At 41.7% G+C, this 65,537-nt stretch overlaps 1 long non-coding RNA gene and 1 pseudogene across 1 annotated transcript; one reads left to right on the forward strand and one right to left on the reverse strand.

The window, feature by feature from the left end:
• LOC125082957 (nucleophosmin-like) overlaps nucleotides 1-801 on the forward strand; it is a 2,398-nt pseudogene extending 1,597 nt beyond the window's left edge.
• An 8,528-nt stretch (nucleotides 802-9,329) lies between these two features.
• Nucleotides 9,330-60,083, reverse strand: LOC125084025 (uncharacterized). Its single transcript, XR_007122441.1, has 3 exons — nucleotides 59,962-60,083; nucleotides 24,708-24,876; nucleotides 9,330-9,528 (listed from the first exon to the last, which is right to left on the reverse strand). It is a non-coding gene; the product is annotated as an uncharacterized LOC125084025 (long non-coding RNA).
• Nucleotides 60,084-65,537: the final 5,454 nt, after the last annotated feature.

The following is a 65,537-nucleotide window of genomic DNA, read 5'->3' on the forward strand; positions in this document are numbered from 1 at the left end:
AGTGAGATTCCTAAGTATATCTGGAGAGCAACCAGCTCTTGGAAGTGGTGGCAAGGTTCCACACAAAGAATTCAAACTTGCTGCTGAAGAAGGAAGAGAAGGAGGAAGAGGAAAAAAGAAGAAAATGCTCCAGTAAAGAAATTAATATGAGACACTCCAGCCAAAAGTGCACAAAAATCAAACCAGAAGGGAGTTGAGGGAAATTGGAAGGGGAGATGAACCATGAGAGACTATGCACTCTGAAAAACAATCTGAGGGTTTTGAAGGGGCAGGGGGTGGGAAGTTGGGGGAGCCAGGTGGTGGGTATTATGGAGGGCATGTATTGCATGGAGCACTGGCTGTGGTGCATAAACAATAAATTCTGTTACGCTGAAAAGAAATAAAAATAAATAAATAAAAATTTAAAAATAAAAAGAAATCAAACCACAATGAAAATGATTCAAAACCAAGAACACCAAGATCAAAAGGTCAAAAATCTTAACGAAAAAAAAAAAAAAGAAAGAAAGAAAGAAAAAGAAAAAAGAAAGGAAAAGAAAACAGAGAAAAACAAAACAAAAAAAACTCCTAAAACACCCAATGGAACTAGCTCTGTAGAAGACATTAAGGCAAAAATGCAAGCAAATATGAAAAGGTCTTTCCAAAGGAAGAGCCAAGCTCATCAATCATAGGAAGCACAGCTCCTAGATGACTGACGCACAGGTTATTCAAGATCTGTGGCAGTGGAGGAAGTCTCCTAAAGAAAACAGCTTAAAAAACAGCTTGTTAAAATTTTCCATCTCGTTTTCTTTCTGTAACAGTTGATCTCTGGCTGTCCTCATAATGCAGAGTGAGAACTTGTCTTACTGTGTCTGATAAACATGGTCCAATAATGTGGTGTCCCAAAATGCCTGTTCAGTTGTTGAAGGCAGAACTCCCCTTTTGCTTGGTTTTAAAATATGTATGGAAGGCTTCGACAGAACAAAGTAGTTGTGGTGGCCAAATGGAAATGGTGGAGAGAGAAAAATATATGTGTGAAATAGACTTAGTTTTTTAATAAAGTTTAAAACTCAATGAGAAAAAGATGAGCACCTCAGTAAAAAAGATAATAGTTGGGAGCGCCTGGGTGGCATGACTGGTTAAGTGTCCAACTCTTGGTTTCAGCTCAGGTCATGATCTTAGGGTTGTGGGATCAAAACCCGAGTCGGGCTCCACACTCAGTGTGGAGTCTGCTTGAGATTCTCTCTCTCCCTCTCCCTCTGCCCCTTCTGCTCATCATCTCTCTCTTTAAGATAAATAAATAAATCTTAAAAAAAAAAACAAAACAAAAAAATAATAAGCAAAGGACATGATCAGGCAATTTACAAACACAGAAACCCAAATATTCTTTTAAACATAATGTCCTTCATAATAAAAAAAATGAAAATGAAAATATGCACAATTTTTCATTTATCAAATTAGCCATTCAAAAAACAAAAAAATAACAAAGCCCATTTTTGGAAAAAATGTGGGGAACCCCATAAACCAGGTGGGAATGTCAATGGATGCAAGGTTTTCCAGGTTGATAATTTGGCACTAGAAATCAAAATCCTAAAATTTGCATTTCATTGGACATTAGAATTCCAAGCTTAACCTAAGGAAATAATTGCAGATAAGCACAAAAATGAAGCTATAACGTCCATCGCAGCGTTGTTTTTAAGAGAGAAATAATATTGGGTACATTAACAGAAGAACATAAAACAGAAGACAGATTTAAAATTGCATTGGGAAGGTGTTAAGTTTTAAGGTGGCTTTCTGAACTACAGGATCCTATACTTATAAACATACACTCTATATGCATAAATATATAACTAACATATACTCATAGAAAAAGACTAAAAGTAGAGAAGTAAATGTCAGTGGTGACTATCTATAATGAGATCATAGATGGTATTTATTTTGCTCTTTTTGCTTTTCCATAGATCCTAAATTTTCTTCAGATAACATGTAACTTTTTATAACAATAAAAACAGAATTTTAAAGGGAAAGCCAACAGTACAACAGGCTTCTGTTTCTCCCACCAAACTAAATGGCTTTCACTTACTGCTTCCAAAGATCACACTGCCTCTCTCTCTCCCCTGATCTGCATCCAACTCTGTAATAATTTCCTTCACATCATGAAAAAATTAACCAAAACCCCAAGCTCACTCATTCAATTAACTCCCTACCTCTTCCTTACTCAATATTCAGTTAACATTGAATCACTTTAAGTCTTGCTATTTTAAAACCTGCTTGGGCTAATCTGTTTTTTTTTTGTTGTTGTTGTTGTTTTAATGCTCAGCCCTTCTTTTTCCTTCTGAGTCTTCAATAATATCCAAAGACAAGGGAAGGTTTGTAGACAAGTCACTCTTTTATTCTATATAGAGATACGTCACCAGGTCTCCAGGCCCCAGTCCCTAGAGTCTGATGGGTATGCAAAGCAAAATGGAACAACTTCGAAGCTTCTAACCTATATCGGGCGGCATGCCAAGAAAAGCAGAGCATGGCGGGTGTGACACAAAAATACCAGACACAGGTCAAGGCAAAAATCTTTCAAAAAATGCCTCACCTCATGTGGCTGTGCAGGAGACATGCTGAGCTCAGGCCATGCCAGGCGGGGCTCAGGGCTCTGTCCACAGGTGGCAACTTCGGTGATTTCGGATGAGCAGTTCACCTGTTCTGGGCCTCAGTGACATCATTTCCAAAACTATGGCATTATTTCTAAGGTGACAACCAAACTCATGGACATTTATGCCCTTTTCTCCAGTGAGTCATTTAATTCTACAGCGTCATAACATCCCCCTCAAAGTAGTTCCCAGCCCGGGATCACTATACATCTGTTTCTATTCCTTACTGTGGATACTGAAGACGCTTAGCCTACTTCACAAGTCCAGCATTCACCACATCTTAAGACCACAGATGGCTTTGGTCATTTCCCGCTGTTTTCTCCAGGCTTCCTTTTCTCCCCTATCGCATCTTGATTCAGGTTACATGTGAGTCACTTATTTGTCTCTGTCGACTGGGGATTGGCCTTTTATTTTTTTTTAACCTGAGGGAAGTTAGTCATTTGAAAGGCTTTAATCTATTACAATGTATCATAGATGTTGTTCCTTCAAGGTTAAGAGAGAGGCAGGAAAAAAACAGGAGGGAAAGAATGATAAGAAATATCACTCAAGGTGGTCCAAGGATGGGACTAACTTCTCATAGAGCTGGCAAACACCAACACCGTTCTCCAACCAAAGCCAATCCCCCTGGCTCCCTGACCTAAGTCAAAAGAGATCATACTAACTCCAAACGCTGGCAAGCGTGCGGAGAAATGGGGTCCCTTGTACATTATTGGTGGGAATGTACAATGACATAGTCCCTCGGTAACACAGTGAGCCAGTGTCTCATACAACTACATACACACTCACCATATGGCCTAACGATTCCATTTGTGGCCAGTTCTGCCAGACAAATGGAAACCTATGTGCACACAAAAGCCTATCTACGGATGTTCATAGCAGCTCTACTCACGATATCCCAAAACAGGAACCCACTGAAATGCCCTTCCGTGGATGACTGGGTAGAGAAACATGAATCTATCAAAACCATGAAATACCACTCTGCAGTAAAAACAAACTTGTCAGACACACCAACTCAGATGGATCTCTGGCCATATGAAATGAAGAATCTCAAAAGAATCACCTATATGATTTCATTTACACAACATTCTTCAAATGACAAAATTACAGAGATGGACCAAGACTGACGGTTGCCAGGGTTGGCGGGGCGGGGGAGGGAAGGAGGGAGCTGTAGCTGGAAAAGGTAGCATGAGGGATCCTTGCAAAGAAACTGTCCTGGGTCTTCACTGCAGTGACATCAAATCTGTACAGGTGACAAAATTACACAGAACTGCATACGCACAAATGAGTCCATGCAAAACTGGTGAAATCCAAGTAAGATTGCTGGGTTGTATCAATCTCATCAATATCAATTTACTGTTCTTGATATTGACGATGAGAGATGTTGAGAGACAGAAAGATCAATGCTAACAGCACGTATGTGGACAATAAGGAACCAGAATCAGCTTACGGTATTGTATTTTTCCTGTAAGGTTTTCCTATCCAATAGAAATGCAAATCTGTCCTATAGTCCACACTCCCTGCAATTTTAAACTGCTCCTAACTTTGGGTGTTCTGCTTTGTGCTGGTTGTCATGGTGATGTTTAAAGGCGGGGAGAACCATAAAGTGCTATACAAAGATCCTACTTTCTCCAAGGAGCTAGAAGAAGGTCTCCTGAGTAGAGCACATATCTTGGTTACTTGCCCACATAGGGCGGCCGGCCTCCATGGTCACCTGCAGAGAGAAACACCAGGGGGCAGACACCTCAGGGAGTGGACACAACCCACAAGTGAAGAAAGACCAGAGCTGGTGAATAAACATGGCACCTTGGTCCCGTGTCATGGGACGAACCTGAGGTGTCATCTACACCCTCTCTCGAAGGGTCCCTAGCGGGAAGAAATCTCAGTTGCCCACAGCACTAATCTGCTGATGACTATGCCTTTTATGGCTTTTCCTTCTTAGAAACCCCCCTCTCTCCCCTGTTACCCTCATTCCACCTCCCGAGTAAACCACTGGACCCAACTCCTTCTCTCAGGGTCTGCTTTCCGAAGGATCCAAACTCAGTGTGAGTGCTGAGGATACACTCGATGCAGACTGCACTGCCCGCTTCCAACAACTGATACTTCACTTTCCCTAATCAATACCAAATTTTAAAAAAAATTGTTTTTAACCTGCTACAAATTTCATGGAAATGTAACGAAACACAATTCATTTATTTAAGACAGATGACAAGACCCTCGGGTAAATACAGTCTTGGTCATTTCTGAAGCTCTTCTCCTGTGTGCCTCGTAGCCAAATGGCCATCAGGCTGTTTAACAACTCACCACAAAGCCCTTTTCGTGCAGACTGCATTCACTTCAAACAATCCACATTCAGCACACACCTCTTCAGAAAACTGCTGTGCTTGTGTTCTAGATTCTGGAAGACCATCCAGAGTCCACAAATCCAGTAGGCTCATCGAAAGAGCTGACATGTCAGCCAGTTCCCAGGAGGAAACCTAAGTGACTTAGGAAAGTCACTTAAAGAAAACTCTGGAATGAAAAAAAAAATTTTAATGGAAGATTCTTTGAGATCCTGAAAACCATGCTAGATATAACCCCCCTGGACTACGAACCAGCCATTGTCCTGGCGGTAACACTTTGAACCACTCTCCTCTGAATCTCAGCTGGTATCAAGGCTGCCCTCCAGGGTCAACATTTTCAGTAGTTCCACTATAAACATGCTAGTGTCCGTGTAGCATCCGGGTGGGCTTGGGAGACAGAGGAGCCGGAAGAAAAATGAATCGGAAGTCTGAACACTTAGAGCCCAGCCCTGCCTGCATCTGAGGAGGGGGCGGAAGGAGGGAGAAGTTTTGGCCACAGCCCTTGGACTTCCTGGGTCTCTACATGTCAGCATAATGAAGGGTTTGAATTAGATGAGAAGGACAAACCAAGCTTGACAAATCTGTGATGCTAGACAGTGCTTTGCTTAGGAGAAATGGGACCTGCTAGCAGTATTATTACCCATGCACTGATTCATTTAGCAATTACTAAACCTCTTCTTTGTAGCAAGCACTGTATGAGGGATACCAAGTGTCCCCATGCATAAGCAGATAGGCCAGCCCCAGGCCTTGCCACAGCTCATGTTCTAACCTCAATACTTCCCTTCATCTAAGCTTCAACTGATCCAGATTCAATATCTCGGGAGCCAGCGTCCACCAGGCCAAGCTTGGGTCGTGTGCTTGACCCCAGACACTTCAACAAAACAGAGAAAGAATCTGGCCTCTGTCAACTTCCATGGAGGCAGGCAGCAGGAAGTGGCTATCACTGGGAACTGCCCACCCACCAAGATGACACACATAGCAAATTGCCCCAGCAGGAAATCAGCGTACTCAAAGGAAGAGGGGGATTTGAATGTTGGATGACACACGTCCTCTACATCTGTGTCCCTGAGCTCTCTGACACACAGTGCAAACATTGTGTGTGCATATGTGCATCTTCAGGGAAGGGAGGACCCACAACCTTCACCCAGCTCTCCAGATGATTCTGGCTTAGGCAAAGAGAAGTTAAATCCAGGGGGGTTCTCTTGTGTTAGTGGGCAGATCGCTCTCCATTTCCTTTCTCCTGGCATTCTCACATGAGACACAGCCATGAGGAATCTACTCAGGAATCTGGAAGTCTAGATTGGGATTGCCTTGCTGGCTCGATCTGACTCTCCATATATTGTCACTACCACCTTCACCTTCACCTTCAATGTTTAGGACAATGTTCAGGACAAGGGTGCCATGCAGTGCCTAGGTCATGGGTCACATGGGGAACTTGCCAACATTTCATGGGTAAACAATAGTGGTTATGTTGGCCCAGCTGGCAGTGATGTGACCCTCTTCTGATCACCGAAAGTTGATGGCGTCAGGCTGCCCCAGGTCCTAATACCTACTTAGCATCAGAAATCCTGTTTCCACCACTGCACTTTGCTACGGCTCCCCTCTCACTAAATAACTGGTGTAATTAGAAGGCCAACACAAATGAAACTTTCACATGAAACCCATAACCCACATAAGAACGCAAAGAACTATAGTAGAAGTAGCCGTACCCCCATGTTCAGGGCTGTATAGTATTCTAAAAATGTTTCTATTCCCTTAATCTTTTTTTTTTAAAGATTTTTATTTATTTATTTATTTATTTATTTATTTATTTGACAGACAGATCACAAGTAGGCAGGGAGGCACACAGAGAGAGGAAGGGAAGCAGGCTCCTTGCTGAGCAGAGAGCCCAATGTGGGGCTCAATCCCAGGACCCTGGGATCATGACCTGAGCCAAAGGCAGAGGCTTTAACCCACTGAGTCACCCAGGCGCCCCTCTATTCCCCTAATCTTAATGGATATTTCTAACATTTCCAATGTTTTACATTTCAAGTATTACTACTGTGAGTGCATGCACATGAATGTTGCCTGACTACGTACTTCAACATAGATTCCCAGGGCCCAGCCTAGGTATATCTTCCCTTTTATTAAATAATGTGAAATTATTTTCCAAGCACATTTCCCAGTTTACCCTCTCCCCAGCAGTGCATCAGAGCCCCGGTTGCTTTACATCCTCAGCAACACTTGAGAAGTTCAGACTTTCTAAATGTTACCCATCTCAGCTATTGAAAATGGCAGAGCAAGCTGGTCCTTTATTTACCTTTCCCAAGATGACTTTTTTGCCTATCAGTCCTCACTACTGGACATTCAGATCCAAAAAGCAGAAAGCATGCAGAATTCAGGTTTGTGGCCTCTGCACATAGAACTTTCCAGCACACACGAACAGTTAATGGTGGTGGAGTGAATGATGGACGTTCATGAGCTTCCCAATCCACAAGGCTCAGAAAGGAACACAATAGGAAGCCTGGGGTTGGAAAGAGAAGGGCAGCGAAAGTTGACCAAACCCATCTCTTGCAAAGTGAGATGTCATGGACCACATGGGGAGAAGATACAGGGGAACAGAAGCACAGAGCCTCGAAGGAGGGAGCCTGCTCTGTTTTGTTCCTCTTCTCATGAAATCCTGCACCAAGTGAGGTTAAGAGTGGAGGAGAGGGGCTCCTGGGTGGCTCAGTGGGTTAAGCCTCTGCCTTCGGCTCAGGTCATGATCTCAGGGTCCTGGGATGGAGTCTCACATCGGGCTCTCTGCTCGGCAGGGAGCCTGCTTCCCCCCGCCCCCCGCCTGCCTCTCTGCCTACTTGTGATCTCTCTCTGTCAAATAAATAAATTCTTTAAAAATAAATAAATAAATAAATAAATAAATAAATAAATAAAAGAGCAGAGGGGAAATGAAAAGATTTGCACCCAGAACCAGGAATAGGATTGCAAGTTCCTCTGTCACATTGACCAACTTCCTCATTGCCTCTATTCCTCAGACAGAGCCCAAAGAGGGGCCCCCTCCTCTTTCTAGGAGCTAGGCCAATGTTGAGTAAGTCCCCCAAAAGCCCAAAATCAGCCAGCAAGGACGCTGGTCATGGGCAGAGCCCTTGTGGCGCCTGCTGGGCTACCGCTGTCACCCCAGGCTGCACTGTTAGACCTGCTTCCCCCTTGTCCTTCCCAGTCACCAGTGGCGCGTTCCTGGCAGCTGCCTCTTTGCAGAAATCTGCACCAAAATTAAACCCATCAAGCTGTCAGCCCCGTTGCCGGGGCTGCTCCCATGTCAGCCCATGTCATGACAACCGATGATAGAAATTCAGGCTTCATGGGGAGCATCTGTTTCCTTTTTAAAATCGCTTTAAAAAGAAGCCTGAGCAAGGCGCCTGATGCTCGGGACAGTGCGGAATGCCGAGGAAAGCAGGCAGCCTCAGCACCTGCCGTGGGGCGGCACTTTCTCTAGAATTGAGGAAACCAGTGGGGGAGGGGGGCCGTCTTCCAGAAACAGCAGCCCTGGGAGGGAGCGAGCAAGGGACCCGCAGAAGTCTGGGCTTCTCCTCCCTAGGGTCCTCCTCTTCTTAACCACGATGCAGCTCGTGCTTCTTCGAAGTCCAGCACTGTGCCTGGCCCTGGGTTACAACTCAGTTTTGCCTTCTCAGGAGGGTCTTTGTCCCAAGGCACCTCCAAAGCTTCCAAAATACTGGAGATTCTCTCCTCTGACCCCTACAGCATGGAGAGAGGGCTGAGGAGGGCCAGGGGGTTTCTTATCCCAAACACAAACAGTCTCCCCTTTGATGGGCCTGTGATTCAGGATTGCTCAGTGACATAAAATCTGGGGGAGAAAGAGCATTAGCTGAATCCCTGCTGAGTCCCTGTCTCCAGCTTCCCTTGGCCCCCTGCCCAGGATCTCTCTCTCTCTCTCTCTCTCTCTCTCACACACACACACACACACACACACACACCACATGCCCCACACACAATGTATGTATTATTGTATTGACTAAATAGCCCCAGACACAAATTAAGCACATTCGTATTCAGTATTCAGCATCTGAAGAACCTCAGCTTCCATCTCTCCCATTCCCTCAGGAAACTGAAGCTCAGAGAAGTCAAGCGACTTCCAAAATTGCACAGTTTGATATTAACAAATAGGGGGGAGAAATCCCAGAATCTTCTGCTCTTGGAGCTGAGTCTGACCAAACAACAAAAACCAACTGGGAAGCCTTCCTCTAGAGAAACAGGAATACTGCTGCACAGCAGAGGAAAGGTTTATCTGATAGGATCTGGAAAGCAAGGAGTAATCAGAAAGCACCTACTTCAAAGATGAATTTTAAAGAATGCAGCCAGGCCAGCTTTACCTTACTTCAGACAGAGATTAGAGTGAATGGAGGGTCGAGGGAATCCTTGTAACCTGGGCAGTAAGTATGGATGAGACTTGAGTCTTCAGTGATGCAGAGGCCCCAGAATGCCTTGGGCAGCTCACGGCTGGGTGGTTGACCTGCCAGGAAGACTCTGCCTTTGCTGAGCATGTTCATGTCCAAAGCCAGCTCCCGGGGTTTCTGCAGGTACAAGAAGAGATTTTGAGGCACAGCAACATGTTGTGGATGGTGATAGCAATACTGGCTTTCACTGACTGAGCACATAGCATGCACCAGGCACTGTTCTAAGAGCCCCATGTTAATTGCATATTTACCCCACACAGAAGCTCTCTGAGTAGATGACAGTCCAATCATCTTCATATTTACAGAAGAGCAACCCAAGGCACTGAGAATTTGTATATTTTTTCAAGTCATGCAGCCACTAAATGTCAGAGCCAACTCGAATGCAGGAGTCTGTCCCAGATCATGTGTTTAATTCCTGTGGCTGCAGTGGATGGGGGTCAAAAGGGGAGCATGCGAGACATGCATCCCTCAGCCATGGGCTGGTCTGCTCACTCTGGCTGTCCACAGTGATTTCCAAGGGGGCGAACATTCTGGGTGAAGTTCCACGTGGGTGTGTAATGTTGGGCAAGTGTGCAGTAAGGAGTCAGTTTGGCAGGCCTGGGTTGTGCAGAGTCTTCATATTCTATGGGTCCTTCAGACTGACCCTTGAGCAGCAGCTCCTGAGAGATCACCTCTGGGCCGTTGGAATATTGTACTGGACAGAGTGTCTCTGTTTACCTGGAGCCATGGGCCACACCACAGTTTCTGCTAACAGTGGGATTTGTGGTAGGAGTCTTGGGCCCTGATCCACAGTTTGACCTCTGAGTGGCAGGCTGGGGACTGGGTAACTAGGGTCAGTCAATGGGGTGCTGTGTGCCTATGTGACTGACTCCCCAGGGATATCTCTGAACACCAAGGCTCCCGAGAGCTTCCCCAGTTAGCAAAACTTCATATATGTCATCATGGCCTGTAGCTGGGCAAATTCAGCACTGCCCATTGAGTACACGGGGACATGGCCACCAAAAGGTCATACCTACCATTTCCTGAACTCCACCGTATGATTTCAAGCTGCATCCTTCCAGTGTAATAAACTGTAACTGTGAGTACACCTGTTTCCCTGAGTCCTCTGAGTCCTTCTAGTTAACTATCAAGCCAGTGTGTAGACTCAGTAACCCCCGACACAAGTCAACTCACCCCTCTGGCCCTTGGGGGCTTCAAATATCAAGTGAGGGAGTTGACCAAGCACGATTTCCAAGCATTCTTAAATGTTGTCTTATACTACACTTCACATTTTTTTTTTCTAGTTTCATGGGTCTTATTTGCTGTCCCACCTACACTGGGTTTTCTCTGTCCCTGGTCCCTGCTATTAGTCCAAACAAATGAATCTTTGCTTACAGGGAAGGGAATGCTGTCAGGTTCCCCAAGTCTTAAATATGTGTCAAAAAGTCTGCTGGCTAAGTTCCAGTATCCATTCTCCACTCCTTCCCTAGTAAAAGAATTCTATTTTACCTGAGTGCTTAGGAATCTTTATTAAGAATAAATGTGGTATGGACTGGTATGTTTGTGTCTTCCCCAAACTCATATGCTGAAATCCTACCCCTCAATGTGACATATCAGATACAATCTTTGGAAAGTAAGTAGAATTCAATGAACGGAATCAGTGCCCTCATAAGTATCAGAAGAAAGATTGCTTTCCTTCTCTGCTCTCCTCCATGGGAGGACGCAGTGAGAAATCAGCACCTCAAAAGAGGGTACTCACCAGAACCCTGTACACTGACCTTGGATTTCCAGGCTCCAGAACTGTCCAAAATAAATTTCTGTTGTTAATAAGCCACCCAGTCTAGGTGTTTTGTTACAGCAGCCTGAATCAAGATACCAGCCTTCCTAGCAACTAGATGTGGCCATGTGACTTAGTACTGATCAATAGTGTGTGAGCAAAATCGTAATTGTGTGGTTCCTGGGAAATGCCTTAAAGGAAGCCTGTGGTCCCTTCCTATCTGTCCCTCCTCCACAATGGTGACTGGTTGGGGGGGGGCAGGTCTGGATGACTTCTCTGTCCATCAGGAGGAAGCTGGGTTCTAAAGATGACAGCACAAGGAGATGAAGTCTGGCTCTCCAGGGACTCAATGAAGGCACCAGTCAGCCATGAACTGTCTCCTCTACAGTTCTTTTTCACAAGCAACAAATAGCATCCGTCTTGTTTAAGCCACTGTTATTTTGGGTTTTCTGCCACATAGCTCTCCTAACCAACACAGGCTGCATCTCCCACCTAATGAGAGACTTAGCAGGGCTCCCCATCTGAGCCCATCTAGTGCCTGTACAAGAAAGCAATGATGATTCATTTAAAAGCACTCTATTCAGAATATGATCTTCTCCTATTTCCTACAAATCAAATTACCAAGAGACCAATTGGATTTTTCAAGTCCTTCAAAATGTTCTTTTTAGATGTTCTTGGTATTAAACAGTAAAAGAATTTAAATGGCATCAACCAAACACGCAGATGTGACTGTGATGATAAGTTACATAAATCTGTGACAGAAAGAACCTCACCAGAGCACATGGATACAGCCGAGATGGGAAAACAGTGAGCTGGATTTCACAGATTGCTTCTAGCTACTACCATCTTTTTATAGGTGACCATCTTCCCTGCTCCTAGGGAGACTGACATTCAAACAGTTTAGGGTAGTAAGAGGCTGGGAGCCTTACTATACTCGTTTCTGGAACTCAGATTGTCTCTGGTCCCTGAGCTCATGGAAAACAGAAGCTGAAGTGGTGTCTCCTTCACCATGTACATCCCTTGTGCCAAGCACAGTGCTGGGCCCAGAATAAGCTCAATGTCAGGGGCTTGGCTTTGATCCCCATCTCTGTCAGCTCCATGCAGGTACTATGACCAAGGGACAAAACCTGAGCCCTTGCCAATATTCCCCTTTTTGTAATGGTTTATTGAGCCCTCCCACACACCAGACACTGTGCCGAACACTTCGCATTCATCTTCTGTACTCTTCACAGAAACCCTGTGAAGTAGGGACTTTGAGTATCCCCATTTTACAAGGGAAGCAGATGAGCCCCAAAGGAGTGAAATTTCTTGCTCGGAGTTATCTAGCTACCAAGGGGCAGACTGTGGATTCAGGGACAGCAGCCTGACTCGAGAGTCCAGGCACAGGCCCCCTGGCACTGTGAGTGGAAAGCATGACCCAGACGATGTTGTTCCTGTTCTTGTTCTTATTGTTGCTCTTCTTGTTGCTGTCATGGACTCAAAAGAGGGGAGGGAACAAACGTTTGTGGGATGCCCGTGTCTGCCTGGGTCAGGACTATGCCTGACATTTTATCTATATTGTTTCATTTCATCTGCCCAGAGGCTTATTCCCAGTATACAGATAAGGTAATTGGAACTTGGGAGGTCGAAAGAGATCCCTCAAGACTATGCAGCTCTCATGGTAGCAAATGGACTTCACTGCAGGGCTCTCTGACTTCCAAGCCCACATGCTTTCCATTCCTCCATGCTCCATCCAGGCCCACTCCCCGTGCCATACAGGCTCTCACCAACTCTTCCTGAAAGGCCAAAAATTTCAGTTCTAATAAAGATGATTGCCACTGATTAGGAAAGCTTTTTACTATTAAAATCATTTAGGCTCCAACCCATCCAAAAAAAAATCTGAGGCAATGCCAAAGACCATCTAGAGGTTAATAAAATAATTATTTTATCAGATATCAAGTAAGGGAGTTGACCAACCTGCAATATATATTCATGTATATGAAGTAATTATTGTTAATGGGGGAACGTTTGTTGCTGATTTGTCTTAACAAAGCTAGTTGGGTCTTGGTCTGGTGTAGCAGAATCGGGGGTGCCAGTCGGGTTTGGCAGGCAGACTCACAAGACACAAATACTTTAATCTGGTACCATATTTCCTCAGCTTTATGGAAGGATATAGACCTGGAGTTATAGGTACAGCATTTTCAGTTCCTTTGGAGGCCCAGCAGCCACCCGAGGGCACAGCTTCTTCTGTCTCCTCATCCACATGGGACACATGCATGATGGTCAAGGATGGGAGCTGAGGTGCGTGGGGAGTCACCTGACACAAAGAAACACAGAACACCTTGGTCCCTCACCCATCTTTAATACCATCTTCAATCTGTAGGCTCAGGGCCTGAAGGTCTACTCAGAGCTACCCCGACCCAGATGATGTCTCCCCAGTCAGGGATCTCACAGACATGACAGTTGCCATTTGTCCCACCTCTGGAGTTTCCACAGAACAATACTGTGGGAAAAAGGTCAACTCTGGTCTGATGGCAACTCTTGACTCCGAGGTGTCACACTAAGAGATAAGAACGCTCAAAGAGCTATGTTGTGGCATGTCAGTTCTCCATCAGGCTGAAAGTAACAGGAAAACCCAACTAATATTTGCTTTAACATGCTGGCATTGATTTTCTCCCAGCATTAGCCCAGTGACGAGGTGCTGAGCTGGGGTGAATCCTGAGACGCTGTTTGTTGCCTTGTGGTCGCCATACATGCTGTGCTATCCACAGGACAAGTAGAAAAGGAGGGGAAAGGGAAAAGGGGGCAAAATCTGTAATAGGAAACTTTTCCCCCAAATTCCCAGCAGACATCCCCTCACATCCCATTGGCTTTAGCTACCTCACAGAGCCACTGTTAGCTGCAAGAGAATCTGGGAAAGTGAGTGTCCTCAGCTCAGCAAAGAGCTGCCCCAAACACAGAGGGGTTCTGTTCATAAGAAATATGGGACAATCAGATAGAGGGTAAATGAGCAGGCAATCCGCAATTTCTATCATATATGGCAACCTAGAAGAGAGTTTTCAAACCCACCAGGCCCCACACAATTTTAGGCCACCTGCTTTATGCACAGGGGCCTCTTCCCAACAAGCAGAACTCATTCCATCTGCCCCTAGTTTCTTCCTCCTGTGAGAGCCCCATACACACAACCATGTGCTACACAAACACAGGTCTCTTTCCTCAGCATACCCACCCCATTCTCTCCACTAGCCATCTGATTTTTGGGGAACACCCCAAGAGATTTATATCCCTGGCCTCATTTTTAGAGCTCCAGTAAGGGCTTGATTTTTACAAATGGACTTTAGAAAGAATGGTCAAGAACACAATGGTGGGAGCCACTGTTCCTTTAGTCAGATCCCCAGGTTTGCATGCTTTTTCTTATTTTGCCAACCAAATGCTGGGCCCTAGAACATACCTTAAAGACAAAATGGCTACGATGACCTAGATATTTCTTTGAGTATCTTGGGGCTATACACATTAACATAACCTAGTTAAAGCTGTCTTAGTAGGTAGTGAACTCCTTGACATGAGAGACAGCCCACAGGCTGGCCAGCCACCTCTTAAAGACAGCAGAGTGTGCTAGGTATCAGAGAAAGGACAGACATTTCTTTCTGACTCCAAAAGACAATGGTTTGGAAATCTGTAGCTTGCTTTAGTTTTCCTGTTAAACCAGCATCAAGAAAAAGTTGTGAGGCTCCCAACAAAGGGAAAGATGAGTCATAGAGTTTAAAAATTGGGTTAAGGGAAGCTTAGTTCTAAACTTGCCCTGTGGTTGACTGGGATGGAATTCTAGATGGTTCTCCTGGATACCAATTTAGGGTTTTGGGGTTTTGGGGTTTTTTTTTTTTTTACTTATTTTTAAAGATTTTATTTATTTATTTATTTGAGAGACAGAATGAGAGAGAGAGAGAGCATGAGAAGAAGGAGGGTCAGAGGGAGAAGCAGACTCCCTGCCAAGCAGGGAGCCTGATGTGGGACTCAGTCCTGGGACTCCAGGAGCATGACCTGAGCACAACAAACTGAGCCACCAAGGTGCCCTTTATTTATTTATTTATTTATCTCCTGAGAAGAGGTACCTCATGGCAGCTTCATGACGGTGATGGGTTTTTATCTGGCAGCTGCCTCTTGAGGACACCCCAACCCAGCTCATATTTCATAAGCTATGAATTGAAGGGACAGGAACTATTAATAATAATACAACTATCAAAATAAAACTAACCTCTCCTCTCCTTAAGGTGGGGAATCTGGGAATGGGAAGAGAAAAGATTACTGAAGGCAAAAAAAAACAAAACAAAACAAAAAAAACCCTGGAATGAAATCTTCATCCTAGAGTTTTAGAACCTAAAAGATCTACAAAGAAGGTACACAAGTTCCTAACATGCTCCAGATCAAATCCTTCAAACATGCTCTAGATCAAATATTCTAATGTGCTTCCAGATGCTAACATGCTCTAAATCAAGTCAAATCTGCTTCTACATAGTGGTCTTAAGATCACAAGGAATTTTGGGGAGAGGTAAGGAAATACAATTTTTTTGCTACTGGAGAAATATTTAGAAAATAATAACCCATATGTGGTAGACTGATAACAAAAACAGCCTCAATTATTCACCACTCCCCATACTCATAACCTTTATCATGTGATTCTGTAGCTCCTACTGTCACGAGGTGCTACCTCTCCACCCTAGAATCTGGGCCTGGACCTTTGCAATAGAATGTGGCAGAAGTGACAATGGTTGACTTGCTCATGTCTGCTCTCTTTCAAAAACATTCCCACTGCTATGTGAACAAGACCAGACTAAGCAGCCAGAGGATAAGAAGTCTCATGGATAAAAGCTCAGCGAAGGCCATTCCAGATTCATCCATAGCCAGCCAGCCACCAAAAGTGGGAGAAAGACCAGCCGAGATTAGCAGAACTGCCTGACTGACCCATAGCTGACTTCGGATGTATGGAGGAGGCCATCCAGGAGCTGAAGAACCCACAGACTTGTGGGCAAATTATAAATGCTTATTGTTTTAAGGCAGGGTCAGCAAACTTTCTCCATAAAGGGTCAGATAGTAAATATTTTAGGCTCAGGCCACATATGGTCTCTGGGGCATATTCTTATTTTTGGTTTTTAAACATTTTAAAAATATAAAACCATTGTTAGCCTGTGAGTCCTATAAAAACATGCTGTGGGCCAAATTGGTGCATAATTTTCCACCTGGCCTAAGCCACTGTGCTTTGGGATGGTTTGTTACTCAGTGACAGCTAGCTAACATAACCACGTGGCTTTTGTTTGTTCTTAGATCTCATTCCCTTGCAGACAGAGATGAAACCATGGGGGTTCTTGCCTCTGGGATGAAGAGGTTGCCTGCTGTAAAAACAAAAAACCCACTGATCAACTCTGAGTCTCAAAGCTGATTTTCTCAGTTCCTTTTATAAAAACAACAGCCTGAAAGCCCATCTTTCTGGTGAGGAAGATTTCTAAACTTCGGGGACTACTAGTCAAGATTATGCAATTCCAGAGGAGACTGCCAGCATTTAATCCCAAAAAGTTAGGTAAAATCAGTCTGCATCAGTGGAAACCATTGCTGGTGTAAGACCAGAGCTGTCATCCTACAGTAAATACCAGCAAGGAGCCAGGGTCACAGTAAGTCTGCCTTTTCTCTATGACCATAAAGTCACGTCAACCCAAGTTTCTAAACTCTAGATTCTGAGGAGACAGAAGGAAAAGAAAAAGGAAGTAAGAAACACTGAGCATCTATCTGAGTCATGCCCATGGAGAATGAATAGACCATTTAAGTCATTCAATTGGACTGAGTTTACTGGATTGGACTAAATTTAGTTTTTCCTTGCTACTCAGTGGGTTGGAAACTTTAAAAGGAGATAGATCAGTCATAGGAAATAAGCCTGTTATGAGTTGAATTATGTCCCCAAAAAGAGATATCGAAATCCTGACACCCAGTACCTATGAATGTGATCTCCTTTGGAAGTAGGGTCTTTGAGGATGTAGTAAATTACAATAAGGTCCTTAGGATGGGCCCTAATCCAAGGTATCCTTATAAATGGAGAAGAAAACAGAGACAGGAGAAGGCCATGTGGTGATGGGGGCAGAGCCTGAAATTATGCAGCTGCAAGCCAAGAAATACCAAGGATTTGCCAGGAACACCAGAAGCTAAGAGAAAGGCATGAAACAGATTCTCCCTCAGACCCCGAGAGGGAGGCCCCAGGGGCCCAGTGTGGCCCTGCCAACACCCTGACTTTGGACATGCAACCTCCAGAATTCAGCAGGGATAAATCTTTCTTGTTTGAAACCACCCAGTTTCAGCAGCCACAGGAAACGAACACCATGTCCATTTCATTTTTAGAAAAGTAACTGTATCTGCTAATTGATAATGATTTCAACACTGTGTCTCTTAAGTCCCAGTTCTGAAATTCGAAGGAGTCCCACAGGGTCCCTCAAACACTGGCAGAGATGGGAGCATCATTCTCCCCACAGAGCAGATTCAGATGAACATGGAGACCCAGCATGAAGGCGTATTCTCTGCAGACTTCTGTTTTGGTTTGGGTTTGAGTTTGGTTTTGTTGTTGTTGTTGTTGTTGTTGTTGTTTTAAGGTTGTATTTATTTATTTGAGAGAGAGCAAACAAGAGAGCTCGAGCAGAGGGAGAAGCAGACTCCCCACTGAGCAGGGAGCCCGAGGTGAGGCTCAATTCCAGGACCCTGAGATCATGACCTGAGCCAAAGGCAAACGCTTAACTGACTGAGTCACCCAGGCACCTCTGGATTTGAGTTTTGAAGGGAAAAGGTTGCTTTAAATAGGGGGTAAGGTGGTTCAAAGAACAATTTACCTTTCCAAGGCCCTAACTTTGGTGTGCATTAAAATCATCCAGAAAACAAAGGTTTCTGAGCCCCATCCTCAATATTCTTTTTTTTTTTTTTAAGATTTTATTTATTAGACAGAGATCACAAGTAGGCAGAGAGGCAGGCAGAGAGAGAGGAGGAAGCAGGCTCTCCGCGGAGCAGGGGCTCGATCCCAGGACCCCGGATCATGACCGGAGCCAAAGGCAGAGGCTTTAACCCACTGAGCCACCCAGGCGCCCCTATCCTCAATATTCTGATTCACTTTTTCCAGAGAATGAAATCTAAGAACTCTATCTTGAGCAAGCACGTTCAAGGGATTCTGGTGAAATAGACAGAAAAACCCTTCCCCAAAAGCATTCACGGAGGGACCCCAAAATTCAAAGTGGCATAGAGTTCCCATTCATCTCCTGCCCACCCAGAAAACTGTCCCAGTATGGGGACTGGCCGAAATGGGAGAGCTTGGACAGAGTGCACTTTCCATCCGTGGCATCCCTCAGGGCAGAAGAGAAGCAAGGCAGAACTAGCCTCCCTGTGGAAGTTCCTCACCCTTCCCAAGTTTGGACCCTGAACAAGACTCTGAGAAAAAGGCACCCCCTGGTGGCCATGTTTAGTTTTCCCAGTACCTAGCAACCGGACCGGGGCCCCCACATAAATGGATGGCAGTATATCAGTAACGCAGGGCAATGAAGCAACTTACTGTGATCTTGACTCATATGGCAATAAATATGAAATCGAAACACAGAAGTAGAACATCCACAGGAAATGGCAACAGCATTTTATGGGTCTTAAATTTCATAGCAGCAGAGAAAATCACTACCGGGCTCTGAGAAGCTGAAGCCAGTCTTTTTTTTTTTTTTTCCCTCCCAAATCCATTCCAGAAGAAAGCAAGGCAAAACTGAAGAACACAGAGCTCAGTTAGGGGGAGGTTAGGGGGAGTCAAGCCATTTGGAAAGAAAATCTCTGTAGTTTTTTTTCTTAATTTTTTTATTTTTTATTAACATAGAATGTATGAAAATCTCTAGTTTTAAGAGGGAAACATTTGAGCAACATAAATCAAAAGAAATTAAGATTCTTAAAATACATTTGTTTTTTTTAAAAGCAGCCAATAACTAGTACAAATAAATTGTGTTTTCTCCTTCCTACTTCATCCCATGAATTAAATTACAAAACAGAGAAATCATGAATCTCTGAATTTGGCCTCCAAGCCCATCAATCCCTATCGTTTGCAAGCACCTGCATTTTTGTAATAATTTCATAATTTCACTGAACACCTACTATATCTCTGACCCTTCACATACATTGTCTCTAATCATCTGAGCAATCCTGTAGGTAGCTAATACTAATCACACTTTTCAGAAGAACAACTGACAGACAGGGTAATTAAACCTGCTCACTAGTACTAAGGGTGAAAGCCAGGATTAGGACACAAGCCTTCCTCACCCCAGAACTCAAGGCTAATCTCAGATTAGTTTCTCTGAAGAACTTGAAACATGTCTTGGACTTCCATTTTGCACAATGAAATAATACTGGAAGTGGGGATTCACCTTACCCAGGCAAGAGTATCTCATTGAGCTAAAGAAAATATTCTAAAACTGGATTGTGGTGATGGTTGCAAAACTCTGTAAACTTACTAAAAATCATTAAATTGGGGCACCTGGGTGGTTCAGTGGGTTAAGCCTCTGCCTTCGGCTCAGGTCCTGATCCCAAGGTCCTGGGATCAAGCCCCACATCAGGCTCTCCATTTGGCGGGGAGCCTGCTTCTCCCTCTCTCTCTCTGTCTGCCTCTCTGCCTACTTCTGCCTACTTGTGATTTCTCTCTCTGTCAAATAAATAAATAAATAATCTTTAACAAAAAATAAAAATTAAAATAAATAAATAAAATAAAAATCATTGAGTTATGTACTTAAAATGGGTAGATTTCTGATATGCAAATTATATGCATAGAAAATGCAATATAAAAATGATATGCAGAAAATGCAATATAAAAAAGAATAATATATTGAAACCAAAAGTAAAATAATAATGATGATGATGATGTGATATTAAGTCTAAGCGAGATAGATTTGTTTCCCCATAAACCTGGGGACAAAATTAAGGGTAGAGCTGATGAAGAGATAACTGCCCACCACAGAGCAGGCCCTGGGGCTTTATCATGAAGACAGACTAGGGCAACATCAGCCTCTCTCTGTGGCTGAATTTCTCTCCTGAGAGACAACCACTTTCCTATCATATGGGAAATATGTGACTCCTTCTTCTTCCCTTCTTCCAAAACCTATTTGCAGGCCTTTGTTTATACTCAAGTGTAAATGATTGATTCATGTTTAAAGGGCCTCTCTTCTAAAGAAAATACATAATTTTAGAACTCCAAATATTCGATCCTCCCCTCTCTACTAAAGAACGTCGAGACAGACCGTTTCACTTGGATGTCCAAGTGACTTCAAAATCAACAAGCAACATCTAAACCCATTATCATCACACCACCAGTGATCCCCCAGGTCAGACTGTCCACATTTCTAATTTCCTTAAGCCTGCTGGCCATCCACATTTCTCTGGCTCTCTTGCCACCTGCTAACATAGGTCTCAACCCCTCGAAAAGTCCCTGAACTTCAAGTACTTCTGGAGAACACCAGAGATTAGGTCCTGTAAGTTCTCAGATCATCTGTGCCTGTCAGAGGGCATCTGTCATTTTTATCTTCCTCTCCTGCTCCAACCTCCTCCACTCCAACCTTGGAACACAAGTGCCATTTTGCTCTGGACCACAACTCCCACTGTGCCCTCCCTTTGCTAGCTGGCATTTTGCTCTAGGGTACCTGTGTGTCCCCAGGACATGGTGGGCAGCCCTGGGACCTTTGTCGGCAGGTGGGAGAGAGAGAGCTGAGGGCCAGAGCTGTGCAGTGTTCTATGTTGATGTGGGAGAGTTCTCCTCTTTCGTGTGCTACACTGTTAGGAAGGTCTCAAATCAGTCCTGCCTTCCTCCCAACACCCCACGGAAGGAAATCCAGAATTAAATCTAGGGATGTTTATCTGAACAAGATCTTCTATCTGGAATGACCACCAAACCATTGTTTTTCTTCAATAAATAGAAATATCACCACAGGGTCATTTTTCATCTCGATGGACACACCATCCAAGCACTTGGCAGTGTTTTACCCAGAGTGAAATCACACTGCAGTCCGCTTTTATAGCTCAATCCGCAGTGACCGTCCCACTCCAGAGAAGCTTCAAATTACCCCACCCCCCTGAGGCCAGAGAAACTAAACCGACATTGTTTTAGAGAATTCTAGCGCAAGGCAGGGATCTGAACAGGAGAGAATGCCACAAAGCACCTTCTTAATGGGGTCTCCTTTAGGAAAGCCCATAACAAAGCTGCAAAGGTATTCTCCAGAGACAGTTAACAGACAATCGTGCCCATCAGTTTTTTAGAAAATCAATGTTTTGGCCTATGGTAAAGCTGTACTCCTTGATCTGGATGGATTTGGGCGGTTCTGCCTGTTTTTTTCTCCCTTGATTCTAATCCTGGGCAACCCTCTGAGTCTTGCCTTTTCAATGCACTGTTCTCTAGCATCACTTTAAAAAATCAGTCTCATTTTTTTCTTCTCAGTCAAAAGCAGCAACAAAATCTGTTGATTTCATTTATGTCTCCCAGGATTCTAAAGACTCTATAAAGATAGCTGATGCCAGCCCTACCTGGGACCCTGCTGCTGGGTATCATGATCTCTTGGAAGTACCCCTCCATCTGCACTTCCCCTCGTACTTACTACCTAGTCCTATGTGCGCTTTCACGATGGGGATTTCCAGTCCCTGCTCTTCACCCTAGTAACTGCTCCTTTCTGCATAGACAGGACATACTTTCCTAAAGAGCTTTCCTTCTTTTGTTTCAATGACCATTTTGAGAAGGAAACCAGATGAAGTCTTTGGAATTACCTACCATGTCTTGGGGAAGGAGAAGAAAGCATGACCCCCATGCCATGCGAGCTCTCCGAGATCCCACCCATCGCGACACCAGGTGACATCACTCACTGAGTCTCCCTGCCCTGACGTTGGCAATGGGACAACACGCCGTACCCAAGGCAGGGCCCAGGCAGCCACAGACGAACACAGTCACCACGGAGGATTTGTCAGGCAGGTGAGACGTACCTAGTGCTCTGTGAGTCACGCAGAACATGCTGACAGGGTCTGTCCTCATAGAAGGTGAAAGTGTAGCTGGAGAAGTAAACTCAGCTTCTGGGAAACAAGGAGGGAACAAGAAGCGAGCACAAAGCTAAGGGGATGGGGAGAGGGCACGGATTCTTAGAAAACCAGGAGTTTGGGGAAATGAAGGTGGGTCAGAGGAAGCTTCTGGAAGGAATGGGCACTGATTGAGCAGGATTACAAGAGGCAGAAGGGGCCAAGGAAAGCATTTATGGTGGTGGGTGAGCGATTACAGAAAAGGTAGAAAGAAGGCTGGTACGGGTAGGGCAGAATCAACCAGCGGCCAGGAAGGAAAAAGCAAACTTCTCCAACGCGCCACGGACAAAGGGTTCAATAGCAAGGCCGTCTGCAGAGGGGAAGCGCGTGTAAGAAACCACACAGGGCTTGAGGTCTCCTCAGGTCAGTGGGCCAGCGACCGTGGGGAGCTGTGGTAGCCACGATCCTACCGGGACAAGGGGAAGGAGTGAGTACCAGGACCCAGAGAGGCTCGCTCTCCCGGGGAGACCAAGACAAGCTGTGCTAAAAGCAACCACCAGTCTACAGAGAAGCTAGACTGGGGAGGAGAGGGGGAAGCTCCCTTCCTTCTGAAGGTCACATGTTCTGCCCTGGTCACAGCAGGCGGCCAAAAAAGTATGGCAGTCTGAGCTCTCTGCCACCCCCAGAGAGATTTCTCTGCCCCTCCTTAATGCAGAGCTGGACAGAGCCCCCAGAGTGGTGGCCCAGCCATGGCCTCGGCGCTCCCTCTTGTCGGCTGACGCTCCTGGGGCAGGTCACTGAGCTGAGAGAGACTTTCCGGTTGGAGAGTCCCCAGCCATACATGGATTTATGCTGCACCCAGTTCCTGGGGGAGGAAGGTCTGTTCTGACATCAAACAGTCCGTCAGCATTGCTGTTCCAGAAACTGGTAGCATGATGAGTGGGCCGCACAAAGGTAGCAGGGTAACGGTTAGCTCATCTCTAATTATATGGGATTTACGATTAGACAGCAAGTTTATTTTGGAACACTGCAGGAACAAGACTCACAGCAGTGGTGAGGACGAGGGGGCGGAGTTCTAGCTTGGCCTTTAGAATATAATAGCTTGTCATTGCCATGGAAACCAGCTCCCGGGGAGTTGCAGGCACCTTATTCTATAATTATAAGAGATCTGATAAGGGCTGGGGTTGGGGGGTTGGGGGGTGGTGGTGTGTATTTTTTTTTTCTTTATAAATTGTATTCGGTGACTGAAAATAGAAGAACCTGGAGAACAAAGCCTGTTATTAACCACCATCTGCTAAAAGGCGTCTGCACTTCAGCTGCCTGGAGAGGCTCTTCCTGCAAGGCCCTGCAGATGTGCCCAGAATGCCAGGGGTCGCTGGGAACTCGAGGGGCCCGTGCCCGGAAAGGGGAAAGGTGTGTCCGGGCCAGCCACGTCCGAACGTGGCTTCGAGCTGAAATTGGCCATGCTGGGGTGTTGGGATGGACTGCACCCTCTGCGTGAGAGCAGGCTGCTCCGGGTCCCCACCCCAAGGCAATCTGCAGGGTCTCCTTGTCTCTTCTCCACGCCTCCCCCTTCCTTCTCAGATTTCAGCTGCAGGTGGAACTGCAGCCCTCCCAGCCCCCAGGAGCTTGAGCTCATTTCTTAGGCTTTCTGAACCTCCGTTCTTTTTGTGATGAAGGACTGTTAGGGGGGATTACATGAAGATGATGGGAACAGGTTTGGCAAAGTGGACACTTTGCTGCTCGCAGCTGGATTCTCTGAAGAATGGAGCCAAACTTGATTTGGGAGAAAATCACCCTTCATTTAAAAATCAAACCCCCTATTTTCCAGTTGAATGAGTTTACCAATAATTCCACAGTAGATGTTAAAGAGAACAGAAATGCCCCTTATTAGAACAATAATAATAATCAATAGCTCCCATTTGTATAGCGTTTTATGGCTTCAAAGTGTCGTCACCATATTTTATTGTAGTTATATGTTGCCTTACTGGAGTGAGCTCTGGGTTAATTCATTTGTAAGGAAGCCCAGGCAGTTTGGAAAGCTGCTTTCCTAAAAAGGCCTTCTTTTTTTAAAATGGGTCATGGTCATTAAAAACTGAAGCCTAGCAGCATCAAGTATGGCTGTGTATGTTAAGGGCACTGAGTCAATAAAATCAGCAGGAGCTGTTTTCTAAAGCTATTCAAACTCAATAGAGTTCATCCAATTGCCCTCTAAAAGCAGGAAATGAGTGAGAAGAATAGAGAATACTTCCTTCTATTCATTACCATAGTCAGCCTGTTACCCCACATTAATACTCTTTAAAAGCCAGAGACATATTTGGGGGGGGGGGGCAGGGAATAGCTCACTTACATTGCTTCCCCTGCTACGTATGACTTCCATGGATGGCCCATCACTTCTGGAAGCAGAAGGGCAGTGCTCACTGCTCACCGTCTGCCATCAGTTAGGATTACATATGGTTCCAAGTAATAAAATCCCTAATGAACAATGGCTAAAATGAGGTAACAATTTACTTACCTTTCAAGTAAAGCTGCAGAGGTAGACAGCACAGCGCTGACATGGGGGCTCTGCTCATGGAGTTCCCAGGGACCTGCCTCACCACTCTGCGGTCTCCATGGCCTGGCCTCATTCTCATGGTCCAGTGTGGCAGCTAGGGCACTGGCCCTCACAAATGCCTTCCAGAGAGCTGGAGAAGGGACCAAAAACAAGGGAGACAGAGTGTGAGCTGCCTGTTCTTAGGAGCTTCCGTCCAATCATTCTGCTCACATACCATTGGCTTAAAGTCAGGAGTTCTGGAAGATGGCTCAGTGGGTTAAAGCCTCTGCCTTCAGCTCAGGCACATATGAGGGGCCACCAGCAATCTCCACCCATGCGTTTCACATTCTGACTCTGCTTCCACATCACTTTTTGCCAGGTGACACACTTGAGGTCATCCTCAACAACGCAGTTCAATTATATGGAGTCAGGAGCTAACCTAAAGGCCTTGGACTAAGCTCCAAACAAAAACCACCCCACATTTGTGGATGCCCAGCCATGTTACAGGAGTGAAGGTGTACTTTGAGCCCCACTCCTATCCTCCTACCTTCGAAGAGCTTACCTTCTCCTTATGGTAACCTCAAAGCCCAGGGTTGACAAGAGCCAGAAACGTTACCCTCTCCAGTCTAAGCAAAAAAAAAATGGACTTCCTAGAAAGAGGATGGGTTCTGACTGAAGACCAAGACAGGAAGAATGTGTGGGTCTCAGGGGGCCTGAAACCAGGCACTGCAAAGCCATGCAGGCTTTTGTTCTTTTCCTGCATGTGTACCTTTCTTGCTGATGGACTGCTTCTTCCATGAAGGGGACCACAGAGATGCCAACAGCTGCTGAGCTTTCCATCCTACAGCTTCAGCCACTTAAGACAGAAAGTGACCAGATGTGCACTCTGGTTCAAAGTCAGGAAACACCAGGGGAGAGATTCAGTGGCCCACGTTAGCCAGGTGCTAACCCTGGGTTCATCGGGGGTATCAGATGGGCTTAGCCAGCTGAGACCCACGGACAGAGCAGGAAAAAGTTCCTACAAACAGGGAGCTCATCAGACAGGGTAAGCTAACAAGTATGCAAGGCAACATTCTCTAAGCTCCAATGATCAGTTTCTAGGACAGGTCAAAATTCCCTGGGAAACAGCTACAGAGCCCTTGTCACTGAGGGCTCACTTGGGTAACTTCGCCCAGGCAGTTTCCAGAGCCACAGGACACACTCTGTTAATATGCCACGTTCCCCCAAGGAAACAGGCTCTCCAGCCACAGCTCCAAAGGGCAGACCCATGCGCCCTCCAGGAAATGATGACATTGCCCAAATCAAGGCCTCCAAAGCAGCAGGATATCAAACACTCAGGAAAGTATCAGACTAGATTTTTGTCCCGCACCATGAAGTTTAAAACAGATGCAGGAAAAACAACTCTTGAAAAGTGAGCCCATGGGGAACCTGGATGGCTCAGTGGGTTAAAGCCTCTGCCTTCAGCTCAGGTCATGATCCCAGGGTCCTGGGATCGAGTCCCACATCAGGCTCTCTGCTCTGCGGGGAGCCTGCTCCCTCCTCTCTCTCTCTGCCTGCCTCTCTGCCTACTTGTGATCTCTGTCTGTCAAATAAATAAATAAAATCTTAAAAAAAAAAAAAAAAAGTGAGCCCAAGGACAGTCACAGCTACCCAGGAGATAGTGGCACCGGGACACTCACACCTCCCAGGAGGGTTAACCCTCTGAAGGTATCCAGGAAGTCCTCTGCCTTGCACCTCACCAGCCAACAATGAAGAATCATGGAAAGCAGGTCAAAGTAATCACTCATGAAAACTAAGAAAAATGTATCCTCTGCCAGAAAAGATTGACCACATAGCTACTGTCACAGTATGCTGCATTAGATGACCTTCCCCCACCCCCCTGCCAAGGTCCTGCCAGCCAGGATCATTTTCAGATCTGTTCTCAGCACCTAGACTCTCATTGCCCATCATTTGTCTCCCAAGAGTGAGAGAAACAAAAAGACAAAACATACCAGTTGAGTCACCCAAGTCATTATGAAGCCAGTCATTATTCATTATTAAGCTATAGTCAATGATCACCAGAATATCCCTGCTTTCCCATGAGGGGCTCTCTTGAGAAAAACTGTGTTGTTATTCCTCAAATCACAGGACAGCAGTCTCCTAAGAGCCACCTCAAGTGCTGATGGAGCCCCGCGTGGATGTCTTTCCCAGACCACATTGTACAGTCTTCAGGAGCTAAACAGGGAGACTTCCTCCCCCCGCAGGAGCATCATTAGCACTGTGGAAATAATACTGAATTAGGGTTCAAGCCACAGCTCCATTACTTTTCTGGAGACTTCAAGTCATGTAACCCTTCTCATCCCTGTTGACTGCCAAAATAGAATGATACCTACCTCAGGGATTAGATGTGAGAATATGAAAGCATCCTGAAACTGTACACTTTTAATCTCAGGTAAGATGAAGGGTGTTGGTATCATAAGCACATGTATTAAAGACAGAGCTACTGGGGCACCTGGGTGGCTCAGTGGTTTAAGCCTCTACCTTCAGCTCAGGTCATGATCCCAGGGTCCTGGGATGGAGCCCTGCATCAGGCTTTCTGCTCAGCAGGGAGCCTGCCTCCCTCTCTCTCTCTGCCTGCCTCTCTGCCTACTTGTGATCTCTGTCTGTCAAATAAATAAAATAAAATAAAATCTTTAAAAAAAAAAAAAAGACAGAGCTACTGAAATGAAGAAATTCATAGCAGTAGACCTCCGTAAGAAGCGATAACTTATATGGGTTTTCCAGTTGCTACCGAGAATAAAAACTGCAGATCAGCCATCAGAAATGAGGCCAGGTCAGATCCCCAAATCTCCCCTTTTTCATTCTCTTTCTGGGGAAGCTATGTCACAGAACTCTAGTAAAGGCACATCTACCTTCATTTATGAATTAAACTTGCATTTTTTTCATTTGAAAACAAATAAAATAGCCCTTTTTCACTTTGTATCAATGCTGCCTACCCATGTATAAATCCTCAAAATAAAACCCATTTCACGGTCATTTTTAAAAACCCGCTTTATCTGCCTGGTCTTTAGCCTCTGAAAGCACCTGCCAGATCTCTGAGCCAAGGTCACAGAGCACGTGGGTTAGCTGCAGAGACCCCCTCATTCACCCCCTAGTAAGTGCCTGGAGTGGCTCTTTGTCTCTCATCCACTTTCTCCAAGAGGCTCATCTTCACCTGTCCGTGATTTCCTGGCTCTCCCATTCCAGCTGCAATCTTGCCTCTGGATCTTGAGACTTGTTGATTCAGAAAACACTGAGTGCCTGCTGTGTGCCAGGCACTATTTGTTCACAGTGAACAAAACCATCAAAACCACATGGCTCCCTGAAGCTCATGGTCTAGTTCAGTCCTGAGTCCTAATTTTAGAATTTAGGTTTCCTCAATGGGTTCTGACATCTCTGGACCTGGCACGTTTTAGCCCTGTGGGCAGCAAACTTCAATTGTCAATTGTGTCATCAAGAAAAGGAGAACTTGAAGTAATGGCGCATGGAACTTTCTAGAGAACCAGGTTCAAGAAAACCAAATAAACTACAACAGGGCACACAAATGCAAAAAACACAGGCATGTCAGCTTCCACAGCCTCCTTTTGTGGATCCTCCACAGAAAATGGCCAAAGTAACCTTTGTTCCCCTGGATCCCCTCTTCTAGTTGGATATGCCAGGCTAGGTGTCTTTCCCTCAAAATTATCCTGGATGTGTCCATTATGTCTCATGGGACTGCCTCTCTCTGGAACCATTTAGAAGGTTAAGGAGGGGAAATAAAACAAAATACCTTCTTTAAAGCAAGAGTTCTAAGTAATCAAAATACCACATTTACTGACCGTCAATTCCTAGCACACCTGATGCTCTATCTCTGTTCCTGAGCAAGAGCTTGGAGTTAAACAATAAGTATAGCACTTCCCTTCCAGTACCAGTTTGGAAATTAGCCACCAGATGGTGGGTTTTGTTGGTTGGCTTTTTCATAAACTTTACAATGGTATTCAATTTGCATATGGAGAGTTTTAAAAGAACGGCAGAGCTTGAGAGTTAAACTGGAGACCAGATAGCGGACTCTGGATCCAAATGTCCCAAGCACCGTGTCATATACTTATGAAAGTAGAAAGACAAAAAATCACAATAACACTAGAAACAAAGGAAATTAATAATCCAATGTTCTCTGGGAGAAATTTACAAAAACTGAAGCGTGGATGGAGCCCTAGAACAGAGAAGCAGAGGAAGGAAGTAAAAATGTGCCCCCTCGTTTGACCACAAAACTCTCAGAAACGTCAGGTCTCTGATGCCCTTATGGATGGTAGCCCCCCTCCTATTGTCACGTAACCACTTTCTGAAATGACTGTTGTTTGTTTCCTACTGGAGTCATTAGTGCTGCCTACACGGACTTTTCTCTCTCTTCCTTCGTATATGATAGGATTGCATTTCCTCGATCCCTTGATGAGATATAGACCTGTGACTCCCTTTGCTTGAGAAAAGTGATGTGTGTCACTTCTGGATGGAAGCTTTCACACCCAGTGCACATTAGCGAAACTGATATGGCCTCTGCTAAGGGGACCAGAAGCTCTCCAGACGGTGGCTGCTCCAACAGCCTAGATCCTGGAGTGAGAAACAAACCTATTATGTCAAGGCACTAAGAGTTGGGGGGTGTTTGTTACTGCAGCATGACCTAGCCCATGCTGACTTCTATTCCTATATCTTAAATGAGGGTTGCCATATATTCTTCACAAAATTTCATAATCCAGTGGATGTGAGAGAGAAAAACATGCATTTAATTTTTAAGTAATCAAACGTATTTACATTTTAGTATATTTCCATTTTCAAAACTGTTCTTCTGTTTTACAGTAACTAGGCAGATCAGGGGGTTGGCAAATTTTTCTGTGAAAGACCAGACAGTCAATACCTTAGCTTTTGTGGGTCATACATATGGTCTTTACTGCAAATACCCAACCCTATTGTTGTTGGTATTTTAATATTTATTTATTTATTTTAGAAAGTGAGAGCATGAGCATGCAAGTGGTAGGAATGGCTGAGGGAGAGAATCTTCAAGAAGACACCCTGCTGAGCTTGGAGCCTGACAGGAGGTTCAATCTTGTGACCCATGAGATCATGACCTGACTGAAACCAAAAGTTGGACGATTAACCAACCAAGCCACCCAGGTACCCCAACCCTGCTGTTGTAGCACTAAGCAGTTATAGACAATTTATAAGGGAATATCATGGCTGTGTTTCTTTTTTTTTTTAAGATTTTATTTATTTATCTGACAGAGAGATAGAGAGCACAAGTAGGCAGAGCGACAAACAAAGGGAAAGGGAGAAGCAAGCTCCCCATGAACAGGGAGTCCAAAGCAGAACTCAATCCCAGCACCCTGCGATCATGACCCGAGCCAAAGACAGATGCTTAACCAACTGAGCCACCCAGGCACTCCCATGGCTGTGTTTCAGTAAAATTTTATTTACAAAAATAGATGGCAGGCCACACTTGGCCCACATGGCATGACTTTCCAACGCCTGATAGAGATCACTGAAGAGGGAAGGGAATCAATCAACTTTGTACTGACTTCCCCACCATTCAGCTTCATTTGTTGACTTACACATTGTTCATTGCACTGAAAAATCTTTCTATAGCTGCATTCAGGACAGGAATCAAAGCCTAAAAATGAATTAATTTCAAAAATTTTAGAACTTTTGTTAATTAAATAACTATGCTGGCCCCACAGGGAGAGAAATGGTATAGTTAAAGAAAGAACTTCATCATAAAGGGAATTAGGAAAGAGATCTTTTTTCCTAAGTAGGAGCCATTAAATTTTTCTGATTTCATCATGATTGGATGTTTACTACAAGAAATACAGCATGTACTGAGGCCACAAAAATACGATATACAAAATTATTCAAAGGACACATTTCCCTAGGTACCTTGCATAAATATTTAAAGCTTCTTTTGTAAAATTTTCAACCAAACACACTGAAAACAATTGCTTATACAATGCAAATGTAACTCTTTTCTTAAGAAGTAATTATTTTTGTCAAGGAATTGAATTTTCTCAAAACGAAAGAAAGGGCCAATTTATTTTATTTTGAGCAGTGAATATGATGAGCACAGAAATAAGTGAATAGAATGCAGACAAGTTCTGGAACTTCTAGCTATTGTAGTAGGGTATATCTTTGGCTCAGAGTGCTTTCTTCCTCCCTGATCATCACTTGCCAATATCCCCCACCGTTCACCTCCCCATCCCACTGATGTTGTGCTCACCCAAGTGACTAGTTTAGCCAGTAGAGTGTTAACAGAAATGACAGAGTGAGATGTCAGAGCAGAGGTCTTTAATGACCAGTCCCAAGTTTGTTTTCCCCTCTTGCACTCTGCCATCTTGGCACACATGCCAAAAGGGAATGATGGCCCTTTGCCGTTACACCTGTGATGCAGAACACATGCAACAGACTTGAAATTGAACTTGAACCCAACTCTTAGCCCAAAGCATAACCATTCCAACCAACCTACAGATACGTGGGTGACAAAATAAATGTTTGTTTTTGTATGCCATTGGGATTCTGGAGTTCTTTGTTATGCAGTATTATCACATTAATTGTTGACTAATACAGCTTTTACCATACACTATTTCCCACTTTATATTATTTACTACTTTATATTATTTACTATTTTATATACTATTTTGTTTTATATTTATATATTACAAATATATAATTATATTTACTATTTTGTATGTTACTATTAATATTTTACATTTCTTGCTTAATCAGAAAACATTTTTTACATTGTCATAGGAAAAATCATGGTTTGCAAATAAACTCTCATCATTTCATGGGGCGCCTGTGTGGCTCAGTCAGCTAAGCATCTCCTTTCAACTCAGGTCATGACCTAGGGTCATGGGGTCGAGTCCTGCCTCGGGCTCCCTGCTCAGTGGGGAGTCTGCTTCTCCCTCTCCCTCTGCTTCTCCTCTCCACTCATGCTTGCTCACACTCGCTCTCTCTCAAAAATAAATAAAATCTAAATAATAATAATAAAAAAGAAAAAATATACATCTTTCCTTATTGATGACATTATTAGATTCCTAGAAAACGTAAGATTTAATAGAAGACAATTAATTAGGTAATGGAACTAAACACAAAATAAATACATAAAATTAACATCTTTTACCAGATTAACAATAATCAACTATAAATATGTGTGAAAAAAATCAAGATTGTGATCAAAACTGTGTAATATATAGGAACAAGTATGATTTTTTAAAGTTATAGGACATAAGTGAAAAGACATGCCACAGAGTGCAAAAGGATATTCACAAAGCACATATTCAACAAAAGAACTTATAACCAGAAAAAATATATACATAATTATATACATATATATTCTAAGTGGGCTCCATGTCCAGCATGGAACATAATGCAGGGCTTGAACTCATGACCCTGAGATTAAGACCTGGGCTAAGATGAAGAGTCAGACACTTAACTGACTGAGCCACCCAGGTGTCCCCAGAATATATTTTTTAAAATTCTTTTGAATCAATAGAAAAAGAAAGCCAGTCCATTTAAAAAAAAAAAAAAAAGGCAAAAGACTTAAACCAGACACTCCACAAAAGAGGCTATCCAAATGATAAATAAGCATATGAAAAATATTTAACATCATTGGTCACAATGAGATACTATGTACTCATCAGAATAGCTAACATTCTAACAACTGACAACCCAAGTTGGCAAGAACGGGGACATCTGGTCTGTCCCAAAGTTGGCAGTAGCATCACTTGGCATGGGAACTTCGCAGAACTCTGGCATTCTCTGTTAGAGGTGAACATCTGCATACATGTTGCCCAGCAATTCCCTTCCTGGCATATACTCAAAGGCAATGTGTCCACAAGTGGACCAACAGACATATATAAGAATGCTTTGGGTGTTACTCCTAACAGCCAGAATGTTAAACAACCCAGATGTCCAGCAAGAGTAGAATGGAGGAGTAGAAATGTAAATGATACACCCACTGTGGAAATGTTATAGTGATTCCTCAAAAAATTAATCATATGGTCCAGCAATTCCACTTCTGGGTATATACTCAAAAGAGCAGAAAGCAGAGATCTGAACGGATAGCTGTATACCCATGTTCCCACCAGAATTATTCACGACCGCTAAAAGATGGAAGTGATCCAAGTGTCCCTCAACAAATAAATGGATAAACACGGAGAAAACAAAATGAATGGGAAAAACAAAAATATTCTACACAAAGGAATATTATTTAGCCTTAAAAAGAAAAAATCTGACTCACGCTACAACACAGATGATGAAACTTGAAGACAATAATTATACTAAGTGATGATGGGAGAGGATTTGCCAGTTCAACATTGTTATCTATAAAACACACATTACATAAAAATCTTAACTTTAAAAAATAGAATGAACATGGGACGCCTGGGTGGCTCAGTCGGTGAAGTGTCTGCCTTTGGCTCAGGTCATGATCCTGGGATCCTGGGATCAAGTCCAGCATCGGGCTCCTTGCTCAGCGAGGAACCTGCTTCTCCCTTTGCTTGCTGCTCCCCTTGCTTCTGCTCTCTCTCTCTCCCTCTCTCTGACCAATAAATAAATAGAGCTTTTTAAAAAATCAGGATGAATGATTTTGCTGAAATAAAGGCAAGAAACTCTTAAGAGTAATGTACAACAAAATAATAAATAAATAAATAAATAAATAAATTAAATTACACTGAGTGAAATAAGCCAGACACAAAAGGACCCATGTGATACAATCCCACTTATATGAGGAACCTGGTGTAGTCAGACTCTCAGAGGCAGAAAGTAGAATGATGGCTGCAAGGGGCTGAGGAAAAGGGAAATGAGAAGCTATTGTTTAATCCCCATAGATTTGAGTTTGGGAAAACAAAAAGTTGCTGGAGATGCATAGTGGTGACGGTTGCAAAAGAATGTAAATATGCTCAATGCCATTGCAAGGCACACTTTAAAATGATTAAAATGGTAAGTTTTATGTTATTTATATTTTACCACAATAAAAAAAATTTACCAGTGGATTTGATAACCTGTCACTCATGTGATGGGATAATATACAGCAATGAAAATGAAAACAAGATAGATTTTAAATTTTTAAAATCCAGTAGTGAAAAAAAAGTGATGTGTATGTTTCAATATGCATAAACAATGACAAAAAGAGATGCAAAAGGACACTGTTACATCCTTAGGAACATAGAGAACATATTTTTAGCCGTGTTAGAATTGCATTATGTTCCAGCTTTATCCAGGAAGCCTTCTGAAAACTGAGGCCAAGAAAATTTCAAATGATCGAGACAAATACTTAGATGACTTTTCTTTTAATATGTCTTACTGAATAAACAAACAAACAAACAAACAAACAGAAATTCCAAGCTACCCAGTTCTATCCTGGACCCTGGCATCCCTTCCCCAGCGGCACTAACCATTCCCTGGGGCAGGGTTCTGAGACCACAGTCGCTGGCTAGCAGCTGAAGTAGACAAGGCAGTGAACGCTTGCTTCTCAAGTGTGAGATTCCGAGGAGGGAGGGACAGAGTCAGGAATGGCCCTTGGAGAGGATTCTTGCCAAGACTGCAATTTCTGATTAATGTTTCTGAGGCAGGCAGAGTAATAGATTGTTTCAAGTGGCCAAGAAATACAATGTATCAAGTTACTCAACCTTCCTTCCGGGGAGAGAAGATTCCTGGGGCTCCCATCAAACTGCGAAGCCAGTGAGATGCACACGTGCTCATCCTCCTCCCTTGAGATGGGAGAGGAAGACACTGGCAGCACGGTGCGTCCGGTGGGAGTTAGGGGGGAGTTCAAGGCCAACTCATACCCAGAGTCAGGTGAGCCAGGCCCCTGACAAGCCCTCACTACTCCAACATCAAGTGGGCGGAAAAGAGCAATGAGGAGCCATGAAACAAGGTTGGTCCAGAGAAAAAGGAAACAGTATACTCAGGCTGCTCAGCAGAGGAATATCCACTGTGTTTATTCTTTAAAAAAAAAAAAAAAATGACAAACACTCAAATAACCAGAAAAGTTATTACTGAAACCTGCAGCCCTATACTAGTCTTCTAGGATTCTCTCCCAGAGCCCTTGGAAGGAGTGTGGCTCTGACCACACTGCCAGAAGCGCGAGAATTAATTTCTGCTATTTTAAAGCACGTACTTTGTGCTGGTTCCTTATAGCAGCCCTAGGAAACTATTATAGTGAGATATTCTGAAAAGTGTATTTGATGTAAATGGGTACAGTTCAAAATCAGTAACAATGAAATAAACAACCTTTATCCACAACCTAGTTTATGAAAGGGAAGTTACTGGTAGCTTGGAAGCCCCTCCAATGTGCCCTTCCCAGATCACTATCCCCACCCTTATCTCTACTATCTGAAATTTTGCGTTGAGCGTTCCTTTCATTTTCATTATAATTTCTTTATATATACATATATGAATCTATCCCGAAATAACATGGTGCTTAGTTTTGCCTGTTTGGGCTTTTGTAAAAATTGAGTCATACTTTATATGCTCTTCTTTATATGTGTTTGTTAAACAATTTTGTTTTTTGGGTTTTTTTTTTTAAGATTTTATTTATTTATTTGACAGACAGAGATCACAAGTAGGCAGAGAGGCAGGCAGAGAGAGAGAGAGAGGAGGAAGCAGGCTCCCTGTTAAGCAGAGAGCCCAATGCGGGGCTCAATCCCAGGACCCTGGGATCATGACCTGAGCCGAAGGCAGAGGCTTTAACCCACTGAGCCACCCAGGTGCCCCAACAATTTGGTTTTGAAGAGTAATTCGTGATGATGTGTAATATTTCACATACAATCCATTTACTTTGCTACAAATAATACTTCAGTGGTTTCCTAATATTGTGTTATTATAAACAATATTACCGTGAACATTCTTGTGTAGGTCTCCTAATACACATGGACATTACAATTATAAAAACCCGGGTTACAATAGGTCTAGCATTGAAATAGAATGCTAGAAATAGAGTTTCTATTTGAAATACAGTTTCTACCTAACAGAATTGCTGAATTATAGAATGTGTTTATGTTCAACTTTATGAAAAGTACACTTTAAGTACACAGATAATAGAATTAAAAGGAACTTTTTAGATGTCAAAGTCACAGACTCAGAACAAGATAGAAAAGATGAGATTAAAAAACCAATCAGTTAATAATCCAAAACATCTGACAAGGACAGGAAAGAAATACAGACCAATCTCACTTATGAATATAGATGTGAAAATCATAAGTAAAATATAAGCAATTCAAATGTAAAAATACCTAATAATAATATACCAAGTTGACTTTACTCCAGGAATGCATGCATGGCTAAATATTATGAAAAATTCATATAATTTATAAAATGAGTCACACTATAAAACATGAAAGTATATGATCACCTCAATCAGTATTAAAAAGGTTTGATAATATTCAGAATATATTTCTCTTTTTAAAAAAAAACTCTTTATAAATCAATACTAGATAAAGTGATTTTTAACATGATGGAAAATATCCACATTAAAGTAGGAACAAAGATAGAATGCTTGCTTTCACATCCATTATTCAAACTAAAATCTCTAGTCTCTGTATTAAGAGAAAGTAAGGTATAAATATAAAGGAGACAAAAATTAAAAAGGAGAAAAGTTATTATTCAGAGATGACATATGATTTGCAAGTGATTTTTCACCTAGAAAACACATGATTAAAAATCTTGGATTGTAAAACTTACCTTTGAAAAATGTCCCCATAATGGAGACAGATAAACACACCAACGGTAGTGTGTCCTGCAAAGACAATTTGTCCTACGGTATTGGCACAATGTTTTTAGTGGAGCAACAGATTAGGGAGAAGACTCGCATTAATAATTCTTGTTATATGAAAAATGTTAACTATGGACACAGGTATCATGAAAAAATGGTCACATCATTAGATGAAACAGCTGGTTCACCTCCCCTTTCTTGTACTCACTCTTAGAACTGTATTGGATGGAAGAGGGAATGGAATTGTCTAACATTTATATCATTATCTCTTTTCTCTCTATTTTTTTTTTCCTGACAGAGCAGACATTTGAATTTATGTACTTCAAATGCATACATAATCTAACATCATTATAAATAAAATCTTAATACCCAGTTGTGGCCGCTTGCAGATTCTGCTTTTGCTTTATGCCAAGCTTGATAACAAAATCTAGCCCTGCTACAAATCCTATCTCTCAACAAATAATCCTCTCACACCAAAAACATTACTAAAAAACTAGAATTTGCTAAGATATTGATAGTGCAGGAGGTTTTGCATGTGTGGGGAGTGGGATATATGGGAAATCTCTGTACTTTTCATTTGATATTGCTATGAACCTAAAACTGCTCTAAAAAATATATTTTATAATTAAAAAATAGAATTTGCTCATTATGTGCAAAATTAAAGAGCTGACATCACAGAGTGCATGTTATTTCCAATAGGCAACTCTTTTGGGAAATCAGGACCCCAGCTCTTGGCCCCAGAATTAAGAGGCCCAATTGTGGCTTTTTCCAGCTGAACCCATGTCCATGACCTGTGGTCTATGGAGTCAAGAGCTGTGCTCTCGAGAGCACATGTCTTCAAGCTGTCCTTTTGTCCCTCACCTACTCTCTCTTCTTTTCTGTCTATGCAATCTTTCTCTGCCTCCCTTATTTTATTTTTTATTAGAAAAGCTTCTTGTTTATTTCATGAAACCCAAAAACCAGCCACATGATCATTTTTACCCTCAACCTTCTTAGTCTTTTTGCAGTGAAACCAAGCTCTATGTATAAACAAAGGTTAAATCAGCAGCAGAGATGCTAAGACAGTCTCCAACTCGCTTACAAACACAAACACCAATTCTTTCTATGTATATGCATTAATTTGTTAGAAAATATTAAGGAAAAACTGTCCTTTTGCATAGCAACAAAGACAAAATAACCTGAAGTCAAATCAACAGAAAATGTGCAGGATTTATATGAAAAGAATTATGAATTATATGAAAAGAATTGGAAGCCTATATGGAGGTACCCAAAAGCTACAAAAGTGGAGGGATATGCTGTGGTCCAGATTATAAGTTTCTATATTGTACAGGTGACAATTATCACCAAATTAACATTTAATGCAGTGAAATTCCAAACAAATTCTCAATGGTATTTTTTTATTTTAAACAATAAAGATAAATAGGATAATATAAGATGTGCACTATCTTGTAGTGAAGAAGGCCCCAGAAGTATAGAATAAAACCCAAAATCCATCTAGAAGCTCTCTCAATGGACTACACACATAAAAATTTAGAATTTCTGCTTGGGAAAAAAAAAAGGCTATGAAAAAGTAAGAAAATGCAAAGGCAGAGGACACGCTAAAATAAGTTTACAACATAAAAAAAAGAAAAAAGCCGACATATTTGCAAGAGGTATTTTTAATCAATAAAATACTACATAACGAGAAATCAAGAAACAAGTAAAGAACACAAATGGGTCACAAATGGCCAATAAAAATACAAAGTATTGTTCAACATCAGTAGTAACCAAAGAATGCAAGCATTCTTAAAATGAGATAATTAGGGGCGCCTGGGTGGCTCAGTGGGTTAAGCCTCTGCCTTCGGCTCAGGTCATGATCTCAGGGTCCTGGGATTGAGCCCCGAATCGGGCTCTCTGCTCAGCGGGGAGCCTGCTTCCTCCTCTCTTTCTGCCTGCCTCTCTGCCTACTTGTGATCTCTGTCTGTCAAATAAATAAATAAAATCTTTTAAAAAATAAAATAATTATCCTTTATCACTAGACAAAGATTTTTTTAAAGTATTCTTCAGGATTCAGGAATTGCATATTCTCATAAACCATCAGTGTATGACAGGGTATAAACCTGCATAACTTAAAAAGTGCTTTGGCAGTAAACATAAAATCCATAAAATGTGCCTAACATTTGACTTAATAGTCTTTCTTTCAGGAATTTGTTCTATGCAAATAACTATACAAAGGGTCTAATTACCTGAGCAAAAGAATGATTGCCTTGACCTAATTTATGGAAGGTGAAAATTTAGAAACAGCCTGAATGTCCAGCATCTGCCAGGCCCGCTAAAATTAAGCATCACGGGGTGGACTATTGGACGGCCGTGAAAAATGACGCTGCCGGTTCCAGGCTGTTAGCAGGAGGAGTCGTAGCAGCCAGGCCCTTGCCCTCCCCACAAGCACCGCCAAGATGCCCAAGAGTAAGGGCAACTCAGCCCACAGGCAGTATCAGCTATCAGCATAGTGGTCCAGCAAACCCATTTCTGCGAAAGTTTAAACCAGCCCCCACCTCACAAAGGCAACAGGGAACTCTCAGTCTTCAGAATACAAACAAATAAAGGAGAAAAAGGAGCAAAAGGAGGGGCTGAAGTGGGTCACAAAAAACTATAGACTAATATGCAGAAAACAGAACAAACAGGAGCAGCCAGGCTCTGAGGAAGTTGAGCAAAAGCCGAGTCTGATGACGAATATCCTATCCCAAGACTTCTCCGTGCGGCCCGCCCTTCCCTTACTCGTCAACTGTCTTGTAAAGACAAGACTTTTAGAAGCTCTGGAAATAATCATTAAGAGGTTTTGGGGGATTTGGGGGTTTTGTGTGTGTGCGTGCGTATGTTTTACATCCTTAGGTAAGTGTCAATGCTTTTTCTTCAAAGGCTAAACTAGGCCCTGTTGTTCAGTGTTTCTGCACAGCCAGGAGTCACAGGAACATTGGAGTGAAGTAGCCTGTGGCATCTTGTGCACCAATTTACCATCCCACAGGCTGGTGCTGGGAAGGGTTAGAGCCCATTATACAAAACACAATTAAATGCCATGCATACTCATAATCATGCACGCAGCACATCTCAAAGATTTCAAATTGCGAAGCTTCAACCCCCATGTTCTTTGAGAGCACAGTTTTTTCAAGGCACCTGCTCCCTGACTTTGGGTCTCCCACTTAGACGTGAGTGTCACCTGTGACATTTCCAGTAGCAGCAGTCCAGTCTATCCTACAGCCTTGCTAATACACTGTTAAGATGGGACTTTTTTTAGAATGTATGATATTAAGAAGATTTAGAAGTATGATATTAAGTCATGAATTCGTGGAACTTTAGACTTTCACTGAAGTGACTGGGCAATTTTTTAGAAAACAATTGCAACCATTCTTTTTTTAGATTGTTAATACTTGCATAGGAATTACATTCAGATTCATACATATATAGATTCTTACATGTAAGAACTATATACAGATTGTTTATAGTGTCTGTGAACAGAAGAGGCAGAAGCCTTAATATCTCAATTATTATCCAAATGGGGGAAAAGGGGGAGGGGATTCTTGGTGGCTCAGTCAGTTAAGTGGCCAACTCTTGATTTTGGCTCGGGTCATGATCTCAGGGTCCTGAGATAGATCCCTGCACTGGGATCCTCACTCAGTGGGGAGCCTGCCCTGCTTGAGGATTCTCTCTCTCTCTCTCTCTTTCTCTCCTTCTGCCCCTCCCCCCACTCATGCTATCCCTCTCACTCTCTCTCTTTCTCTTTAGTAAAGGAATAAATCTTTTTTAAGAAAGAGGTGCCTGGGTGGGTGGCTCAGTCGGTTAAGTGTCCAACTTGGTTTTCATCATCTCAGGGTCCTGATATTAGGACCCATGTCAAGATTTTCTCCCTCTCCGTCTGCCCCTCCCCTACCACCACTTGCACTTGTTCTCTCTCTCTCAAAAAAAAAAAAAAAAAAAAAAAAAAAGATGGTGCATATATACTGTATTTTATTGGCTCAACCACCTACATTTTTCACACAGGTCCTGCTATCCTTCTAACTTCTTGGATATGCACAAACCCCAGCAAAGCTTCCATACAGTTATCATTTCAAATTGAGTTATGCACTTTATTGGTAGTAGAGCCACTGAGTTTCATTCTTATTTAAAATACCTTCCCAAAGATTTCACCATAACTTCATTGGAACAAACTTCCATAATGTATACAGAAAGATAGGGAAACAAAAAAGCAGGAACAAACTTAATAGTACTGAAGCAAATAATCTTTGTTGAAAGAATGAATTTAAGTTCATTTTTTTTCTAGAGAAGACAACCAAATGCTCAATGGGACCCAAGGAAGAAAATAAGCAGAAGTGGCTAAAGATAGGAAAATACCAGAAAGATAGCCATCACACACCATGCAATGCAACTAAAGAGTAGAGAAACACAAAAGTCAGAAGAGATGAAGGAAATTTTAAAGCATCAGGAAGCTGCTTCTGTCAGACAGAGAAAGACAAATACCATATTGATCTCACTTATATGCGGAATTTAAAAAAAAACAAAAAACCAAACTCATGGATACAGAGAACAGAGAGGGGCTTGCCAGGCAGAGGGGCTGGGGAGTAGGAAAAATGGGTGAACAGGGTCAAAAGGTACAAACTTCCAGTTATAATATAAGTCCTGGGGATATAATGTACAGCGTGGTGACTACAGTTAATAATACTGTCTTATATTTCTGAAAGTTACTAAGCGATTAGATCTTAGAAGTTCTCATCACAAGAAAAGACGTGTAACTTTATGTGTGCTATTGAATGTTAACTAGACTTACGCTGATCATCTCACAATATATACAAATATTGACTCCTTATACTGTACACGTGAAACTAATATAACTAATACAATATAATAGTATATGTCAATTACACCTCAATTTTTTATAAAGTTTTTTTATTCATTTATTTGAGAGAGAGAGAGAGCAGAGTGAGTGAGAACATGAGTGAGAGGAAGAGGGGCAGATGGAAAGGGAGATGCAGGCTCCCCACTGAGCAGAGAGCAGAGCCCTATGTGGGGCTCGATCTCAGGACCTCAGGATCATGATCTGAGACTGCGGACCCTAACTGCCTGAGCTACCCTGGCGCCTCTACACCTCAACTTAAAAAAAAAAAAAGAAAAAAGAGGAGGAGGAGAAGGAAGAGGAGGAGGAAGAAGGAAAAAGAAGAAGAGGAAGAGGAGAAAGAAACTGGTCATGACACATAGGACTATCAATGAGGCATTGTCCCATAGTTTAAATGGCAGCATTTTTTTCTTTCTTCCTCAGCAGAACATAAAATAAAACACTAACAATAATGATATCTTACATTCAGTGAAATATAGTTTTTGTGTTAACATGAAAGATATCCTTGGTACACTGTAAGCTTCCCTTTCAGCAGCGCACAGGCTAAAAGAGAATGATCCAGAGTTGGTGTAGCACCTGGATAAGGGCAACATGCAACCTCACGAAGTGTTCCATGGTCTTTCTATTTCTTAATCTAGGTGTTTATTTGTGAACATCCACCCATCTGTACACTTAGGTTTGGTGCACATTTCACTAAGTGTGCCATGCTTTAATATAAGTTTCTTGAAATATCAGCGCAGAACAGTTTGTAGAGCATGGATACTTTTTTGGTAACTGGGTGCAGGTGGGCACGTATTCTCCATTTGCGTGCACGTTCGTGAATGCAGGCATAGAATCTAAATGTCAGTAGGAATGATCGGATACAGGTACCTTTCACTTTATTCTTTCTCCTTTTCTGGGTCTGGAGACTTTCTACAATGAGCACATTGTTTACAATCAGAAGAAAAAGACAGAAAGACATACTGTCACTTTACAAACACACGCACATAAAACTGGCGTATTGTGCTTCACAGAAATTGTGTAGAGAAATAATGAAGGATGTGTACAAATCAGCTTTTAGAATACTCATCACATTCATATCTTCTACCCAGTGTGTTCATTTCTGAGAATTTAGCCTACAAATGATTAGAGATATCGGCAAATATTTATTTACTAAGTTTTTCATCACAGTGTTTTATAAAGTATCAAACACTTTGATAACATCTGAATAGTTAAATTACTGTACATTCATACAATGAATGCAACCACTAACATGGGTGTGGATTTTGAAGAAAAGGTGATGACATAAGAGATGCTTATTCACACTGTCAAATGAAAATGTACAACACGAGACTCTAAATGCAGTATAAAAAATTTTGTAAAATAGGCATAAAATAAATATATGAAATACACATGCAAATAAAAAAGGAAGAAATACATGTAAATGTTTATAGTGGTTATATAACTGTGAATTTTACTTTTTAATTTACTTTTTAATTTACTTTTTAATTGTCTTTTTATACCTTTCTGCATTTTCTAAATTCTGTAAAATGAGTTACATATTCTGTAATTTTTACAAAGTCATTTTTTAAATCACTGCAGTCACAGACACTTAATCCAGAGAGCAAACATCCACACCAAAATAAAATGCTAATTCTACAGAGAAACACAGAAAATGCCCCAGGCCCTGCTTTGCAGCCCTGTACTCACCATAACTGAAAGATGACCTGTTATTTAGAGTCTACTGGGTCCATTGAAATGCAGCCCTTTTACTCCTACTCATCTTATTTCCTTCCCCAAAATAAATTACAAAAACTGATGGAGGCAGGCAGAGGAATGTAGTTGTCAAGAGATATAACAATTAATGTAAACATGAGAAAAAAAGAAAATAAAAAATAATAGTAGACACAGTCATAATCCAGGGTTATTTAGCCACAGGACATAGAATCCCATAGACTTGAGGGCAACAATGAATTAAAACAATCCATATCTGCATCCAGAATGTAAGTCAAGTCATTAAAAACTTTTCTATGGAACATTTCTCTATAAAAAACTCTCAAGTTATAAAATTTCATAGAAGTGAGCAGAGTTATAAAAGTTAGACCAAGGAGTTTTATAATTTTTTGAATGCATAACAAACATTTCCTTTAATAGGTTAATATTGTACTACCATATTTATAGAGAAACATACATAAAAAATCTAATTTTTGAAGGATCAAAGTTTGAAATGTGTCTTACACCATAAGTGGATCATTTTGCGCATTGATTTGGTTCAGAATTCAGCAAATTAATATCTATGTTTTTTATTCACTCCTTTTATTACTGAACACTTTATTAAAACACAAATTCAGAGAATCCTTTTATTCACATTTTTGCTGAGAATTTCTGTATTAAAAGAGGGAAGTAGAAAACACCACCTGCTCAGTATTTAATTTATCTGTCACCTTATGATTCTTCTGGCAATCTTATAAGAGATCAGAAGAACAAACTATAGCCCTAGTCTAACACTATTGGATGATTAAATCTGGCTGCTTTTTGATACATAATGAAGCCCTTTTTACCTGACAGGCTCCCTATCTCTTACAAAAAAATAAAAAGCAAAATAATTCATCTTTAATACCTATTATGTTACACTTTACATGGGGGAGGAAGGTCTTTACTTCTATCTGCTCATGTCTTCTTTATGTCACAAATTTTTCTCAAGGTAAGCACCTAGGATTTGAGACAAAGGAAAGCAATTTTGTAACCATAACAATAATAATCACATATACAGATCTATCTATCTATCTACCTATAGTAAGTTATGCTAATATGTGAGTCTTGTATTACATAGTAAGGGCAGTGACATTTAGAAGTGATTATGGGCAAAGATGACTTATGGATAAGAACTGCACTAATAACATACAACAGTGTTTTTCCCAACAGTAGCTTGTAAATTATGGGGGAAAGTATTCGAGTTAAGAGATATTTGCCTAATTTTTAAAATATTACATGAATGGCTGAATAGTGATTATCATTTACTAATGTTTGTAAAACTTTTACATTTTATGTATATTGTCCCACTGTTTCCAAAAGCATGAGAGACGCAGCAAGCAAAAAGAGACGTTGCAGATGACTGGACTGAAGGCAACTGTGGTTCAGCCACAACAGTAGCTACAACAACATGCAACATACATAGGAGACAGCCCTGAAGCACCAGGTCCTGGTGAACAGGGGACACTACACTGCAGGGCACTATACTATCTCCTCTTCACAATGCCACTACTTTCAAGAGCAGGAGACATAGCTGACTTTCCTAACACAAATAGCGAGTTAGACAAAATGGGGAAACAAGAGAAGTATGTCCCAAATCAAAGAACAGGACAAAACCACAGCAAAAGAGTTACATGAAACAGAGATAAGTAACATGCCTGATAGAGAATTTAAAGTAATGGTCAAAAATATACTAAGTGGACTTGAGAAAGAATGGAAGATCTCAGAGAAATCCTCAACAAAGAGATCAAAAACAAAAAAGAACCCATCAGGGGCGCCTGGGTGGCTCAGTGGGTTGAGCCTCTGCCTCGGCTCGGGTCATGGTCTCAGGGTCCTGGGATCGAGCCCCACATCGGTCTCTCTGCTCAGCGGAGAGCCTGCTTCCCTTCCTCTCTCTCTCTCTGCCTGCCTCTCTGCCTACTTGTGATCTCTGTCTGTCAAATAACTAAATAAAAAAAATCTTAAAAAAGAACCCATCAGAGATGAAGAACTCAATAACTGAAATTTAAAATACACTAGAGGGAATAAATAGTAAACAAGAGGAAGCAGAAGACAGATCATTGACCAGGAAGACAGAGAAATGGAAAACAATCAGGCAAACAGGAGAAAGAAAAAAGAATAATAAAAAAAGAGAGAATAGATTAAGGGAACATCAAGCATAACAACATTCACATTATAAGAATCCCAGAAAGAAAAGAGAGAGAAAAGGAGGCAGAAAATCTATTTGAAGAAATAATAGCAGAAAACTTGCTGAATCTGGGGAAAGAAACAGAAATATCTAGATCCAGGAGGTACAGAGGGCCTCCAATGAAATCAATCCAAAGTGATCCACATCAAAACACGTAAAAATTAAAATGGCAAAGTGTAGGGATAAAGAGAGAATTTCAAAGAGAAAGAGAAAAGAAAACAGTTACATTAAAGGGAAACCTGATAAGCCTATCCACTGATTTTTTAGCAATAGCTTTGTAGGCCAGAGCAAGTGGCATCATATATTCAAAGGCCTGAAAGAAAAAAAAACCTGCAACCAAGAATACTCTATTCAGCAAGACTATCATTCAGAATAGAAGGAAAGATAAAGACTTCCTCATAGAAACAAAAGTTAAAGTAATTCATCACTTTAAACCAGCCTTATAAGAAATGTTAAAGGGGATTCTTTGAGTGGAAAGGAAGGACCATAAGTGGGAATAAGAAAAGTAGGAAGCCCAAAGAAATAAAATTAAGTATATCTACAAAAAATCAGTTAAGGGATTCGCAAAATAAAAAGAATGTAAAGTATGACACCATACATCTAAAATGTGGGGGGAGGGAGTAAAAATTTAGTACTTTTAGAATGAGTTCAAGCTTAAGCAACCATCCATGTTAATATAAACTGCTATATGCAGAAGATGCTATATGTAAATCTAATAGTAACCACTAATCAAAACCAGTAATACATATGCAAAATATAAAGAGAAAGGAATCCAAGTATATCATCAAAGAAAGCCAGCAAACACTGAAAGGGGAGAGCAAAAGAAGAAAGGAACAGAGAAGGACTACAAAAACAAGCATAAAACAAGTAACAAAATGGCAATAAGTGCACATCTATCAATTGTTACTTTGTTAATAGACTAAACGCTCCTAGCAAAAGGTAGAGGGTGAAAGGATGGATTAAAAGCAAGATCCACCTGTAGGCTGCCTACAAGAGACTCATTTCAGACCTAAAGACATATGCAGATTGAAGTGAAGGGATGGAAAAGTATTTATCATGCAAAAGGAAGTGACAAGAAAGCTGGGTAGCATCACTTATATCAGAAAAAAACAGACTTTAAAACAAAGACCGTTATAAAAGACAAGGAAGGAAACTATATAACCATAAAGGGACCAATCTGACAAAAAGATGTAACAATTGGAAATATTTATGCACCCAACATGAGAGCACCGAAATATATAAAGCAACTACTAACAAACATAAATGAAGTAATCAGTAGTAATATACTAATAGCAGGGGACTTTACATCAATGAATAAACCATCCAAGCAGAAAATCAGCAGGGAAACATTGGCTCTGAATGATACATTGGACCAGATGGATCTCACAGATATATTCAGAAGATTCCATTCTAAAACAGAATACACATTCTTTTCAAGTGCACAGGGAACATACTCCATATGCCACAAAACAAATCTCAACAACTTCAAAAAGACTGAAGTCCTACCAGGCATCTTTTCTCACCACTACATTATAAACTAGAAGTCAACCATACAGAGGTTAAATAACATGCTAATAAACAATGAATGAGTCAATCAAGAAAACAAGGAGGAAATAAAAAAATTGGAGACAAATTAAATTGAAAAAACACTGTTTCAAAATCTTTGGGATGTGGCAAAAGCTGTTCTAAGAGGGAATATTATAGCAGTACAGGCCTACTTCAAGAACCAAGAAAAATCGCAAATAAACAACCTAAGATTACACCCAAAGGACATAGAATAAAAAAAAGGAAGAAACCTTAAACCAGAATAAGGGAGGAAATAATAAAAGATTAGAAGAGAAATAAAGGAAAAAGAAATTAAAACACCAATACAACAGATCAAGGAAACCCTATTCTTTGAAAAGATCAACAAATGATTTAGCCAGAGTCACAAGAAAGAAAGAAAGAAAGAAGATGATTCAAACAAAATCAGAAATGAGAGAGGAGAAATAACAACACCACAGAAATACAAACAATTATAAGAGAATATTATGAAAGATTATATGCCAGCAAACTGGACAACCTAGAAGAAATGGATTAATTCCTAGAAACATAACCTCTCAAAACTGAATCAGGAAGTAGAAAATCTGAACAGACTGATTACCAGCAATGAAATTGAATCAGTAATCAAAAAACTCCCCAAAAATGAAAGGCCAGGACCAGTTTCATAGGTGAATTCTACTGGACATTTAAAGAGGAGTTAATACCTATTCTTCTCAAACTTTTAGAAAACAAAACAGAAGAGGAAGGAAAACTTCCAGATTCATTCCATGAGGCCAGCATTACCCTGATTCCAAAACCAGATAAAGACACTACAAAAAAAAAAGAACTACAGGCCAGTATCTCTGATGAACACTGATGCAAAAATCTTCAACAAAATATTAGCAAACAAAATCCAACAATACATTAAAGAAATCATTTACTATGATCAGGGGGGATTTATTTCTGCAACACAAGGATGGTTCGATATTCACAAATCAATCAACGTGATATGTCACATCAATAAGAGAAAGGATAAAAATCATATGATCATTTCAAAAGATTCAGAAAAAGCATTTGACAAGGTACAACATCTATTCATGATAAAAACTCTCAAAAAAGTAGGCTTAGAGGAAACATAGCTCAATATAATAAAGGACATATAAGAAAAACCTACAGTAAACATATCCAAGTGAAAAACTAAAAGCTTTTCCCCAAAGATCAGGAAAAAGATAAAAATGTCCTCTCTGACCACTTTTATTCAACACAGTACCAGAAGTCCTAGCTATAGCAATCAGACAAGAAAATCAAATAAAAGGCATCCAAACTGGTAAGAAGGAAGTAAAACTTTCACTATTTGCAGATGACATACTATATATAGAAACCCCTCAAGACTCCACCAAAAAATTACTAGAATGGATAAATGAATTCAGTAAAGTAACAGGAAACAAAATCAATATACAGAAATCTGTTGCATTTCTGTACACTAATAAATGAAGTAGCAGAAAGAGAAATTAAGAAAACAATCCCATTTACAACTGCACCAAAAATAATAAAATACCAAACAATAAACTTAACCAAGGATGTGAAAGACCTGTACTTTGAAAACTATAAAACACAGATGAAAGAAATTGAAGATGACACAAACAAATAGAAAGATACTCCATGCTCATGGGTTGGGAGAACAAATATTGTTAAAATGTCCATACTACCCAAAGCAATCAATTTAACACAATCCCTTCAAAATACAAACAGTACTTTTCACAGAACTAGAACAAATAATCCTAAAATTTTTTTGGAACCATAAAAGACCCTGATAGCCAAAGCAATCTCGAAAAAGGACAACAAAACTGGAGGTATCACATTCCTAGATTTCAAGATGTACTACAAAGCTATAGTGATAAAAACAGTATGGTACCAGCACAAAAACAGACACAAAGATCAATGGAACAGGACAGAGAGCCCAGAAACAAACCCACAATTATATGATCAATTAATCTATAGCAAAGGAGGGAGGAAGGAAAACTCTACAATTGGAAAAAGACAGTCTCTTCAACAAATGATGTTGCGAAAACTGGCAAGCTACATGCAAAAGAATGAAGCTCAACTATTTCTTACACTATACACAAAAATAAACTGAAATGGATTAAGGACCTAAATGTGAGGCGTGAATAAAACCCCTAGAAGAGAGCACAGGCAGTAATTCCTCAGACATAGGCTACAGCAATGTTTTCTACAAGATGTCCCCTAAGGCAAAGAAAAAAAAAGCAAAACTAAACTACTGGGACTACATCAAAATAAAAAGCTTTTCCACAGCAAAGGAAACCATCAATAGAGAAAAAGGCAACCTACGGAATGGGAGAAGATATTTGCCAATGACATATCAGATAAAGGGCTAGTATCCAAAATATAGAATGAATAAACAGATATATCTATAGAATATATATGTATATCTATATAGAGAGAGATAGAATATATATAGAATTTATACAACTCAACACCCAAAAAAACAAATAATCTAATTCAAAAGAAGACATACAGCCAACAGACACATGAAAAGATGTTCAACATCACTCATCATCAGGGAAAGGCAAATCAAAACCACAACGAGATTACACCTCACACCTGTCAGAATGGTTAAAAATCAATGGCACAAATAAAACTCAAAACTACAAGTGTTGAAAAGGATGAGGAGAAAAAGGAATGCTTGTGTGCTGCTGGTGTAAATGTGAACTGGTACAACCACTGTGGAAAGCAGCATGACAATTCCTCCAAAAATTAAAAATAGTTACCATATGATGTAGTAATTCCACTACTGGGTATTTACCTAAAGAAAAGGAAAACACTAATTCAAAAAGACATATGCACCCCTGCAGCATTATTTACAATAGCCTAGCTACAGAAGCAGCCCAAGTGTCCATCAATAGATGAATTGATAAAGAAGAAGTAAATCATATATATAATCATGGAATATTACTTGGCCATAAAAAAGAGTGAACTCTTACCATTTGTAACGACATGGATGGATCTAGAGAGTATAATGCTAAGTGAGATAAGTCAGTCAGAAAAAGACAAATACCACATAATTTCACTCATATGTAGAATTTAAGAAACAAAACAAATGAACAAAAGAGAGACAGACAAAAAGGCAGACTCTTAAATACAGAGAACAAACTGGTAGTTACCAGAGGGGAGGTGAGTGGGGGGATGGGTGAAATAAGTAAAGGAGATTAAGAGTACACGTACTGTGATGAGCACTGAGTCACATATAGAATTGCTGAGTCACTATATTGTGCACCTAAAACCAATATAACACTGTACATTGACTGTACTAGAATTTTAAAAATTAAAAAATAAAATAAAAGCATGAGAGATACTCTTCAACAAAGCAGTTCTGTGATCAAGTAAGTTTAGGAAATACTACATCTTTCTTGGAAATTCACAATGTCTTTAACATATCAAAGGCTCTGAGAAGGACCAAGGTAAAATACTTTGTCTAAATTAGAATTGCCTAACATAGAATTTCCCAAATGTATTTGACCATGAAACCTTTTTTGTTTATTTGCCACCTACTAGTATCTCATGGAACTAATGTCCCTGGGACTACACTAGAGAAGCTTCATCTTCAGTTTCCAATAATGAAATTGACCATGGAGAAGTTGGAAAACCCGCCCAAAATTTTATCACGGTAAAAGACAGAGCTAGTCTTCTGACCCACATCCATGGTCTTCCCCCTAACAATTTCTCCAACACTTGCTTTATGATTAATAATAAAGAAGCCCAGTAAAGAAGAAACCTACCAATTCTCATTTAAAATACATTCTCCTTGTTTTATATTCTTATTTTGTAGTTTTTCTTTTGAAAATGAGTCTATAGTCTTGTCAATAGTCTTGTCAATTATTAATGAAAAAATGAGGGACTTGTAGCAGGAAAATGAATGCCTTATGAAAACTGTAAAAGAAATGAGGGGGTACTTTACTCTGAACATGATTAGTTTTCTTCCCTTTAAAAAACATTGTATTGTGAGCTTTCATGCAAATAACAAAATGTACAAAATAAATTACAATAATACATTATGCTCCAAAAACCAATTCTTGAAACTATACAGTGGAAAGAACTATAAGAACAGTCACTATGCAGATCAGTGGGCATTTTCTCATATTGTTTACTAAATGGCTCAAATAATACTAAGTGTATTTCTTGTGTTATAAAAAATGTTTAAGTTAAATGCTACGAACCAACCCTTTTACTGAGTTTGTGTGACAGGCCAAGTACTTTATATACATTATCTCATTTAATTCTCAGTGGGACCCTGCCAAGTATAGGAAGTATATGCTCTTAATCCCATATGAAAGGTAGCAAAATAAAGGCTCAAGGAGTTAGCACAGATTTAGGAGCTCAGAAATCCAGTACCAATGTGCTTCAGTTTAAATCCTTGTCTCTCCGTTCTGTGTAACCTAGCAAGCCCCTGGGCTCCTCTGTGCCTCAGTGTCTTTATCTGTTAAATGGGGACAATAATCCTCAACGAGAAGCTGCCATGATTAAATAAGCTTCAAAAAATGTATGTTACTTCTAGGAATGCCTGGGTGGTTCAAGCTCAGTTGGCTGAGCGTCCCAACTCTTGATCTCAGCTCAGGTCATGATCTCAAGGTCGTGAGATCGAGCCTGGCATGGGGCTCTGTGCTCAGAGCAGAGTCTGCTTCAGATTCTCTCTCCCTCCTCTTACTCCTCACTCTCTCTCACTGTCTCAAATAAAAACATAATTTTTTTTAAATGTATGCTATCCCTATTTTTAAGTAAATTTCACAGGCTCACTGAGTGGATGCTTGTTTTTCTCTCGTGACCATAACCAGCTCCCTCCACCTTCTGCATTTATTATCCTGGAAATGCTTTAAGTCTCTATTCAAAAGCAGCAATGTGAGTGCTACTTCAATCCACTGCACCCCGATTACAGAACGAGCGCCCACGGTTGGCATTCCATGCACGTCACTTTGATACACCGAAGGAAACCATGGGGCCCAGAGGTCTGGTTCTGAAATGCAGACTGGAGGCGTCAGGGCATGCCCCCAAGAGGATGGGCCAGCCAGGTCCCCTAACTGCTGGCTTCCTGAAGGCTTCACATCCCTCCGTGTTCTGTGAAGACGGGACTCAACAGAGCACATGCCTGAAAACAGGGCTTATCCAAAGGCAAAACAAAACAAAAAATCTCACCAGAAAGGATGGAGAAGCTTGTGTTTAATATGCTAAACTGTAATTTTCTCAGGCTTGTGAAGGGGGAAAGGAAGAAACATCAAAAAAGCATTCAGAAAGCTGACTGCGACCACGAAGAAAATTCACTTCAGCTGAGCAAATATTTATTGAGAGTCTACTTGCTCAGGCCCCGGCAGATGCGAAGGAGTGTGGGACTGGAATTTTACACAGTTTATAATTGGGCTTCCTATTACACATGGCAGGCTGGACACCTGTGTTCCCTCCTTAAATCCTTCTAAAATGCCTTAAAGGATTTCTGAAAAAGAAGAAGCAAAGTTTAAGCCTCAGCTTACCCTCATCCTCACTCTCAGCTAATGACCACACCGCATGTTCCATGGAAGACCTGAGGCAGTCAGGAAAAACTCCCCCAGCTCCCATCACATCTACCCCCCTCCAGCTGCCACAGTATCTACACCCATGAGTCCTTCCTTCCTCTTCCTGAAAACGAGCTGAGTATGGGCACTTATGGCTGCACGGAAGTTGTAAGGCTCCCCACACTATGAGCTGGTTCAGGGAACCACTCCGACGTTCTCCCTGTCCCACCCCACCATGTTCCCTCTCTCCTGGGCCATCCCATCTATCGACAAACTAGCTGGATTTCTCCTTCCTCCTTAAGCTCCCTCCATATTTCTCCATACAAAAGGTCTGCAAAGTCATCTTACACACTATTTTATTCAATTCCTTTCCCTATTTAAGTCCACCCCAATCAATTCTCCCACCCCACAATCTTAGTGTGCCTCCAATGATGTCCACATTACTTGTCCGATAGTCAACTCTCTCCTTTCTTTCCCTGGCACAATTTATCACTCCCTCTGACTTGATCCACTTCTCTACCTTTGCTTCTCTAATAACACACTCTTCTGACTTTCCCACCTTACTGGTCCCATCCCTCATGTTAATCCTCTGTTCTCTCTGCCTGTTCCAGGGGCAACTCAGAGGCCACATGTTGAAGATGGTGGCATCAAGAGATGGAAGGAGCCTGAATTCCTTGAAGGTGTGGAGGACTACCTTCTACCTCCCTGACAACCTACACTGGAAAAGAAAGAAGACTTTGTTGGCAGTGTCATCTTTCTTTTCTTTTTTCATTCTTTTTTGTCAAGCCAGCATGATGGGGACGTTGTTTATTACAGGAATGAGCATTACTTAGCCTAATATTCTCAACCACTGGAAGACAATGAAAAATGTGATAAATCAAGAAACAGACAACTGAAGAAAATACTTAGATATATGGATGTACATAGGGGAAAGAGAGAGAGAGGTGAAAATGATCCATCCAAGGAGTGGAACTAGGGTGGGGTGGGGTAGATGACTGCTGATTTTCATTATAAGCCTAAAAGTAATACCAACCTTCTAAGTATATCTTTGCATCATTTAAATAAATTGTTGATTTAAGAGAGATTTCTAAGCTTCCAGGAGAAGTAGATAGTAAGTAGACAAAACACAATCACAGAATACACACGATAAATACCCAAAGTGAAGCATGATGTGTTATTAGTAAAACCACAGGGAAAGTTCTCAAAAGGAATCAAACAGACTTGAGTGTAATAAATGTTATGTTCAATTCAGTTAGGTTGTTTCGCTGTAGATTTGGGGTACGATGGCTTCACGGAGGATAAAAATCTTGGCAGCATCTTCTTTCTTTTTTCTTTTCATTCTTTTTTGGGGGAAGAGGAACATGGAAGAGGCAGATATTTTAAATAAGTAGAAGAATGCCAAAAATCAGGGCTTTGCTAGCACACCCTTTCTTTGTGCAAATTTTTTTAAAGCACCCCTTCCTCGTGATACTTTCATCTGTTGGAAAATTGCCTCTAACAGACTTCTACTGTTAGAATGAGACACTTTACTGACATCTGGTGGATAAACATCATAATAAATACTCAAGTTCAAATACTCTTACCTGCGAAGTGAATTGCCCTCCTTAGATGTGTAATTTGTTCTGTGCACAACCTGTACAACTCACGCTTTGGATGTCATTGTTCCTAAAATATCTGTTGACAACCCCAGGCCTTCTAGACCCTGGCCCCTCAACTGACCCAGTTGCTAGCTCCTCTCTTTCCCCTTCTCCCTTCCATCCTTTTCTTTCTCTCTGGCCTCTTGTTGAAGAGCACCTCTCTCCTTCAACCTACCACCCCCTTCTTTTGCAGAGCCAAAGCCTTGGTTTCACCAAATGAGACCCTTAGAGCTTCACTGTCTACCCAGACCTCTATCCAAAACGAAGGTGTAAATCCAGAGCCTGTCGTTAATAAAATATTTTCCACCTCAATATAGATATAGGCCACAATTCAGTATGTCTTCTAATTTAAGGCCCTGTGCACCAGCAGAAAGGGGTCTGCCGATAGCAGTATCTTGCCTGGAGGCTCTCCCAGCTCCATCCCTGGGACCAGGAACACAGCTGGCTTAGAAGTAAGTATTTGCCACATCCATTTGGATCATCTTCAAGGGCTCACCTCAACCAGGGAGGGGCCAGAAAAGCAATGAGTGTGCTTTCTTCACTTCTCTTAGAAATCTAGGCTGGTTTTGCTGATGTTTGCATGAAGCCCCTGCCTGATTCAGCTCAGCTGATTAAAAGGGAAGCCATACTTATTTCCCTCTGCTTTTTCTGGTTCAGTAAAGGGATTGGTTGATACACATCTGCAGAAAAAGTTTCATTCTTTCTGGGCCTAACTCACCTCTTTCTCTTTGTGAGGAATTGAATGAACTGACCTATGATTTGAGAATTTAGAGTGTCCCAATCCCTTTTACCCACGTGCATGGCTTGATGCCACCAATTCTCTGTATTACTCCCTACACCCCATAATCCCAAATTAAAAGATTTATCTCCAATGAATCTCTTTTTTGCCTTCCATCTCTCCTAACACTAGTAAAGGGAAATAAGGTGCCTTCAAACAGGCAACCCAATCTCAATGACTAGTTTCTGAATTATTTTGATTCTTAAACATGCCATACTATAGGAAACATTGTCTGTAAACTGGGGGCAGTATAAATTCAAATGTCTTTAGCCAATTTCATCACAATCTACTGAGTTTGAGTCCTGGGGAAATTTTAAGAAATTGGGCTAGCCTCGGCCAGAAAGGAAAAAAGAGAAATTAGCCAGGGAAGGTATGGATACCTTCAGATATAAAAAGAGTTACTGTAAGGATCTTACCATTCATTTTTATTTATGTCCAATAAAATAAGCTTAAGTTGCAATTATACAGCAATCGGTTAGAGAAAGATTTTAAACATGCGGATGAATAAACTCTGGAAGGCCGTCCTTACTCACACGGGAGAGCTTTTTGCTTTGTTATAAACCCACTGGAGGCAGGGGGATGAAGAGACAGCCTCCAGACCCCCCGCCCCCGGAGCCCGAAGTCTACACTGCTCGCTCAACAAGCACTAATTGGGTGTCTCTATTCGCCAGACACTGATGGGAGATGAGGAGTACAGAGTACATCAACTTAAATCCTTGTCCTTAGGAGCTCGCAATCTGCCTGTGGACTCCAGCTTTGCCAATTCTGAAACAGCTCAGTTTGTCCAACTGGTAAGGGGAAGTCACAAGTTACTCCCTTAAACTAAAGTCCTGCTGATCTGAGCATCTCTCAGACTCACCTGCCAGTGTAAGTGTGGCTGTAATTTACCCCAAATCACCGAACACCTGGATTCTGTGCCCTTCCGAAGAAGACCCCTTGGCTCTCTATTAGCCAGACAGCATGGGAGCAAAGAGGGTTTTATTTTAAGTGTCCTAGAAGTACCTTCAATTACACTATACATCAGGAATGACTTAGGAGTAACATAGGGAGGGATTCTGATCCCAAACTGGAAAATTCAATGCCACTCTGTCTTTTCTGCAGCTATAATCAAGACTTTCCCTGCCCGTCCAGGATTACAAGGTTTGTAAGAAATCAGAGCAAGTGTAAAATCAAGACGACACACACTGAAATGTGAAAATGCTCCATTACCTAATATATGATCTACCCTTCTTAGTCCTTGTAAAATTAGGTCATTATTATCATGCTTAATTAATGATCATTTTTCATAGGTCCTATATCAGCATTCTAGCAGAAAAGACTAGAATATTCAAATGAGAATATTTCAAGAAATATTAAATAAAAGAACAATTTTAAGTTGCATAGTGAAACCACAAGGAAGAGAACGACCCCCCTAAACTAGTGGAATTGGTACTCAACACTTGGGACTCAAAGTGGGAGGGAAGGAGTGGTTACCTACAAGAAGGTGTAAGTCATCAGAGGATACCATTTGATGAGGAGCTGTGACTTCTGTGAAAGGGCACAGCCGTCCAAGGCCAGCCCACAGGGGGCAGACATCCAGGAGAAGAAAGATCCCAGCCCCACCTCCCTCCCTTCCTTCCTCCTTCCCTCCCCAAGTGGAGCTGAAGGACAAAGAAGCCCATTGCTTCCTTCAGGATTATCACCAAGAGGAAGAGAGCAATGCACAGTAGACATGGATAGGCAAAGAAAACATCTAGACCAGAATCCCAGGTCTGAAACCTACATCCAGTTCCCAAGATATCACCAAACAGCTTTAAAATTAACTCAGTCCACCCCATGTGATTAGAAAATAGATGTAGCAAATTCTCAGTCCAAACTGGACCATCCTTCTGACCTGTCCTGCACTTTTTCTAACAGTGTATCATCAAATGCCAATGGACATCCTTAGTAAGTCACTTGAATATGTTCATCAACTCCATGAACCCTTTCACAACTCGTATTGTCTATCAAGTCTCATGTTGTACACTCTAAATATCTTTTTTTTTTTTTTTAGATTTTATTTATTTATTTGACAGAGAGAGATCACAGGCAGGCAGAGAGGCAAGCAGAGAGAGAGAGGAGGAAGCAGGCTCCCCGCTGAGCAGAGAGCCCAACTCGGGGCTCGATCCCAGGACCCTGAGATCATGACCTGAGCCGAAGGCAGCGGCTTAACCCACTGAGCCACCCAGGCGCCCCGACACTCTAAATATCTTATAATTTGTTTACAATAAAGCCAAAAGAAATACTAAAATGATTTCTTAGAAAGATAGAAAAATAATAACAAAATTAATATAAGATAGAAAAGATAAAGATACTGGTAACAATTTAATAAATGTATTTAAGATGCAGGGTCAGAAGCATGATTAGTAAATGGAGGAGCACCAGTTAAAAACCTAAAGAGCTTCTGCTACTTTTTCTTCTCATTTTTCTATATAATCTATATTGTTCTATCTGTATCTATAGATACTTACTCTAAAATAATAGAATAAGACTTTACATTCAAAATCAACAACCACATACAAATATTTACTTTTTCTGTCAGTCAAATCCCACTGAAACAATAAAAGAAAGAGTAATAACTAAAGTAAATCCACAGCAATTCCCATAAGCCAGGTAAGTATCACCAGAAGAACTGACAATGACAAACTGAGAGATAAAGCAGAAGGGAAACAGTAGGTGCCAAACTAAATGGACCTGAGGATCTCATAAACCCAAAGTCAACAGAGAAGGGCATCCAATAATAGTGAGGATCTCTCTTCAGAACCTCTGAATAAACCCAAGCCAGCAATGACGGCCTAGAGAAAGAGCTGTTAGGAAGCTCAAACCTGATCACTGGCTCAAGCTTTCTGAAGATGAACTTCTGATGGGGCAGCGACCCAGGGTGGTGGGTGGGGCCATCAAAGCTGACGTTTATAAGGAACAGGCAGTGCCCTTGGAACCCAGAAGACAAGTTACCAGCGCACCTGCCTAGCCACGCACCTGGCTAAGAGAAGGTCATGTACCACGAGGGCTGAGGCTCTGGGACCTGCACTGGGGCCCTCTGGAAGAGCTCATGCCCTCCAGGTCCACAAACCAGCTGATGCTAGAACCTTCCCCAGCCCAAGGAGTCCAGTAGGTGAGCAGAGGGTAAATTAAACCCACTGTAGCATTATTTCACATTCTAGCTGAGTGGGGTTGGTAGAAACAGCTCTTGTTACATTATTTATACTTCTTACATGTGTACATACTTCAATATATTTAAAGAACTGCAACTTTAAAAGAATTGTTTAAAAGTTTTAAAGAACTCTTGTGATAGAAAAACGTTTATCTGAGTATTTCCTTCAGTTTCATTTCAGCTGCCTTTTATAATAATTTCAAATAATATTACTTAATAAATATTGTTTTTAATAATACATGTGGTATAATCCCACACTTCTGAAATTCTTCCTGTGTGTGTGTGTGTGTGTGTGTGTGCACGCACACCTGCGTAGATGCACAGAAATGTATCTATTTTGGTGTTCAGAAAATATTAGCACAGGTGTGCTGGGGATAGTTGGGCTTTACTGTGGTTTGTCCCCTTCATTTTGTAGTTTAAAAAAAATCATGTTAATTTTTTATAATGAGCATGTTTCACTTGTGGAGAAAAACAGTCATTAGACCAAGGAGCTGAAATCCTGGGGATCTAGACCACATGCCCTTAAACATAGTGCAAGAGGGAAGGAATGTTCTCGCGTTCTTTGAGGAATGACCGAGGCTGGTCAGGACACCGGATTTCTGCTAGTTCACTGAGAGATGGTCAGAGAGAGGCTCCTGGCCCCAGCAGCCCTTTCAGGGTATCCCTGACCCCAGCACCAAGCCCAGCCTCCCACTCCGCTGAGCACAGCCACGGAGAGAAGCAAATCACCAGCAAGACTGGGCAGCCAGCTCCCTCACACTCTCTCACTCTCTTCCCACCCCACTCTCCTCCCTCTCTCGTGCTCGCTCGCTCTCTCTCTCTCTCTCTCTCTCTCACACACACACACACACACACACACTGTTTAAAGACCAAATGAACCACAGGAGGAGGCCTACCCTCTTTACCGTGGCACAGGAGAACTGGGGAGGAACTAAAAAATCTCTTAATCCCACCACTTATGAGCCGGCCAATCCTCAGCCATTCCAGCCACAGCAAAAACACCCTTAACAACCAGCACCAGAGACTCAGGCCTCCAGAGGAACATGGGGCACCTGATCCACCAGCAAACGTGATTCTTAGAAAATCTGGAGACAGGGACATGATGCGGAATTCTGAGAAAATCATGTGAGAAGTGGCCTCGAGAAAAGACTAAACTTCCTGCTAAACTAATGGTGTAAGACTTTTTAGAACCAGAGAGAAAAAAGTGACCTAATCTATTCTTCCAAGCTGTTCTCATCCATTCTCTCTCTTGTGTTACTTTTCTTTGCACCTCTGTCTGCTCATTAGAAGGACGGAAGGAAGGATTGCCACATATTTATATCTTTTGTATCTTCTATATTGTTATAAATATTTATATATTGGTTTATCCCTGATTTGTGGACTCAGTCTCTCATTCCATTCCTTCACGACACATATCCATTAGCAATTATTTCATTTCCCTGCCAGTTTATTTACTCTCCCTCCATACCACACTGGAATATAATCTTGAGGAAGGCAAAGAGTTTACCAGTTTTGTTTATCATGATATTGCCGCTGCCCAGCACACTCCAGTAGCTATGTAAATAATGAATAAATGTTCTACCATGTGGCATCTACTACACTAGCTGACTTATCTACATCATCTCATTTAAGGGACAGCCAAGAGCTGGACCAGATATTCTGAAATAGGGGCCTATCACACAACACCCAAATACTTGATGAATTCATCAAACATAATTTTAGATTCACTGTTGTGCTCACAATAAAGGATATCTCCACCCGACCAGACCCTCCCTCCACACCCCACAAAAAACACCCATAAGCTTAAAATAGAGGAAATTTGGTAGGTAAGGCTACACTGGAATGGGAGCAAATGCTGACGTCAGGAACTCAGGGCCTTAGGGAATCACAGCCACATGCAAGGGAACAAGGCCTTGAGCCCACTGAAAATGAAACCCTAAAAAGCTGGGACAGCTTTAGTGACACCGCGAAAAAGCGGGCAAGGGGAAATTGGCCAGAATCAAAGGGAGCCCATTAGGGATCCTACCCGCTTCTACCAGCTTCCAGCAGAAAAATTAACAGTCGTCAGTTCCTTGAGGTACTGCAAGCACAGATGTGCTCTCACAAGAATCTGAGAAGGAAATCCACACTGGCTGCCCTGGCTTGGCAATGTGTCGGCTGGCTAGGCCGGACCACAAGTCCCAGAATTCTCTCCCTCACATATTTTCGGTTCGGGTGAAAGACAAGAGACTTGTGGGAGATTTGGAGGGAGGGAGAGAAGTACTACTGTGTTGTGGCTCGCACATGTGCCTCCCTCTTTGCTGGGTTACCTTGCCGTCAGCAGGCCGCAGACGAGCCTACAGCGGCCTCTCCTTCCTCGGGAGCCTCCTTCAGCTTCTCTGACTCTGAGGCCACGTGTGTGTTTAGCTTTCTGACGAAGGGCCACCAACATCAAAGGTAACGTGAAGGGACATGTGTTCCCGCGTGTCCTCATGGGAGGTTCTGGTAGGAGTTCGAGCTTGCCCTTGTTTTCTCCGCTCTATGCTCCTATTGTCTTCCTGACTGCCTACAGGACTTCAGGCTCCAGTGTCAGATGCAGAGAGCGATCGTGACCAGCCTGCGTGAACAGTGGCCACAACTGCACCAAGTCGTGGTCCTCCTGCCCTAGTGGCACCCTGACTGGTCCTGATCCTCAGAATTTCGGACAGAGGGGCGCCTGGGTGGCTCAGTGGTTTAAAGCCTCTGCCTTCAGCTCGGGTCGTGATCTCAGGGTTCTGGGATCGAGCCCCGCATCGGGCTCTCTGCTTGGTGGAGAGCCTGCTTCCCTTCCTCTCTCTGCCTGCTTCTCTGCCTGCGTGTGATCTCTGTCTGTCAAATAAATAAAATATTTTTTTAAAAAAGAAAAAAAAATTTGTTTAAAAAAAAAAAGAATTTCGAACAGAGAAACAGAACCTCAAGGATGGATTCCCTGATTTGCTATGATCACCACAATAAGTCTACTGAACATCTGTCTCCACGCAATTACAATTTTTCTTTCCTTGCGATGAGAACTTTTTAAGTTCTCCGTAGCCACTTTCAGATATACCATATAGCATTGTTAACTGTAGTCACCGTGCTGTACGTTCTATCACCGGATTTATTCATCTTGTAACTGGAAGTTTGTACCTTTCACCCACCCTCCTCCCCATGCCCCTCACAACCACCAATCTGTTCTCTGTATCTAAGTGACATCATACAGTACTTGCCTTTCTTGGTCTCATTTATTTCACTCAACATAATGTCCATCCATGTTGTTGCAAATAGTAGGATTGCCTCTCATATATACTGCATCTTTATCTGTACCTAGTTTAATGGACACTTAGGTTGTTTACATATCTTGGCTATATAAACAAGACTGATGTAAACGTGGGGTGCAGATATCTTTTTGAGATAGTGATTTAGGTTTTTTCAGATAAATACCCCAAAATGGAATTGCTGGATCATAGAGTAGTTCTATTTTTAATTTTTTTTAAACATCTATTTATTTATTTGACAGACAGAGATTACAAGCAGGCAGAGAGGCAGGCGGAGAGAGAGAAGGAAGCAGACTCCCTGCTGAGCAGAGAGTCCTATGCGGGGCTCGATCCCAGGACCCCGAGTCCATGACCCGAGCGGAAGGCAGAGGCTTTAACCCACTGAGCCACCCAAGTGCCCCTCTATTTTTAATTTTGGGGGAGCTTCCATACTGTTTTCTATAGTGGCTGCACCAGTTTATATCCTCACCAGCAGCGCACGAGGATTGACTTTTCTCCATAGCTTTTCTGACACTTGTTATTTCTCATCTTTTTGATAATAGCAATTCTAAAAGGTTTGAGGTGCTATCTCATTGTGCTTCTGACTTGCATTCCCTGACAGTTAGTCATTCTGAGCATCTTTTCATGTACCTGTTGGCTATTTGTATGTCTTTGGAAAAAATGTGTATTCAACACTGCTTCCCATTTTTAAATCTGATTGTCTCTTTTCTATTAAACTGTAGGTCTTCTATATATTTCAGACATTAACATCTTATCAGAAATCATTCATAGGTATCTTTTCCCATTCCTTAGGTTGCCTTTTCAATGTGTTGATAGTTTCCTTTGCTGTGCAAAGTTTTTGTTATAGTTGTTATTGGTTTTTTTTTTTTTTTAATGTGGTCCCACTTGTTTGTTTTTGCCCTTATTGCCTTTGCTTTTAATGTCAGATCCTAAAAGTCATTGCCAAAACTGAAGGTTCTAGGGTTTCTGATCTTTGGTTCTCTGGTCTAATTAGATTTCAAGGCATTAGTATGTCTGCTTCTAGTGGTAAAGAGAGGACTGGTTTGGGGGTACCTGGGTGGCTCAGATGGTTAAGTGTCTGCCTTCGGCTCAGGTCATGATATCCGGGTTCTGGGATTGAGCCCCACGTGGCTCCCAGCTCAACGGGCAGTCTACTTGTCTACTTCTCCCTCTCCCTCTGCCTCTCCCACTGCTCATGCTCTCTCTCTCTCTCTCTCTCTGTCTGTCTCTGTATCTCAGGACTGGTTTTTAGTTAAGCAGTAAACTGAAACAAAGCACTGTTTGCCTCACATTCTCTTCGTTAGCCCTGCTCTGTGTCAGCAGTTCTGTTTTTTGAAAGGTTTGCTCCAGGCCTAAGATTAGAAATTAGTAATTACATTATTCTTCAAATAGTTGTCCCTGAAGATTAGCGGTTATCATTTTAGGACATATAATTTTCATGCTTTTATTTGATCTCTTAAAGCTTAATTTACCTTTTTATCTTTACAAATGTATACATAATACATACTTTTTTCCTCTCCTCATTGATCTATGCTCTCGATTAATCCTATTATTCCTTGTCATTTGGTATCTATCCACCCAGAGTCTTTCTGTGGAAAAAATCTCTCTATCCACAGCCCCTTCGGCCTAATTTTATAGCATTTGGATGCTTTACCACCTAGTCTTGCAGATTGGATTAGAAATAAACACTTAACCCACGGGCAGCCAATCCATTAACTTGCCAGCAATGACATGGCCTACCCTAAGAAGAACCAGACAGAGCAGACTTTCTTTCTCTGTAATTCAAATTGGGGAAATCGGGGATAATGATAGTCACATGAAAACTAAAGCAATTGAGGAAGTGTAAGCTGTGTGTAGATAGACCAGCCCTGTCCGTAAATGCTGTGGAATAAAGCAGGACAAACAGAAGGCTACACGGATCCTGAAAGGGGCTGGGTGGCTCATGATTTAGAGTAACTGAATCCTGGGGGCTGTCCAGTCTTTGCCACTTTCCCAGTTCCAATTCCAGATAAGGTCCTTGTGTGCCATTTTCCTGAGTCATTTTCCTCAAGTGACAGCCATCAAAGGCTTATCAGCACATCACAGATCAATACTTTCACTATTAATTAATAAGCTTAAAAGAGAAGCAGCAGAAAAACTGTCCCCAAAATGACAGTGTTAAGATCACTGATCTATAAATAGCTCTTATACACCAAGAAGCAAAATAGACCCCAGCAGAAATATGGGCAAAGGAGAAGAGACAATTCAGAAATTTAAAAAAAAAGAAAAAAATTGTTAATGAACATAAGAAAAAAGTAACCAAAATCAGTTGTAAAGGAGAAAGCCAGTGATTTAGGTAACATATGATTTTTTTTAAGGGCACGGAGTGGTAGAGGGAGATGGGGAGAGAAAGAATCTCAAGCAGGCTTCCAGCCCAGCACAGAACCCACCTGGGGCTCAGTCTCACAACCCTGAGATCATGACCTGAGCCAAAATGAAGAGTTTAATGCTTAATTGACTGAGCCACCCAGGCACCCCAAGTAATAGGTGATTTTTAAAATCTCAAATAGCAACACTTAAAAGTGAATACTAGAGATGAGGGAATTCCAGGGTTGGGGCAGGAGTGCAAAGTATGTACACATCTGCCAGCCGAGGGAGTGGTGAGGAAGGATGGTGGTCACTGAGGACAGGCCAGTCAGGAGCAGATCACGCTGCAGAAAGACGGGGCTGAGGTTTGCCAGTCTAGTCTATCCTGGTCTCTCCTGGTCTCACAGGGCAGAGCCCTCAGGACACCATTTCCCCAGTCTTTGGGGTGGTCCCTGATAGTCCCCATCTATCCGCACATTCATCTGCATCTCCCCTCTGTGCTGGGACGTGAAATCTTTTGAAAGTTTAAAGCCAAGTTGCTTACCATACTTAAGAGTTTTTTTGTTTGTTATGTTGGTTCATTTATTTTGTATTTTAGATTTCACATATAAGTGAAATCATACAGTATCTATCTTTATCTGACTTATTTCGCTTGGTATAATACCCTTAGGTCCATCCAGGTTGTCACAAATGCAAGATCTCATCCTTTTTTATGGTGAGTAATATTCTATTTACACACACACACACACACATCTACATCCATTTGGTTGCCAGAGGGAAGGTGGGTGTGGGAATGGGAAAATAGATGAAGAGGATTAAGAGGTACAAATTTCCGGTTATAAAATAAGTAAGTCACACAGATGGAAAGTGCAAGCATAGGGAATATAGTCAATAATATTGTATTAATGTTGTTTGGTGACAGAAGATGACTGCACTTATGGTGAGCACTGAGTAACGTACAAGATTCTTTTTTTTTTTTTTTAAGATTTTATTTATTTATTTGAGAGAGAGACAGTGAGAGAGAGCATGAGCGAGGAGAAGGTCAGAGGGAGAAGCAGACTCCCCATGGAGCTGGGAGCCCGATGTGGGACTCGATCCCGGGACTCCGGGATCATGACCTGAGCCGAAGGCAGTCGTCCAACCAACTGAGCCACCCAGGTGTCCCACGTACAAGATTCTTGACTCAGTGTGTTAAAAGTTGAATCAATATGTTGTACATCTGAAACTAATAAAACATTGTATATCAACTATAGTTATAAATGAATAAATAAAGCTGCTATAAACCTCCTATGAACAAACAAATGTATGATATAATTAAATTATGGACCTCACCATTTAGTTATCAACTTACCTTATCCTTTCTGGTCTGATTGTCTTCTATCTTTCTTTTCAAATTGCTTGTTACACAGTTAAGCAAATGGTTGGTGGAGGCTTGGCCAGAAAATCCACCAAATGCCCCAAGTGTTACTGATGCTCAGAGAGACAAGCTTTGTAAATGTTTTTATAAAACTAAGATTTCTCCCATTTCGGGGGTGGAAACATCAGATACATCCAGCCTTGGTAGTTCAGAATTTATAGTTTCACCAGGCAGAAAAAAAGAAGAAAGAGAAAGAAAGAAAAAATTGCCAGCAAAGACATTGCCTCTGGGAAAGATTTGTAAACATTTAAGATTCTAATCTCAGTGTAATCTCTCCCCCAGTCCCACCCTTTGGGGCCTTGTCAGCTAATTCATCGCCATCCCAACCAGGAAAAGAACATTCTTTTTCTCAGAAGAGCTCTCAAGAACCTCCAATGCGGGGAGAAAAACATCTCAACAATAGTAGTTTCAGGGGGAAATTACAGAAGGAAAATGCTCAGATGGAGGTGGTGATTGAGCTACTCTTCAGCAAATCTGTAACTTCGGAAGAATATTGGGACAAGAGAAATTTGAAGTGGTCCCTGAGGCTGCAGACAAGGAAATGGGAACTGAGTGGGCAGAGGCTGA

This window comes from Lutra lutra, chromosome 13 (assembly GCF_902655055.1).
Source record: "Lutra lutra chromosome 13, mLutLut1.2, whole genome shotgun sequence".
Classification (NCBI taxonomy): Eukaryota; Metazoa; Chordata; class Mammalia; order Carnivora; family Mustelidae; genus Lutra; species Lutra lutra.